The 71,507-nt window shown below is 47.2% G+C and overlaps 1 protein-coding gene across 4 annotated transcripts; it reads left to right on the plus strand.

Moving 5' to 3' along the window:
• The first annotated feature begins 22,225 nt into the window (after positions 1-22,225).
• On the plus strand, positions 22,226-50,361 carry CXCL12 (C-X-C motif chemokine ligand 12). Of its 4 annotated transcripts, none has more exons than XM_065922808.1 (4): positions 22,226-22,429; positions 26,424-26,541; positions 28,618-28,704; positions 31,326-33,946. In XM_065922808.1, the coding sequence occupies exons 1-4, from the start codon at positions 22,369-22,371 to the stop codon at positions 31,417-31,419; spliced, it is 360 nt and encodes a 119-aa protein (XP_065778880.1). In that variant the 5' UTR covers positions 22,226-22,368; the 3' UTR covers positions 31,420-33,946. The 4 variants fall into 4 exon arrangements, with proteins under 4 accessions (XP_065778880.1, XP_065778881.1, XP_065778882.1 ...); XM_065922809.1 differs by lacking the exon at positions 31,326-33,946 and adding an exon at positions 50,037-50,361 and having other exon boundaries at positions 22,241-22,429; XM_065922810.1 differs by lacking the exon at positions 31,326-33,946 and adding an exon at positions 33,971-37,188 and having other exon boundaries at positions 22,241-22,429.
• Positions 50,362-71,507: the final 21,146 nt, after the last annotated feature.

Raw genomic sequence — 71,507 nt, forward strand, 5'->3', positions numbered from 1 at the left:
AACAAAAAACACATAAGCTTACATGCAGATCACTAAAAACCAAATACAGACAGAAAATCTTAAAGGTGATCAGAATAAAAGTCATTTTACTTACAGAAGAGCAAGAATAAAAATTAAAACAAACTTCTCATTAGAAATTGTTACCATGAAGTGATATTTTTAAAACCCTTATAGAAAATGAAAGCTCTTCACTAAGGAGGAATATGACATTGGTTAGAAGACAGAATCTACACAAGAAATGAAGAGCATTAGAAATAGAATAAATGAAAGATAAAATTCATTAGTTTTAATCATGCTAAAGGATAATAGAATATCTTTAAAGTATTATGTAGAGTATACTTATAGCTTATGAAAAAGTAAATTATATGACAATAATAGCACTAAAGATGGGAGGAAAATTGGGACTAAAACCCTTATACAACATGTAAGGTAGTATATTATTGGAAAGTGAACTCAGATTATCTTAAATGAACTCTAATGCAACTACTGGGATCCTGGGTGGCACCAGTGGTAAAGAACCTGCCTGCCAATGCAGGAGGCATGTGAGACAAGGGTTTGATCTCTGGGTAGGGAAGACCCCCTGGAGAAGGAAATGGCAGCTCATTGACTAGATAATCCCATGGACAGAGGACCCTGTCCATGGATTATAGTCCAAAGGGTCACAAACAGTTGGACACAGCTGGACTGACTTAGCATTGCAATACAATGACTAATCAATTTTTAAAGGGTATGGATATAGATGTACTTAGATCAAAAACATGAACTAGGAACAGATTAGGTGGGGATTTCTTTCAAATGAAATGAACCAGGGTTGGAAGGAGGTGGAGTCTTAGGTAGAGGGATGATCACTCAAGTGAAAACAAGCATATTGCTTGAAACCTAGTGTCTATGACTGCCATTTCCCCCTTAGTTTATGCAAAAACGAGTACTTCCTTTTGTTACTAGACAAGTTTTCCGTTCACAGAATGATTTTACTGAATAATTTTCTTTATCTTTCAGTTTTGTATCTAGTCCTTTATGTTAAAAATGGCCAAGGGATTACAACAAAAATGAGACATGTTTGACAAAACTTTATTGATAAAAACAAAACCTATATAATGTGGCATACTTATTAATAGCAAGAGACACTGTTTCTAATATTCTATGTTAGATTGCTAGTTTTTATATGTTTATCTATCTTTCAATTCTAAACAATGAAAAATTACCAAATAGGGACACAGGCATGTACTCAATTATCTTCTTACTCATATAACATCAAATCCTTTAAGGATTTAAGGTCTAATATATGATATTTTGATATACATAGTAAAATGATACAGTCAAGTTAATTAACATATCCAACTTTCTCATCTAGTTATCATTTTTTATGTGTGTGGTAAGAACACCTGAAATCTACTGTCTTAACAAACTTCAAGTATCCATCACTATATTTTTAACTATAGTCACCATGGTATAAGTTACATCTCTAGAATCTATGTATCCCACACAACTGAAATTTTGTTCTCTTTGACCAACATCTCCCCATTCTCCCTTCTACTTTCATGAATTTGACTTAAAAAAAATCCACATATGGTACTTGTCCTTGTGTCTGACTTATTTCACTTAATATAATGCACTTGGGTTCTTATCTCAAAACAGTACAATTAGCTACAATAAAGATAAGAGTGAGACAAAGGGTCGCATTGTCCAAATTGGGTTTTTATAACAAAGGGAGGGCATGTTGCCTGGCTGGTAGCAACTGTGGTGGGAATCAACTTGACCATCAGTTATTTGTGCAGCAGACTAGAAGCTTCTGTTGGCCAGTCCAAGCTGCACACCGTCAAGGTACAGGCTCCACAAACACTCCTCGAGTCCTGCATGCCAGGAGCTAAACGAGGTGCTAGAGCCCCAAACATGAAAAAGATACTCCTCCTCCTCTAAATGTCACGGCCTAGAGAAGAAGACAGACGAAATTAGATGGCATTTAAAAAAGCATTTCAAGAAAATGTAGCCAAGCCTCCTGCTCAATAATTTCTCAAATGAACCAAAAGAACTCAATCTAGGAAAAAGGAAAAATAATCTTTGATACGAAACCACGGAAATCCTGCCTCATTCCACATTCTCTGCAAATTAGCCTCGGTCTTGTTGAGTCATTTCAGTCGCTCAGTCATGTCTGACTCTTTGCAACCCCATGAGCTGCAGCACACCAGGCCTCCCTGTCCATTACCAACTTCCAGAGTTTACTCAAACTCATGTCCATTGAGTCGGTAATGCCATCTAACCATCTCATCCTCTGTCGTCCCCTTCTCTTCATGCCTTCCATCTTTCCAAGCATCTGGGTCTTTTCAAATGAATCAGCACTTTGCATCAGGTGGCCAAAGTATTGGAGTTTCACCTTCAGCATCAGTCCTTTCAATGAATATTCAGGACTGATTTCCTTTAGAATGGACTGGTTTGATCTCCTTGCAGCCCAAGGAACTCTCAAGAGTCTTCTCCAACACCACAGTTCAAAAACATCAATTCTTCAGCACTCAGCTTTTTCTTTTAGTCCAACTCTCACATCCATACATGACCACTGAAAAAACCATAGCCTTGGCTAGACCGATTTTTGTTGGCAAAGTAATGTCTCTGCTTTTTAATATGCTGTCTAGGTTGATCACAACTTTCCTTTCAAAGAGTAAGCATCTTTTAATTTCTTGGATGCAGTCACCATCTGCAGTGATTTGGGGACCCCAAAAAATAAAGTCTGCCACTGTCTTCCCATCTATTTGCCATGAAGTGATGGGACTGAATGCCATGATCTTAGTTTTCTGAATGTTGAGTTTTAAACCAACTTTTTCACTCTTCTCTTTCATTTTCATTAAGAGGTTCTTTAGTTCTTCACTTTCTGCCATAAGGGTGGTGTCATCTGCATATCTGAGGTTATTGATATTTCTCCCGGCAATCTTGGTTCCAGCTTGTGCTTCATCCAGCCCAGTGTTTCTCATGATGTACTCTGCATATAAGTTAAATAAGCAGGGTGACAATATACAGCCTTGACGTCCTCCTTTTCCTATTTGGAACCAGTCTGTTATTCCATGTCCAGTTCTAACTGTTGCTTCCTGACCTGCATACAGGTTTCTCAAGAGGCAGTTCAGGTGGTCTGGTATTTCCATCTCTTTCAGAATTTTCCACAGTTTATTGTGATCCACACAGTCAAAGGCTTTGGCATAGTCAATAAAGCAGAAATAGATGTTTTTCTGGAACTCTCTTGCTTTTTTGATGATCCAGTGGATGTTGGCAATTTGATCTCTGGTTCCTCTGCCATTTCTAAAACCAGCTTGAACACCTGGAAGTTCACGGTTCATGTATTACTGAAGACTGGCTTGGAGAATTTTGAGCATTACTTTACTAGCATGTGAGATGAGTGCAATTGTGCAGTAGTTTGAGCGTTCTTTGGTATTTCTTTTCTTTGGGATTGGAATGAAAACTGACCTTTTCCAGTCCTGTGTCCACTTCTGAGTTTTCTAAATTTCTTATTATCTTCATTCTTATTCTTATTATTCTTCATTTCTTAATATCTTATCTTATTTCTCATTATCTTCATTACCTCCACCATAGTTTGGCCCCAGGTAAATAGCAGGAAGGGAACACAGCTCCATCCATCAACAGAAAACTAGATTAAAGATTTACTGATCATGGCCCCGCCCATCAGAACAAGACCCAGTTTCCCCCTCAATCAGTCTCCCATCAGGAAGCTTCCATAAGCCTCTCATCCTTCTCCATCAGACGGCAGACAGGCTGAAAACTAGCCTCAGACACACCACAGTTGAGACAGCTCAGGGACAGAGGTTGTCACATCACAAAATGAGCAACCCCACCACAGTGCTGTCTGACTGAGGGAGTGTCCCTGTGCCATCCAGTGACGAGGGTGAAGGCCAGTGGCTGGTACGCCCTTGAGACTAGAGGGCAGTCTCAATTAGCTTTTCCCAACCAGGCCTGGTGAGCATGGGCAGGAGGACTAGAGAAGCATATTACCAAATAGGGTTTTTATTGTCTGTGACCACGTTTCACAGGAGGGGTGAGGTGAGAGGATGAGAAGACATCTGATTTTATAACAAGAAACTCTGTAGAGAAAAAAACAACAAAATACTGAAGTCAAATCACAGAAAGTTCTCTGGCCACAGCACATATTTCCAACCTGACTTTGTACTAACATATCAATCCTTATGATATAGTAATTTATCGAATTTTTTTTTAATTTTTAAGTTATACGATAAAACTAAAAATCAACTATATCCCTTCCAAATTCCTGACAATGGCTTTAGAGAAGGAAGAAAAGCCAGAACTCAAAGGACAGAAAAAAATTAAAAACACCAAGGAAGCATTAAAATGGAACCCCAAAGTCATGTCTTACAGCATCTATCTTAAGCAATAAATACAAATGTATAAACTTAACTCATAAAAGAAAGGCTTATCTCAGTCAGGACCAAAACAAATCTCAGGCATTCTATAAAAATATGCAATTAAAATAAAGGAAATTAGGAAGGGTGAAAGTAAAGAGAAGAGCAAAAATATTCCAGTCCACTGTACATAAATAGAAGTCTGGGTGTTAGTATCATACATAGTTAACATTAAAGGCTAAAAAAGAGGAGTATGTCATAATAATATTGAACTGTATTCAATATAAAAATATTGTACTCAGCATAAATATTCACATGAAAATATTTTTGTTAATATTTATAACGATTTTTATTAAATAGCATAGCACTAATAAACACAGCAAAAGCCAGAGTAAACAGAAGTATAAACTTGGCAAAACACAAAATCTTTAGAAGATTTTAATATAGCTCTCTCATTCAAACCACTAAGTCAAGAAATTAAGGATGAGTAAAATACTAAGAATCTAAATAATATAACTGATTAGATTGATCATACACATAACACAAACACATATTTATATAAACATATGTTTATTTCCCTGGAGGAGGGCATGGCCACCCACTCCAGTATTCTTGCCTGGAAAATTCCATGGACAGAGTGGGCCTTGCAGGCTACAGTCCATGGGGTCTCAGAGTCAGACACGACTGAAGCGACTGAGCATACACATGTGTTTATTTATATGAATAGGTCTCCATGCACTGCAGACAGAAAGTTTACATTCTTCTCTATAGTCCACTTTTTATATTATTTCATGAAGATCTCAGATTAAAAAGTAAAGTGAAAAAATAGCAGAAATTATTTTCTATAACATCAATAGAATCAAACTAGAAATACATAACAAAGGTTAGTCATTGCCAATAATAACAAGGAACAATTCTGCAATTTCAAAAACCCTTTCCCAAACAATACTTTGGTCAAGAAAACTTAAGATAGCTCACAGAACTTTCTCAAAACAAAACTCCTTATAAAATTTTTGGGATTTTGTTTATAACTGTAATCTTGAGAAAATGGACAGCCATTAATATTTTAGTAATAAATATGACAAAACAAAAACAAGTGAATTGAGAATTCTATTCAATAAATTTCAAAAAATTAAATTTGCTAACAAAAGGTATTAAACAAAGTACAAGCAAATTAAGACGTTAACACAGAATAGCAACATATAATTAGTTAATCATGATACAAAAGGTGTTTCTTTGGGAGAAGAAGGAGAATAGAACAGACTAGAATAGAATATTTATTAGTCTAGTCAACAAAGACAAAAATAAACTAATAAAGGGAAAAAAAAGAAGAAGAAAGGAAGATGGGGGAAAAAAATAGAATAAGAGAACGTACAAATATCCAAACTTGAGTATTAAAAAGAAGAAACAGAATTATGCAAACATATTAGTGACTCTGAAAGCCTGACTAAAATGTCCTCTTTTCTAGAAAAATACAAATGATCAAAATTGACTCAAGAAGAGACAGGAAAGCCTAAAGAGAAAACCCAAACAGTTTTCAAAGAACTACACCCTGTAAAACATCTGATCCAAACTTTTTTCTAGATGGACTTTTTTCAAACACTGAATTTAAGTTGATCCAGAGTTCAGAAATGGCAGGTGGGGATGTCTCTCAATTCTTGTTTGGAAAGCTAACACAATTCTGACACATAAACTAAAAGAGATAGCACAGAAAAAAGAAAAGTACAGAAAACTCTCCCAGATACTGATGCACAAATCCTGTTCAATATTGGCTTAAGTAAGGATGCATAAATGAGAAGTCAGGCAACGTGGCAAGAGTGGTCAATTTGGGAGCACCTGGCTTGGTCACTGGGATCCAAATATGTTTCTGAGGCTGAAAGCTGGGTCTTATCTAAAGGGAATGAAATGTCCCACTCAACATCATGAAGCAGGAGTGAATATGGGACAGAGCACTTGGACCCAGGTCCTTTGGTGTGTGGCCAAGCTAGGGATGTTTGTAGAGGACTGGGCTGGAGCAAGATGCAAGTGCCAGGCAGAGATTCTAGGCGGGTCTGAGTCTGAGAGGTTGCATCTTCTCTGTGAACTGTTCTAGGACTCTGCTGGAAAGTGGTGATGAGTATTGACACCTGGTCTCAGAGGTTCAGTGGGGAATGAGTGTTGGGCTTCCACTCCAGGACAGAGGTGAAGGAGTGTGGCATGCCCACGGTGGCCTCTGGGAGACAGAACTCTCCTCCAAGTGGGAACAGGGTCTTCTGCAAGACAGGAACCTGGAGCCCAGAGCCAGGGGACTCACAGTTTCTGGGCACACAGGAGATTAATCTCAGGTGGCAGGGAGGAACTTTGAGAAAAATAAAAGTAAAAACGGGAAAACATCAAAGTAGCATCAAAAGACAAAGAGAACCGAGCCACGTTTCACAACGTACTAAGCCTCTTTGCTGCTTTTAGCCTGTTGCTTATCCAGGTTTGGGCAATGATCATTTCCAGGCAGGCTGAGAAGTTAGGAAGAATATCCTTCCCCTCCTGTGCCCTCCCCTACCCCCCAACTATGATGAGTCACAAAATAAGCCACAGGTCAGCCCCAGCCACCCATCCAAGCCAAGTCCTCCCCACTGTTGGGGCTTTCCAGTCTGAAGTTCAGCGCAGCTTGAAACGGCCCAGGGTCTTCTGAACCGGTGAAGCTTATCCCTCTGCCCTTTGCCACGTTTAACTCCACGAATTCCACATCCTCCTCGAGGCCCTAGAGAAAGTGATGTGTGTGAACGATGAGGTAAAGCGAGAAGGTTCCATGGCAGAGCATGATTGATTCCCTGGGGCTTTATTATAATAACTTTAATCTTCTGGAACTCATCTGGTACGAATTTAGGACCTGTGCAGCATTTTGCTGAAATTCCCCCTTTTAAAGCAGCCCTCGCTCTGCTGGCCTTGGTGGTTACAGAGTTTGCCATGTTTATGGTCTGGCCCCAGGCTCCTTATTAATAGGCCTTGAGAAGAGGGTGTGGAATGCATTGGCGCCTTTCGTTGTGCTTTTCTTGGGGGAAGAAACAAATAGAAATATCTACCTTGAAGCACGCCTGGGCTCTGCCTTCCTTGAAGGAAAAGAGCTCCCCAGGCCGCATTGAGGAGGAGGAACTTCAGGCACCTATGATGCCTCTGAGCTCTTGATGTTTGCAGATCAATGGGAAGAAGGAGTGGGCTTGCTGAGATCTTTGTAACAGGGAACTCAGGTCCTTCCATTGCTGGGCCCACCAGGATTAATTAAAAAAAAAAATGTTTGGGGGCTCAACTCCCTCTATTTTGACAGCTCTCCTGGTCAAATCTGCCCACACGGGCCATCAGGAGACTTGGGGTCAGATCCCCAGGCTTACTGACTTAGGACAGGTCACCTAATCTCTCTTCCCATCAATCTCTCAGTCCATTTATCAAGCGCTTCCTGGAACAGCCTCGCAGAAGGGTCCTTGGTGCTTTGCATCCACTGGGTATCAGGGTCCCAAGATCGGGAAAGCAGAGACTGAAGACCCCAGTGATTTTGAGGTCTAGCACACCTTCTGAGCTTCACATTCAGCCCCTAACTGCAGAAAACAACAGGCCGAGGACTATGTTAATGGAATGAGGAAATCAGTGTTCCTGTCACCCTCTGAGGCATTTGTAAATCAATAAAAAGCAAATAAACAGATGTACCCTTGTAAACTTGATGGAGCTGTGTTGTGACCAGATGAGAGAGTAAGAATTGTGACATCTTGAGGTGCAATGTGCACACCACATCACAGTTTACAAAGCACTTTCACATAAACTTATTCTTTGCAGCCAAAGGCTTTGGTCAACCCTATTTGCAAGTGCAGATGCTAGCATAGAGGCTCAGCACTGTGAAACTGCTGAAAGCGCTCAGCATTGTGAAAGTGACTTTCCCTAGAACACAGGAGAGTGTTGCCTGATAGAGACAGGCAGTGTGGCCCTCCCAGGCTTCAATCAGACAACCCAGATTTTAGTCCTGGCCACTCACCAGTTCTAGGGTTGGGCAAGTTATTTATGTCTCCTATGTCTGTATTTTTCCTAGGTTAACAAATGGCAATAAGATTGCCTGTTTATAGAATTCCTGTGTCAACTAAAAATCTGACATATATCTATTTCCCAGGCGCAGGATAGCATTTAGTAGATACTCACTAAAACTAAGTTCACCTCCTCACTTCTCTCACTACTGTGCTTCCTGAACTTCAGGTATTGCAAGGATATGACAGAGAGTAGTAACCAGAAGAGAATGGTCAATTCGTGCACTTGCTGGCACATCTGTCTGAATGCCAGTGATCCCCAGACCCAGCTCTTGGGCCGCCTGGGGTTGGTATCCTCCATGCTCTCCTTGTCTGGCACTCTCTCCTCTGAGCTCAGGATTAAGGGTCCTGTGCAGACCAAACCCCTCAAAGCACCCCTGTGAGTCCCTGCAATGCTGCTCCTCACCCACTCGGGATCTTGCCAGGCCATAGGACTCAGAGGAAGGGTTATTACTGCCTCAGACGACACGTCCTGAGTATCCTACTAGACTTTGAAAAAAAATCCAGCAGTAAGAAATAAAGAAGGAAAAAGCCAGCTCTAAGAATCTAGTGGAATTCCAAGCCCTGCCAACCCCCTGCTTCTAGCTCCTGCTAGTGCCCCATTCTGGGCCTGGCCTCATCTGTACCCCAGCAGCTGGGGAGGAAAGGGAATGGAGGGGAGTTAAGATGCAAGGAGCCTCCACCAGGATCGGACAGCAGCCACAAGCCCCAGATCTACGGCACCCCTGGCTGAACCGCTGGGGCTGGGCCGCCCGGGCTCTCTGGGGAGCACTCCCAGGCCTCCTCCGCCCTGCTCCTACCTCTTCCTGCTCAGGGGCCCACTGAGCCCCCCATCCTCACACCCACCCCAAGCCTCAGGACCAAGCCCAGACATGAAAGACTGGAGGGGGACTGCATCCACTTCTCTGGAGCAAATGCTCATTTTCCACTTTAAATATGCAAAGGGGGAGAGAACCTGAGATTTAATCTTCCCAGAGGCAGGTCCACCCTTCCTTTCCTCTGCCTATTTATGAGAAATAGTAAATTCCCCCTCCCCACTCTGAGTTTACTCAGTTGGGTTTTAGTCACTTGTGACTGTAAAAATTGGCTGATACAAGAACCCTTGCAGAAGGTTTGTAGACATTCTGTTCTTACAAGCTGGTGGAATTTTTATGTCCCTGCTGTTTCCATTATAAAATTTCTTAAAATTACACTTCATCTGAAACCAAGCCAAACCGCTACTCTGAAAGGTGACCCATGAAACTCCAATCAGGTGCCCTGAGATTTCAGAGGACTTGTCCACCTGGCTTGTCCAAACAGACCACCCACACCCAAGAGCCTCCTGCATGTGTGGGTTCTTATCATTGTCTAAGTCCAGCACCTTAACCGGTCAGGTCCTCTTCTAACAGAAAACTCTCCCTGAAAGACAGGGCTTCGCAAGGTAAGGGGTGGACTGTAGTAGAGGCTGTGATGTGTGATGGGCCACCACATCCCGTTTCTGACCTGAAGCACTTGTTTCTTCCAAATGCTGGGAGTGCCATCAGTTGAAGGCCACCCCATCAGAAACTGTCTTCTGCTGAGGGGAGCAGATTCAGCCACAGACATATCCTTCCTTGGGCCACAGCACCAGCAACACCAGGGTGGGAGCATGAGGGACACTTTTTTCAGCCAGGGCTCTTAACTGGAAACTTCTTAAGGCTATGTTCTTGGATGCATGCTTAGACCTGTCTGTCTCTTTGTGACAGCATGGGCTATAACCTGCCAGGCTCCTGTGTCCATGGGTTTCTCCAGGCAAGAATACTGGAGTGGGTTGCCATTTCCTCCTCCAGGGGATCTTCCTGACCCAAGGATTGAACCCACGTCTCCTGCATCTTCTGCATTGGCAGGTAGATTCTTTACTATCAAGCCACCTGTGAATCCTTTTAAAGCTACACCACCACTTAATGTCTTCCTCTGCTCAATCCTGCTTCCTTCCCTCCCCTTCCACAGGTTATCAACTCTGGGAGCACTCCAGAATAAATTCCCTGTGTATTAACATAGTACACAGATAAAGACATCGACTCTGATCCTATTAGTTCTGGGCTCAAATGTTTCTGGGGACTCCCTTTATCCTCCAGAGTTCTGCAGAAATCCCAGTCATGGTTTGATGAGGCCACTCATGGGGTTCAGATCATCCTGGGTGTCAGGGATGGATGGGCTGGACTCAGATGGCTGAGAAGATGTCTGGAGAGGAAAACAGCAATGTGAAGCTGTAGGTGGCAGGACAGGAGAGCATTCTGGCTCCTGGTCAAGCCCCCTGAGGAGGTCTGAGACGGTTGAAGATGGACTGTGGGCACATGGGAGCTCTGTGGGGTGGAGTGTGGTGCAGTGGACACACAGGGGCTGCTGCAGCTGGCCCAGAGAGGAGCATTGCCTTCACCTCGGCAGCTGGAGCTGGTAGGCTGACTCAGTGAACCCACGGTGGCTTTTAGGTCAGTCCCAGCAGTAGGGCCAATGTCAGTGTGTTCTCACATAGCTGTGTGGGCTGGACATGACATAACTGGCTGCAATCATATGCTCTGGGTGCAGGGGCTTTGTGAGGGCAGGGGCTCCAGTGAAAGGCGGGAGAGTGACTTTTCCTGCAGATGAAGCCCATTTGTGCCCACGGGCTGGAAAAGGTGGGAAAACGAGGTCTTTTTGACCTGGTCACAACCTGCCCTCCCTGTTTAGCCCTGTGATAACCCTCTCCACACCTGACACCGCTCTCCCCTCAGCACGCTCCCTGGTGCCCTCTGCATGCCCCCAGCATCCTCACCCTCTTTTTTGCGTCCCTAACCCTCTCCTTCCACCTGTCTCATCTTCAGTTTTTAGATCTTTTAATCTTCAGCACTTAGCTCAAAAACCCACTCCTTCATCCAACTTTTCAAATTTCCCCCACAATGTGCTTCTCCTCTGCCCTCACCCCTCCTCGTTGTAGCTCAAGACTCCAGGCCCATCTTGATGAGCTACCTCCTTCCTCCTGCCCCAAGAGGGTGTGTACAGCAAACGGGAAGGGAGAATCTGGGGTTTGTGGTTGAGTGTGAGTTCAGATCCCTTCTTTCCCATTTACTTGAGACCAACTCCCTGAGCCTGTTTCCTCGTCTGCAATGAGGGAAGAGCAAGAACGTGGAGGCGCCTGGTGAGGCCCAAGGACTCCTCCTCCAGGCAGCAGAGGGGTTCCGGCGAGTTTGGGTTGCTCACTCAGCTTCTGCCTGGAAGCCAAACCCTTGGGAATCAGCCTCCACCAGGCCCTCCAGTCTCTGCCTATGAAAGGGAGGGAGGAAGAAGAATCCAGGGGACACCAGGGGAGGAGTCACCCTCACCACTGCAGGGCAGGCTGGAAGCCAGGAATATTTGCAGGCAGTGCTGGGTGCCCAGGAGGGTGAGTCCTGCGCCCAGGTGTGACCATGGGGCTTGGAGGTGAGGCATTGCTGAGATGACAACTTGTTTGTTGTCATCTCGGTTTGTTGGTCACTCGGGGAAAGCAACTCAGGGTCATGCAGAGAGTGGGGAGACAGGACAGGAGGCTGTTGAGTGCCCAGGGACAAGAGTAGAGGTGCCTGTCCAGATTCTTTCCCCAAATGGATCCCAGGAGGCAGGGGGCTTATTGGGCAGGAACACAGCGCCTTCGTGGCTGCTGGCTAGCCTTCTCACCATTAACTCACCCTCCCTGAGCCGACCTGCCAGGGGTGGAAAGTGTGGGGCTCACACCCATGCTAAGCTGCAAAGCATCCCAATCTGCAGCTACCTGAGCCAAATGGGTTCTGTCCAAGGTGCCTGGGTGTTGGGTGGAGACTCCGGCTGCCTGCCTGAAGTGTTGAGTACATCTCTTCCCTCCTCCGCTGTGATCTGAGTTGAACTCAGCCTTGGCTGAGCAGTTCACAGGGTCCTAGAGTAGACATTGCAGGTGGGGCTGGGAAGGTGGACGGGGCCAGGTTAGGGAGGTTAAGGATCTTTCCTGGGACACGCTGGGTCATGCCACCTACTGGTGCCCCTCCTCATTGGGCACAGACTAAGGGGAGCCTGAAGTGGGCAACGGGCCACAGAGAAGCCAGACAGGTAATTCTCCATCCAGCCCAGTTTCTGCCTTTATCTTATCTGCAAACTAAACACATCTACCATCTGGCAACCTGGAGAGGGGAGATGGAGGTCAAATTTTGCACACACAAAGCATTTCTGCCTAAATAAACAAGTTTTTTTTTCCCCCCCTCTTGGTTCAGGGTCATTTTCAGAACCGATCCAGCTGTTCTCAGCCCGGGCCACCTCCTGGCCCCAGAAGTACTCTGGGGTAAGGACACACCCGGGCTGGACACACCTGAATGAGAGGAGGGAAAAGGCGGGTATTAACTGTGGCCTGGGTGGAAATGCCTGCTCTTGTTCAGGGTGGAGGGTGGACAGGTGGGTGGCAGCCCACCCCAGCCTGGCCCTGCGCTCACTGCACTTCCTGGGATCCCAGAACTAGAGGCTTGCTCCAGAGAGGATGACTGACAGGTCCACATGGGCACCCTCTTCCTCCCACCAAGATGCCACTCCTGGGAAGTACCCTCTCTCCTGGGACCTGAGTACAGCTCTCTTTTCCCACCTTCCTTCTGTCTCCTTCCACTTCCCCCTCCCCTTACCCAATGCTGATGGGGAGTTGGCCTGGGTAAAGAGATCAATTTATCTTCACTCCCATCTCCTATCAGTTCCTAGGCTGCAGCTGGCTGGTTCTCCCAGAAACCATGATTGCCCAAATTCCAGGGCCTGGAGCTTGCAGAAAATAAGCTCCCACTTAAGAGCATGTTTAGGGACCAGGATGAAAGCAGCAAGGGGGCAGGGATGAGGGGTGGGAGCTTAAAACCTGTTTTTCTTGCTATCAGGTCTGACCCAGGGAGCAGATACCTGCCTGAGAAGCCTCCTGTTAGAACTGTGGTGGCGGTAGTGACTATGGGCAATGAATTGTTTTCCCAACATCTTGCTAAGGTCACATCTGCTAAAGCAGGTGCACCCTCACCCCTGCATGAGCTGTTTCTGCCCAACAGCACTTCCCAATCATCCTTAAAGGTTCTGCAGCTGAGAGCAGGGCACCCCCCGGGACCCTGCATCTCTACCCATCACCGGAGCGACCTCTCTCAAGTCTTTAGATCCTGGATTCATACCAAAGCAAAATAGGGATGAGAATCCCTAGTTTGGTGGGAGAGATAAATGGATGTGAGAACTGCCTCATAAAACAAGAGACGTAAACTGGGAAGATGTAAATAATATTACATTCTGGCCCTCCCTGCACATACAGAATGGAAGAGCGCCACTCTCCCAGCTTCTGTCTCCAGTGCAAGGGAAGAGCAGATCCCATCCCCTCTTCCAGCCCCAGTAACGACTCCTCTGTCCTAAGAAGCTGGTTCCTGGGCATGACCTTAGCTATGAGGATTTCAGATCTGCTAGAGCAGGGGTGAGGGACACCTCTTCGGGACTCCTTGAGTCCCCTGGGAAGGAGTCAGTGGGGTATGAAACAGGGGAGCCCATGGCCCACACTGGGGCTTCCAGCCAGCCTGGGCCTCTGAGACTCTGGAGACCTCATGGCAGGCATCAGATACAGACCAGACTTCATTCTGGTCTTCAAGGTCAGCTATGGTTAGATTTATTAAGCTGCATCCTCTTGGCTGTAGGGTAGAGCCTAACTGTGAGGCTTCAGACCCTACTGTACACCAGTCAGTGCTCCTGGAAAGGGACTTTAGGTTGGGGGAAGCTCATCTTCTAAGTCCAAAGTGACCAAAGGTGGGCACCTCCACACCCAGACTGGAGCATGATGGGAACACAGGGGCCATCGCAGGAGCTCTGGGCAGAGTCTGGTCTGCACTGTCAGCTCAGCAGGGGGTGGGTAGCCCCTTTACTCTCTGGGCATTAGTGGTTACACCCAAAGTCCGGGACAAGCATGCTTACTTACCCTTCCATGCTACTGTCAGAGGGCCATGTGACCCATCTCTGGAACTGCCAGGATCTGTCTGACTCTCATTTATACTGCAATTGTCACCACACAGACCTACAGGCTAAGTGCAGCCTCACAAGGCAGCTTGGTGCTTGGACCCTACGGTAGGACTCATGTTCTTATAAGTTTAAGTTTTGCTTTGACTTCAGACTTTAAGATCTGCGCGAAGTCTAGTGGGCTCTTTCTACCAAACCATGAGGTTGTTATACAGCTAAGACTGCCATCTCTGCATGATGGAACATCAGAAAAGCATGGGCCTTCTGAGCACACTGGGACAAAATACAGCTTTCGGTTAGGCAGACAAGTGGTTCTATGGGACCAGGTACAAACTAAAGCCATCCAGCTCTGCACATCCATCCAGGGTGTGCAGAGACCCTCACCCCACCTGGCCAGGACAGTACAATGGGCTTTTCTTGGCGTGTTCTGGGCGGGGGTGAGTGAATCCTACTGAGTTATGAGTGCTCAGGGTTGGAGCTTCCTGCTCAAAACCTCAACTGCAGTCAACTGGTAGACAGAATTATACCCGCACTGACCTGCGGAAGAAGCCACAGAAGTAAATATTGCCTCGGGTCAGAGCCCCTCCTGGAATCTCTGAACTTTGTTGAAAGCTGCCGAAGCAGGGGTAATACATCACCACCACCCGCCTCTGTTTACAACCGGGTAATGCCTTTTATGACTGCCTCTCTCTATCCTGAATATTTGTTTTATTGCCCCTGTAGGGAGATTTTTCCATTTGGCAAAAATCATCAGATGGTTTCAGTCATGTTAACAACTGCTCATTAAATGCAAAGGAGTAAACAGAGAAATAAAGGTTTGTTTCTTTGCTATTTTTTTTTGTTTGCTTTGCTTTTTTTTTTTTTTTTTTTTTGTAATTTATGGAAGGAAATCATGAGATGGGCAGTAAGGGTGAAGAGTACTCAGATGTTGTCCCTCCTTAGCTCCTGACTGGGTGGGAAGCCAGGAAGCCCTCCCTGCCTTTCACAGAGGTTACTCCTTTGGTGAGGAGAAAGCAAAGGTTTTGATCTGTATCAAGGTGAGGTCTTTCTGGGTGACCTCTAGGTTTCCGGCCTTTGATGCTTGATTCATCTTCCCCCATGGTCCAGAAAGCAGGAGGTGCATCTTTCTTTTCCTGGTGCAAAAGGCATCTCAGGGCTAGAGTAGTACCTGGAGAGAATAGGTGAGGTGTGGTTGAAGGGAAGAGACAGAAGGATGGATTGATGGGTGGATGGTTGGTTGAGTAGATAAATGGATGGATGGATAGATGGATGAGGGGACAAATGGGTGGATGTATTGGTGGGTGGATGATGAACAGATGAGTGGATGAGTGGGTGTATGGAGGAATGGATGGATGGATGGAAGGTTGGATTGCAGATTTACGGAGGAAGTGTAGCACCTCTTGGTGGCAAGCCTAGGGCTATGAGGCAAAACTTGGGTACTCCACAGAGACAAGGGGCACACCAGGGATCAGTCAACTTGGTTGCAAACATAGGAACTTCATTCCTGGAACCTAAGAAGAGAAAGGCTGCTAGAAGCTGGAAGCCAGTGAGGTGTCATGGATGAGACCCAAATTCCCAGTCAAGATCTTGGATCTGGCTTGTCTAAAAACAACACCGCCATCCCTAATTTACAAAGTTTAATTGATAAATTATTCCCAAAAAACAACAAAAATCTTTTAACGATCCATTTGTTTAATCTCCTCAGTCTGTTTCTGAGCAGTGGGGTGGGTGTTACATACCTTAGAAGTGCTGGCAAGTCTCCCCACCCAAGTCCATCTCCCACTTATATCCCCTGGACCTGGCTGCCAGTGCAGCCTGCCTTTGCACTCAGCCTTGTAAGGCTCTCTGGGCAGCCTCCATGTGCGGTCTTGTCCAGCACATCTGTGAAGAAAGACTTCAGACTCTGGCCACGAGGATGTAAGGTGGGGAAAGATGTTCAAGTCCTTTCTCTGAACAGGGAGGGCCGGTGGGTTGGGATCCTGGCTTCTCTGACTAGGGGACCAGCTGTGTGGGCAGTAGGCCCAGCTCCTCCTCCATGAACCATAGCAGCTCTTGACCTCTTCCTTCATCTGCAAATCCCTCTAGATAGGATACTGCCCATGTGATGCTCATTCCTGGGATGATGGCTCCTCCTCCTCCCCCATACACAGCTAAGGCCACCTGAAACACAGAAAAGGTGTCGGTAACTGGGCTTCACATACATCTTCAGACCATACATCACATACAGACCAGAGGAAGAGGAGGACTGGGGATGATGGAGAGAAGAGGCCTGAGGCATGAGCAGGATGATTTCTGGAAGATCAGAGTTGGGGTTAGCAAGTCATTAAACTATTCACAGCAGAAAGGAAAACAGAAAAGATCATTCCCATATTGCTTTAATGCACCACTTTCCAGCATAATAAAACTCTGTTGTAATAAAATTCAAGAAATCCCTTCACTGAGAAAGTGGATGATTTCAGAACTTGCCTTCCCAATACTCTTCCCACCCTCTGCCCACATGTCCTCAATTCCCAGGCAGGGAGCCCGCCAAAGAGGGGCTTCATGGTACTGGGAAGAGTGTAGACTCTCGAGCCGGGTTACCAGACTCAACAAATAAAAATCCTGCACACCTAGTTAAACTTGAATTTCAGATGAACAAGGAATAATTCTTTTTAGTGTAAGTATGTCCCATGCAATATTTGGAACATATTTATACTAAACAAAAAGAGACATTTATCTGAAATTCAAATTTAATGGGGTGTCCTATAGTTTATGTGACAAACCCACCCTTCTATCCTTCACCAAGAACAGACCCTCCAGAGTCAGGCAGAGTTGATTTGAATCCTGGCTTTGCCAAAGAGTAGCTATGTGACCTTAGTTCCTGAATCTTGGGAATGGAGGTTGACATTGAACCTGCCTCATAAGGAGATGTGAGGATAAAGGTAACAACATTGAGCAACTCCTCTGTAAGCATTGTTTATCCCCCAGGGCTCACACTTCCTATCATCCAGTGGTTTATGGTAGAGGTTAGGGTACACTCCAGTCCCAGAAACTTCATGGAGCTCCAGATGCTGAGCCCTGTCTGCCCAGAGGCCACCCTTGGACACAGGAAGAAGAGGGGAAGCATTAGGATCAGCAGAGCAAATCTGGACTCGACTCCACTGATTTGGGCAATGGATGCAGGCAGAGTTGTGTTGGCGTGTGTGGGCTGGGGGCATGCAGATGTCCCAGAAAATACCACCTCTGCTTTAGGAGTGTTCATCGAGGGAGAGTCTGGGTCCAGCGCCTCCCACAGGAGATCTGACTCACAGGAGGTGCACCCTCACCTAGGGTGAGCCCTGCTCGCATGTGAATCCCAAAGCCCGCCAGGATCCAGCACTGAATGAACTCCCGCCCCATACAGGAGCCTGCCTCAGCCTCCCTGGGTCCTTCCCTCTGGGATGGACTGGGGCTCCTGGAACTGGCTCCTGAGGCCAATTTAGGGTCCAGTCAAGGAAAAAAGAGTCAGCCTGACAGATTCTGAGTGTGGGCTTTGGGTATAGGACTATAAGAGGTTTCCCTAGACACCTGTCATGAAAGTGACCTCCACCCCCACATGCGCTGATGTTCCAGAACCCAGAGACATGGGTCCAGAGAGTTGGGCCTTTGTCTTTGTCCAGCTCTGCCAGGCTGGCCAAGGCCTTGAACTGCTCTGAACTTTAGCCTCCTGTCTACAAAACTGAGGTATTAGGGTTTCTTCTGCAGGTGTCGTCTTTGTAAGAACCAAATGTGACAAATGCAGAGAACCAAACTGAAGTCCTGTGTAAATATCTTCCGAGGGCCTTCTCTGTGCCAAGTGCTTTCTTCCACACCTAGTAAATCCCAAAGCCAACGGGAGGGTTAATAGACCCATTCCACAGATGACAGCAGGCTCTGAAGCTTTGTCTTTTTTCCCTGGTCTGCTGGTTCGCAGAGTGGGACACATCCTGGTGAACCCCAATGCTAGATGTCAGTGATGGAAGAGCGGGGCGGGGGTGGGGTGCAGCACATGCAGTTGTCCCCTGGCTGAGCCCCTCAGGCCCACACTCAGAGATGTGTGAAGGGCGACTCATGACTGAAGCGGGAGGGCTATGGGTCTCCAGGGTCAGAGTTTGGGATCTCATCTATTGCCAACCTGAGTGAGCACTCCTGGGTGAGCACCTCTGGCCTTGTCTGGATGGCAAGAGTGAAGATGCCATATCTCCCTTGTATGATTTGGTTTTACCACTTTAAGACCAAACAGTTTGTTTTTAAAAAGGGGGGGGGGGAGTATCAAGTAATTTTAAAATGTTCTTTATTTATTTTCAAACTTCAGATCTTTTTGTATCACTGATGTTTTGCTCTTTCCCCAACCACCTATACCATTGAATGCTTTGTTAGTTTAAATCTATTTATTTTTAAAAACTTAAATCATATATTTTAAAATGAAATGTCTTGAGCAATATCTTAAATGCCTGCTTTAAGTTGCTAGCTATACTTTTTTCTTATCTCTTTAAAAAAATAAATATATAAATCCATGGTTTTCAAAATAATGTTTTCAGAGTACCACCTAAAGTCACCTTGATGGTTTCACACTGGGAAACAATGATTGGGTGCCAACCTTCAACCCTGTGCTAAGGTCCTCCTCCAAAATCCCCGCCACTGAATTCTGAACGTATGAACAGCCCAGGCTGGGCAGAGAGCCACAGAGAGGCTCTAGACCCACCAGGGGTCCAGAGTCCATAGTCTTGGAGATATATCTGTCTGTTAACTCAACAGCCAGACCTCTGCCTCTTTCTAACCTTGAACTCCTCTTGACGGAGGTGTCCTTGAGGAGCTGCAGCTCTGAGTGCTGAGTGTGCGTGAGATCTCACAGGGAAGGTGGCATTGCTTTGGGCCTTGATAGGAAACCGAGTTTCCCGGCAGAGAAAGAAAGTGGAGCCTTTTATGCAGGGATAGTGTCATAAGCAAAGGACAGAGAAAGGGTGGTGTGCCCTGCTGCCTTGAATTTGGGAGGGGTCCCTGGGACAGAGCACAGAGCCCAGGTTAAAAGGGTAGACAGTCCGATGTCCCTGGTCCCCGGAGTGTTGACTTGCACCGAGTTTTAAATTTAAATAGCTTGCCAACTTATAAACTGTGGATTACAGGATTTTACAGATCCTTGGCTTCCCTATTTAAAATTAACTCACTCCCCTTTCTTCTGGTCCACTTTTTTACTTAAAGATTTTCTACCACTTGATGATTTTCCAGTAGTCATATATGGATGTGAGAGTTGGATGGTGAAGAAAGCTGAGTGCAGAAGAATTGATGCTTTTGAACTGTGGTATTGGAGAAGTCCCTTGGACTGCAAGAAGATCCAACCAGTCCATCCTAAAGGAGATCAGTCCCGGGTGTTCATTGGAAGGACTGATGTTTGAAGCTGAAACTCCAATACTTTGGCCACCTCATGCGAAGAGTTGACTCATTGGGAAAGACCCTAATGCTGGGAAGGATTGGGGGCAGGAGGAGAAGGGGACGACAGAGGATGAGATGGCTGGATGGCATCACCGACTTGATGGACATGGGTTTGGGTGGACTCTGGGAGTTGGTGATGGACAGGGAGGCCTGGCGTGCTTCGATTCATGGGATCGCAAAGAGTCGGACACGACTGAGCGACTAAACTGAACTGAACTGATGATTTTCTATAGGTAATGCGCTTAGTTCCTTACCTGTACTGCGCGTTTTCTCTCCCCCACCTCCCAGGATGTAAACTCCAGGAGGACAGGGGTTTGGGTTGTTTCGTTTGTTTGCTTGTTTGTACCTCCTTTACTAACACATTTCAAACACTTATTCGTGTCTGGAACGTAACAGGTGCTCAGGAAGAACTGCAATGAATTAATAGAGGAAGTGAAGGGTCAATGATGTCTGTCCACACTGATGTCCGTTCTGGGATAGCGGGAAGCGGCCAGACAGAAGGCCCTGGTTTCCCACCAGTCCACGCAGATCCCTCCCAGTTACTCCCTTAAACTCTGGGAGCAGCTATTGATTTTGTGACAAAAAGAAACAAGCAAGAGGTTTTAACATTGGCTTTGACCGGTCTTGCAGGTAAAACTCCACCCGCGCATCTCTCGCCGGGCTCTAGGCTCCACGATGTGCCGCCTAAGTCCCCGCCGCCCAATTAAGACTGAACCTTGCAGCTTTACCAATCTGCTCAGGCATCTGGGGCTGGCCGAGACTTGGTCCCCTCGGACCCCAGGGGCATCGGGGAGGGGTAGAAGGGGAAATGAGAGACTTCGTCACCAGAGGGCGCCCGAGCTCGGCCGCTGCGCTCTAGCTTGCTCGCATCGGCTAGGACTCGGGAATTTGGAGATTATCTGCTTCAGCTTTCCCGAGAGGAGGCGATGCCGGCCGGGGGATGCCCGAGGACTGTATTACCCATTGGATTGGTAATTCTTTAAGGGCAGAGATCAAGTCAGTGAGATTCCCGGCTCAACGCCCAGTACCCCGAAGTGAGCTCGGCCGGGAGTGAATGAATGAATGAATGAATGAACACGGATTCACAAGGCATCAAATTGGGCGCGACAGTAGTTTGGAAAAACAAAACAGAAGACACCCATCCCCACGACTGGAATCCCGGAGCTCTCGCTGTTTCTTGCTGATTGCCCCTTCCCTTGGCCCCCCGTTTGAGCAATTGAGCCCAGACCCGGCAGGCCCCGCCCACTCCCCCAAGGCCAGAGATTCGGGACTCCAGAGACTTGTCCCCACCGAGCAAGCGCCCCTTGGATGGACGCGGGGACAGAATCCACTCCACTGTCAGGTTACGAGGGAAAGAACAGAGGGAGGTGGCCGGAGAGGCTTGTGATCACTAGAGAGGATCCAAAGGGCACTCTTCTCAGCCCCGCGCCTTCCAGACCGCCCGCTTGCACCCCTGTCCACTTGGGGACCTTCTCCTGTGTCCAGGCTGGGGCGCAGCAGCCTGCTGGGAGGGCTGGCACCGCCGAGGGACGAGCCTACTGGTATAGTCTCTAAACCAAAAGACCATCTCCAGGAGCACCGTCCTGGGTGTGGGGAGGAGAGCAGAGTTCTCTCCTTGTTTCGGGTGGTAAGGACATCCGATGGGACGAGGGAGAAAATACTGAAGTGCAAACAGCTTACATTTCTTGAGTACTGTCTATGTGTCAGACTGAATGCTGAGCACTTCGCGGTGGTCTCAAGTCAATTCCCATAGTTCCCCTTCGCAGGGTGGGAAGTAACCCATTTCTCAGTTGAAGAGCAGGTGCAAAGCGCTGAATAAATGCGTGGTTACTAAAAGCCTCCGGGGCGAACTGGCATTATTTCCTTTTGACGGCACGATATTCTATTTTAAAGATTCAATCTCACACTTGAGAAAAGGGAGACTTGGCTAATACATAAGTGATAGCTTTTGCTTGGAATCAGAGAAGCTCTGATGCAAAGACCAGTTTGGTGTCCTTGGTTCCAGTTTACCCGGCCGCAGTGCAGCAAGCCGAGGTCGGTGGTCACTTCCAGGTCCTGCACTCCCCAAATAGGACGCTATTAGCTTACTCAGGCTGCCACTGGCCTAGCTGGCCCTTACCTCTGGGACCGACCTGTTTGTTTTCCCTTGGTTCTCATTCAGTTCTAGCCTCTGGGACTCAATCTCTCCATCTGCATAATGGGAACAGTTACCAGCCCTGTCCCCACCCGTCCCTGGGCCCCGGCTTCCTCGCTTCAGGTCACATTTCCAAAGCAGGGCCCAGTGCAACTGAGAGGTCAAAAGCTGGAGCTCGCCGCAGTCCCAGGAGCATCCAGCGCTGGGGCAGGAGTGAGAAAGGAGGGGACGGGGGAGCGGCCGGCTGGGAGGGGACTCCGGTCCAAGCCCCCTGCCACAGCCCGGATTCAGCTCCAGGCCCGCCCCTCGCCGCGCGCCCGCCCCGCCCCGCTCTCGCCTCTAAAGTGCCGGGCGCGCGCCTCTTGCTGCCGCACTTTCACTCTCCTCCGCCTCATCCCCTCTGTGTCCGGCCTCCGTCCGCCCGCCGCCGGCTAGTGCCATGGATGCCAAGGTCTTCGTGGTGCTGGCCCTCGTGCTGACTGCGCTGTGCCTCAGCGACGGTGAGTGCGCCCAGCGACCGAGGCGTGGGCAGGCGCTGGGCTCCGGGCTCGGTGCGGGGCCCCGGCTCTTCTGCCTCAGCCCGAGCCGTCCCGAGCGAGCCCAACTCTAGCCGCTTTGCACCCCGGAGGTTGAGGCAGCCCACTTCGCGGGGCGCACTCCCTCGGCGTGCGGTGCTCGAAGTCCCCCGCCTGGCGCTCCCAGCTCTGAGGCTTCGCACTCTGCTACAGGGCTCGGGTTCCGGGACCCGGGAGCAGTCGGGCGACCTCGGGCGGGCTGCAGAGCGAGATCGCTCAGGATAGTTGGGTGCGAGCGCGCCCTGGGCGCTTTCGGAGTCGGCTAGGGAGGGCGCAGAGATGTGGAGCTTAACCGGGAACCGCGGGTCCCTGGCCCTTGACCACCCACTTCCCAGATTAGTGCCTTCTCTAGCGCAGTTGAGTTTCCAGAGGCGAATGGGCTCCGAGGCCCCGCAGCGCATCGCAGACAGGCGATCTGCGGTTCATGTTGGAAAGAGCGCTTTGCAAAGCCTGTCTGGCACTGCGACTTGTTTGTGGTGGCGATTCGATTCGGTCAGCTGCGCGGCGTCCCATTCACGCGAGACCTACCCTCTCTCTGCACCCACCTAAGTGGGGCTCCGCGGGCGTCTCGTTCCGAGCAGCTGTCGGGTTTGAGCCAAACGCCTGGCTGCGCTTCCGTACCCGTAGTGCGGTCCGCAGCCACGCGGCGAAGCTGGACGCACATCCAGCCAGTGCCTTCCCTGCCTCTTTCTGGGGTCACCCAAGAGAGACCCAGGCGCCATCCGGGTCATGCATGCTTCTACCCAGCCCCCCAAGCACACCTGCAGACAGGCGCCTTTGTCACCAGCCGACTGAGCTCTCTACTTCGAAGTGAGCTGAGCGCTGCTGCAAAATTCAATCTCCAAGGCCTTAGGCCACGGGGAAAGGTGGTGTCCCATTTCACTGTGAGAGGGAGAGAGCATTTTTTCCTTTTGAGGCTTAAGAGAAAACTCACTGTCCTGTTACAGGACACCACTGCTGCAAACCAAAATAAACCGTTGCCTCTGAACACACAAAACAAAACCATGTCAGCCTGGTCAGGCCCTGCTGAGAGTTCTTGGCTGTGAAGTTTCTAACCAATCCTGCAGAGGGTTGAAGGACACTGAGGGCTCCCTGCAGCTGAGGTCTGTTTGGGGGCTCAGACCCTGGAGCAGTCAGCTGGGTTCCCACAGAAGACCACAGGCTGCATTCTCCATGGCTAGTGAATGACCACCTGGGAAGTGTTCCTTAAAAGTGTAGCAAGTTGCTGGTCAAAGTTACAGTGGGACTGCCCCCAAAGGGACTTTAGATTGTTGTTGTGTTTTTTTTCTGTAAGGTGAAAAAGTAACTAGCCTTTTCTTTACACAGTCCTGGCCCCAGGTCGTGGGGAACGCTCTGGTTTGAGCATGTTAACAATTGAGTGATTGGGCGAAAGTGGAGGTGTTACCATCCAGCTGTTGGAGGAGGAAATGGTGCTTCCTCTGGCTGCCACCTCCCCTGGGGAACTGCAGAAATGACTGGAATGCAGGGACCTAGGTCTTGGAGTCCTGGGCTCAGCTGACCCTGGGGAACACAGAAGGTGTGGGGTCCTCGTTCACAGGTTCCTCCTAACTCTGGGAAGTGTTGGTTGCTTGCCCATCTGAGTTGCCCTCTTGGCAGTTGAATGGCCAGGTCAGGATGGTCATGATTTCCTTGAATGCATAGGTCAGGAGGCACTTTGTGACCACCGAGAGGCTGGGTGCTCCCACTGAGTCCCCATGTTCAGGCTCTGACATTCTGGCTTCTATCCTCCTTCCACTGGTTGACCTCAACCACAAAGCTGGGTCCCTGAATGCCCTGGGCTTCTAGGGGTTAAAGCCAGGCTGGGTCCCAGTCCCAGGCCTGGTTGGGGGGCTAACTCCGGGGCTCTTGTCTCTGCATTAGTGTGGAAGGACTGCTGCCGAGCAGAGCCCAGTTCACCAGATGCCAACTTCACCAGAAGCCAAGTTCACCCCAATCCTGGGTAACATCTGGGCCAGTCAGACCTCTTGCCTGCACATATGCAAACCAGTTGGAAAAGTTAGTAATATTGGTAAAAAGCTGGCAGGAAGGTCACCAGATGGACACAGCACCTAGCTCTCTTGGTAAGAACGCTTGGGGCTCTGTCACTTTAAAAAACCTGTTGAAATTCTCCACTTGATAGGCAGGCAACTGGGTCCTGGGAGCAAGAATGAAAAATTGCCTTTGATGGAAATGGATGATCCCAGGGGGTTGGAGAGGGGCGAAGAGAAAAAGAGAAAGCTTGTGTTTTGAGTTCAGATTGGGCTCTGATTTCTGGCCTGATCTCACTGCTTGGTTGATGGAGTTCAAGCCGCGTCTGGGGGACAGGGGCGAGGAGCAGCCCCCAGCATCCACAGCATCGCCCCAGCAGCTGTCACGCTATGCACCTTCCAGCTTGACGTGCTGGGATTGGGACCAATCCTGCCTCACCACTGGGACCCACAGTCTGGTTCTGCTCAGTTGGGACCTGGTCGCAGGACACTCAATAGGGGGACTTTGACTCTTCCTTCACTCAGGCAGCCCAGCCCCCAGCTCCGGGCCACTTTCCCAGGTGCTCTGGTTACAGAGCGCGGCAGACTTGTGCAGGAACCTGGTGCAGTTGCTAAAAGCCCAGCCCCAGCAGCGCCTTTCTGGAGTCAGCCCAGGTGTAAACCTGAAGGCTGCTCCAGGCTCCCTAAGCGCCACAGTCACCCAGCGCCTGGAAACCAGGCTTTCTTCCTGGTTTTCAGGGAGTCGAGTTTGATCTTGGGAGGGGCCAGGTGGTCTGCTTCTCCCTTGACTTGGTGGCCATGCCCTCTCTCAACTAAATTCGGCCTTTAGAAGAAGAAAAAAAAAAAAAATCCCTTGCTCATAAGCTTCCCCAGCTCTCTTGCCCCAAAACATGGAACTTTAGAACTATTAGGAGGCTTCTGGGAGCTCTGTAAACAGGCAAACTTAAAAAAAAAATCTCTGTACTAAATATTCTCAGACATACATTTAATCCCTGATGAAAGGATTCACAAATTCAAATAATTTGGGGGTATTAAGGGCTTGGATAAAATCTGCAGAAAATGCACACACAGACACACACACACAAAACCTAGGATCCACTCCTCCCAACCCTACCCGCCACCCGAAACCCTCCCCACCCCCCACTCCTGGGCTGGCAATTCTAGACTTACAGGGTGAGCTGTGGGTTCTGCAGGAGCCCTTTGCTAATTTACACTAATGAGTGTCAATTATGGCATTTTGCAAATTGGTGGATTGGCAAACAAAGATGGAATACAACCCAGGAGGTTGGAGCATCCTTGTGCCTCAGCCCTGCAAGTGCAGGGGAGAAGGTGGGCCCTTGCCTGCCCTCTGGGGATTTCCCAGGGAGGAAGCCAGTTGGGATTCTTTTGTGGTTTGCCCGAGCTTAAGGTAAATGTGAGGGGAGAGAAGACCGCAGGTGGGGGAGGGCAGCATTCCCAGGGATGCTGCAGTGGCTGGGGAGGAGGAGGAGAGAGCAAGCCTGGAGCCTCTTTCTTCCCTCTTATTTTTCCCTGAATGGGGAAGTCTTTCTCAATAGGCCCTGGAGGGGTTGATTTTGCAAAGAATAACTGGGAACCTCAGTGCCTTGGACTGAAACAGTCCTCTCCTGTAATTCATGCCCTTTTTTGAGACACCCTAGCAGGAGGCTTCTTATGTTAGCTTCCCTAACCCCCTAGGGTCTAGCCTCCTCAGGTCCTTCTGGCCTCTTGCCTTGTCGAAGCTGAGCCCAAGACCACTCAGAGTTCCCTGTGCCGCCCAAGGTGAAGGTCTCTGCCACAAGGCACCCATGACTCCTCCCGTCGCTCCCCAGCAAACCACCACCTGATCCCTCGGCTGCAGACTCAGACACCCTTGCATCCCCAAGGCCCAGCAGGAATATAACAAGCTGCCTTGTTCTCATTTCCCTCTCCAGCGAAACCGGTCAGCCTGAGCTACAGATGCCCTTGCCGATTCTTTGAGAGCCATGTCGCCAAAGCCAACGTCAAGCATCTCAAGATCCTCAACACTCCAAACTGCGCCCTTCAGATCGTGTAAGTCTCAACGTCATCCTCCAGAAATGGGCATAGTGACACCTCACCCGTAAACATGTTAAAGCTTCGGAAATGACACATGCCGAGTGTCTAACCTCGAACCTGGCATGACTAGCAGCAGCTGATATTACCACCAGGAAGGGGTTTCAGAAGCTGCTCTCAGCCCTGGTGCCCTAAAGCCTGGGTGCCTTGCTCCCACAGGTCCTTACCTCCTCTTTCCAAGCTCCCTCCCTTTAGTGTAAGAGATGGGAGCACATTCAGATGCGCCCCTTAGACTGGAGGAACATGAACTTCACCAAACTCTTTCTGCTGAAATACAGTAAATTAACCAGCCCCTTGCTAGTAATAGTTCTACCAATTTCAGGGCTTTGGTGCCCTCATTTAATCCTTTATTACACAGCACAAAATCACAAGACCCAAATGCAGCTGAAGCCATCATTAAACTGTTTGGTGAAACTCAAAATCACCAGCTCCCTTAACTACATTTTCTGAAACCCAACACACAAGGTTTTTGTTTTGCTGGTGTTGATGGCAGCTGCTAACATTTGATTTCATTCATGTGGGAAATGAGACACACCAAAATCACATATGCAGAAGACAAAGATCTTTCCTGGAGTGCAGGAGGCTGGGCCGAGTGCAAAAAGAAAGCCGCCGTGGTTGTCAATTGCTCAGACCTCCAGTGCCCACGTGTCCCCGTGCTCACTTGCAGTAAGCTTGGTGGGGGACACAACAGGTGGAACAAAAGCTACCTGATGACTTTCCACCCAATAGTTTTGATTTTTCTTTGTCTTTTTTTCCCTAGCCTTTCCTGCCTTGAATGTATTTGTCATTTACAGTTTTAGGGCACTAGAAGATGAATTTTTTTCTTTGCTTGTAATAAAATACTCTCTCATTTGAGAAGTATTTAATCAGATATTGAATTCAGTGAGGATGGGCCACTTTGCAGTGGAGATTTCCTGCCTGGAACTGCATCTCGAGTTGGAAGAAGCCAAATAGAGTCCTCAGGTCTGTTTGCACAAACACAACATTAAAAAACAGCAGACCCCAGAACTGGACCTCAGTCTACCTTGCTCTGAGACTGGCTCTCTGCACAGCTCATTGGCTCAACAGGCAGGCTATGTGAAGACTCCTGTGAGTGTCGCCAAGCCACTGTGCTGGCCTCAGGTGGCCTCATAGATGCCGAGTGGCTGGGGGGTGGTAGTGTCCTCAGGCTACTTGACATTACCTGATACCAGGGATTTATGGAGAGGGATCCAGAGATAAGTCCAGGCTCTCCTCCAGAAGTCTATAGGGAGGGAGGTTATGAATGGAGGTGATAGGGTGCAGACCAAACTTTCAGAGAATAAATGAGACCATGAACATTCAGTGAACTTGTAAATTCTCTCTGGAAACCATTTTCTGGCAAACTAGCTACACTTCCTCTCCCTCACCCCCTTCCCCATCCCTCCCACCAGTACACTGTCCCTCCCCCCACTACCCTCTCACCTCTCCCATCCCCCAGACTATTGCTCATACTTCTCTGTAGGTCTCCAGGCCCCCAGGCTTACTCTTAAGTCTATCTTACATGTACTGTCAAGGTGATCCATCAAAATAAAAATCGGCTTCTGCCACCCTCCAGTTCAAAGTCCCCATGGGTTCCCATCACAAACAAAATTGCAGATAAAGCCCCACTTCTTTGCTCCTTACACCTGGCCGCAGGCTTCTTCAGTGTCCTGTCTCTCTAATTCCTCCACATCCTCTCTGCACTGTCAACCCCCTGGGGTATTTGCTCCTACTTTTCTTTCCCCCTTTACTTGCGCACTCCTACTTATCCTTCAAAAGTCAGCTCAAATGTTCTGTGTGTGAATTCTCTCTGGACTCCTTAAAGACTTTCCTTCTCTTCCCAGTATCTCTGGGGGTGAAACCTGCAACATGGCTAGCTTCATCTCCCTAGCACATCTAGGGTTCCTTCCAAGCCTGAGCCAGCTGGGAGGCCCCAGTCGGGTCCAAACCTGGGTATCAGATGAGCAGTGGCCCAGGACACAGCCGTGCCCCCTTCCGTTCTGTTGCACACTGTCGCCTCTTCTGTTTTGACAGGGCAAGGCTGAAGAACAACAATAGGCAAGTGTGCATTGACCCGAAACTGAAGTGGATTCAGGAATACCTGGACAAAGCTTTAAACAAGTAAGCACAACCACCAAAAAGGACTTTCCACTAGATCCACCTGAGGAAAGCTAAATCTGAATGAGATGAAAGGGCAAAGGTATGGGGGGAAGAAGGGCTGAATGGTGAGGACCAGGTATGCCTGGGGGGCAGTGCGTTGACCTGGGGATGGACGTGAGGTTTGCCCAGTATGTAGACAACTGCATTTATAGCACATGGTACAATATTGCAGCGTGTATTCATCCATACTCTTCACATTGGCTGTTTTATAACTGGGGTTTTTCTAAGAAATTATATCATTCCATCAGCATTTCCCACCAGTCAGTTACCTCATGATCATCACAGTCATCATCACTCATTATCCTTTTTTAAATTGATAATTACTTCAAGCTCTGTATTTGGTTTGTTTTGGAGATTCTCCTTTTCTCCCCTGGGGAGTCTGAGCACAGTCAGGTGATGGCCAAGCAGGGAGCTGAGAAAAGCATTCTTCCTCCAGACGCTGAGGCTGGGAGGAAGACTGTGGGCAGCTCCGGCAGCAGGAACCACTACTAGAATGACAACCCAGATGCTGGCTGGTGTTCGGCAGTGGCCACTACCTTACACCTCCTGGTTCAAGCTCAGTGATTAGAGGAGAGCTCCATGTAGAACTGCCATCACTGGGGACTGTGCTCAGAGACCCTCTCTGGATCATTCCCAGCCTCTCCCTGCTTCCCAGAGCATGCTTTCATCTTGCTTCTGCTTCTCATTTCTGTACGCAACCAGCTGGAGGAGGGTGACCGCAGGGGCTCCAGCTCTGTGGCCCCCCTCCTCCCTTTGCCCACACCTCTTCCTCAGGCCCTCTGTGAGATCCTTCTCTGGCCTTCTCCAGAATGGGGCTGGCCCTCTGCTGGGGGTATGAGATCATGTCTCCGCCTTCCCATGAAAGACAGTCTTTGCAAAATCAAATGCAGTTTTCAATCTGAGGGTTTGCTTTGAGGAATTTGGTTTCTGCGATTGCCTCTGAAGCCTATGTAGGCCATGGAGGCTCTACAAATTCTGAGGTTTCTGAAATCAGAAGTGAAAAAAATAGATGAATAAATGAACCTCTGACCACTAACCCCTCCTCCTGAAGCCACAGCACAGTTTCAGGTTCCAATCAGAAATGTTGGCAAGATGAAATTCCCATGCATAAATGGGATCCACAGATGGGCCTGGTGGTATTTGTAACTTTTTGCAAGGCATTTTTTATATATATTTTCGTGCACAATTTTTTAAACGTTTCTTTAGTAGACAAATGTATTTCAAAATATATTTATAGTCAAATAATTCCTATATTTGAAGTGGAGCCATATGAATGTCAGTAGGTTACATTTCTCTATTATCGTAAACTACTGGCAATTTGTAAAGAAATATATATGATATATAAGTGTGATTGCAGCTTTTTAATGTTACCCACAGTGTATTTTTTCACTTGTACTAAAATTGTATCAAATGTGACATTATATGTACTAGCAATAAAATGCTCGTTGTTTCATGGTATAAACCTCCTACTGTATGTGGGAATTTATTTACCCGAGCTAAAATCCACTAATTGTCAGACATGGGGCTCACACACATTTCTGGTATTTATAAACATAAACTGGCCTGCTGGTCAGGTGCCTTGCATCCCTTCCGCTGAGTTCACATTGCAAGTGATAGTACATGGGCCTTGCTCAGGAGCAGGTTAGATCTGCAACTCAAGCTTTTGCGTTGTTGTTTTTTTTTTTAAACAGAATCAGTGGTGCTAGTTTTCTGAAGAATAATATTTGACTCACTAATTCCTCTTCCCCTTCCTCCTCCACCCTGGTTCTCCTAACATCCCCATGTAATCTCCAGAGACTCAACCCTCATAATACCCAGCTTTCACATTTTCCCATGTAAAAATCCCATAATTCCAGTCCATGGTTAATATCAAGCTTTCTCAAGAACAGGTGGCCTTACCCCATAAATCATTAAATACCATTCAGCTTGAATCATGTTAATGTGACAGTCAAGAGCCAATTGCTCTAATAAAGTTGCTCTAATAAAATCCTGCTAACCAGCTCTCTCCCTTGCTCTCCAGAACAATCCCAGTCATTTCCAGGGGTGTCCACGGACATCCAGAAAGAAGGTGGGGTCGGGCTGCCTTCTTTTTCTCCTGGATGGTCATCCAAACCTTGGTCCTCCAGCCTCCTTTATTCTATTTGAAATGCAGAGATGTTTAAGATAAAGAAGGGAGTTCAGCTCTGCATTGAGATGTAAAGAAGCTCTTGGAGAGCAGGTTAGGGTGACACAATCTGGCCCTGGGCCTGCCTTCCCACCCTTACAGATATCAAGTCCTGGTCCCTGTTGGAAGCCTCAGGCAATAGCGGGAACCAGGGTCAAGCTGGCCAGTGGACCATGGCTATAACCAGTTCACAAATATCGGTGTTCTGGAAGCCCGTGTAATATTTTTTTGGAATTGGGGGAAATGTCTGATTTATTTTAATGAAATACTGACAGACAGTACTTTGCCCAGGAGCCTCCAGGCCTGAGACTAAAGACAGGGTTAAACAAATACACGGGCCAGTTTTAAATATTGCACAGACTGACGTATACTGTTGTTTATTTCAACATTATTAATGGTTCTACTAATTTTATCTAAGGGGGAGCAGAGAAGAAAAAGTGGGGAAAAAAGAAAAGATAGGAAAAAAGAAGCGACAGAAGAAGAGAAAGGCTGCTCAGAAAAGGAAAAACTAGTTATCTGCCACTTCGAGATGGACCGCAGTGCACTCTGCTCCCGGCGCTTTGTAAATTTGCTCTCAGCCTCCTCCAGGGCAGAGCCCCCCTGCCTCCCGGGGCAAGCTCTCAGACTTCCATGGGGGAGCAGTGCTTTGCCGCCTCTGTGGCCACACTGGCTCCTGTATTTATGTGCTTTTCAGGGTCCTTCCTGGTCTGCTAAGTTAAGAAGAAAGTAGTTCTGCAGAGATGGGGGTTGGGGTCTGTGATGCAGAGCCCGTGTGCTCAGGACTCCATCTAGAACAGCGGACTCTAGAATGGCTCAGGGCTCCATCCAGAGTGACCTGGCATCTCTCTCCAGCATCACCCTGGGCTGATGAGCCTCCCACCTAGCCCTCCACTCCCTCTCTCGGAAGGCCCATGGTCAGGATCGCGCAGAGCTGACACAGCTCCACACTCTTACAATTTGCATTCCTGTCTGAGGGCAGCATGTGGCCACCTGAACTCTGCACAGAGCAGTCTGCTAGTCCAGCAGGGGCGTCTCAAGACAGCCAGCGAGGGGCATGTACCTTATACCCTCTCGTTTGGCCCCCTGCCTGGGGCATCCCTGCCTTTGTGGAGTAGAGCTGGCTGTGGTCATGACATTTGCAGGTGATAACTGAAACCTTGCCCCAAGTGCCTGTTGCCTGGCCCTCCACCACTCTGCCATGGGAGGCAGGACTTTTCCCCTGGGCCTGGGACCGTGTGAGTGGCTTTACCTCCAAGCTCAGGTGGGTTTCTTCAGACTATGTGGGGAAAATGGCTGGCAGCTCTGCATTTCCAGAGAGCAGCTGTGGAAATGCTTCTCAGGGAGCCTCTTTGCAGGGCAATTAATTCGCTTTGTAGATTCTTTCAACGGGTCGGGAGTCCCTGATGCAGAGGAGTTGTGTGAAGCGCCTGTAGCTCTGGGGACTCCTACCATGTCCCCTCCCCCGCTTCTGCATGACCCTGAGTGATTAGGTCCCGGGACACAGCTGTCTCAGTCCTCATTCACCAGCCCCCAATCCAACACATATACACACACAGATTTATGGCTGAGATTTATTCCCAAGTCTCTAATTTGGACTGGGAGGAGGGGGGATCCCAGGGGAGAGAAAGACTGATTCCAGTGATACTTTGAAAAGGGAAACCGTGAATATATATACTATTTTCCCTATCCCCCATCACACATGGACACACATGCACCCTGCTCCCCAGACCCCTGATCATAATTTCAGTACACAGATCCAGAAAGATGACATGGCTGAAGGATGGAGCACATGGATTTCAAGCGAAGAAACTCAGAATCCTTGCTTGTCACCTGGGTCACAGAGCACTGTGTCCTCTTGTTTTATGGCATAGGAATTACAGTCATTACTTTTCCCCGTTGGAGGAGTGTACCTCCTAGGGCACTGTGGCCAAGGGCTTTTTACTTCCCACTGCATCCTTGTATCTGGCTAACTCCCCCAGCCTGTACCCCTCTTGCAGGGGCGGCGGGTAATGGTAGGCCTGCTTCTGAGTGTGTGGGTTGCCCATCTACCTCGTCCTGCCCTCGGTGCCTCTGAAGGCCTCTGGCTGGTTGCTGGACTGTCTAGGGTTGCAGTCCTTTCTGTGGAAACCAGCAGCAGTGGTCTGCGAGACCTCGGCCAGGGTGGCACTACTGTTACAAAAGTGCCTGAGAAAGTGGGCCAGACACGTGCCTCCATGCTCCCTTCTTCACACCTCAGGAACAGGGTATCTTTGTGCCAAAGAGGGTGACAGGTCTGTTCTGGGAGAGCTGTTTGGCCTGTAGCAACTGTGGGTCACGCTGTTGCTTCCCTGAGGTGGCAAACTGCTTTCTGCAGTGCTCGGGAAGACAGCACCAGCCACCTAGCCCCGGGTCAGCGCAAGCTGTGGGGACTCAGAGAGTTGCCCTCCCTCCGCCCATTAAGACACATAGGCAAGCCCCTGTCTGCCCTTAGATTACCCCACTGGCCCTGGGGCCACACTGTATCTGACCAGCGGGCACAGCCCCAGCCCCACTGAAGACAGGGTCGCCGTGGAAGAGCCGAAGAGCCGGACCTCCATTCCATTGTGGGTTGAAACTAACCAGGCGGCGCTCCGGCGTCTGCCACCAGGTGCGCATGCGCAGTCCCAGCGCTGCCCGCGCGGCGGCGGGAGCTCCGCGCTCCGGGACCAACGCGCCGCGCCCGCCCAGAGGTCCTGGGACGGGGCGCTGTGTGACCCGGGCTGATGCCTAAGCTGGGCTAAGGCATCGCGCCTCGTCCTGTCGTGTGACCGCTGTGCCATGCCCTCGTTCGTCCTTCCGCACTGTGCTTGCTCCGCCCTCCTGCCCTCTCCGCTTCCCGCCTTCCAGCCGTCCCTCGCCTCTTCCATCTGTCTCTCTCACTTCAGTCTCCTCGCTCAGGGTCTCGGAAGGGAGAAGCCCCGCAGCGATTTGGAAATCAAGATGGGGGGCGGCCCCCGGCTGGAGCGGGTCTCGGCGTCTCAAGTGTGCTGCCCCGCCACTGCGGGAACCCGCCTTAATGGTGTCTCCCTCTGTTCTTGTTAACAGGAGGTTCAAGATGTGAGAGGCGCAGGTTGGGTCAGACGCCTGAGGAAACCTTAGTAGGAGCCCGGGTCTGAAACCAGTGTCAGGAAGGGCTTGTGGCCAGCCCCCTGCACCCAGGCGGGGCTGAGTGCATTTCCAAGGGCCTTCTCTCGCAGTTTGCCTTACTTCACCATTTGATTATGTAGCAGAATATATGGTGTTTATTTCTCATTTAGTTTGATTATCCAATGTCACTGGTAACAGATAGGAACTTAGATTAAGACCATTCTATTACCTGCTTTGTTGTATCTTTCCCACGGAACCCCTTATCTGGCCGGAGGTTCCTGAGCTGTGCAGGCTGGAACCCCAGAACCCCAGAAGGAGGGAGACTTGCCCACATCACCATGTCCAGGGTGGAGAGCCTCCAGGAGGGATCCGCACCAGCCAGCCTGGGCAGATTCTAGTGAAGGCGGCCCTGTGCGAGTGGTGGAGGAGACAGGTTCTAGGGGCCAGGCAGGAGGCTCACCCTTCTCCGGTGAGAGCAGGGGTGGGCCTTTTTGGTGATCACAGCAGGGCTTCCCTGAGCTGAGCAGGCAGGAGTGTGAGACCAGGGTAGGGTGAGATGCACCCTTCATCCCGAGCTCTCCTCTACATCCCATCACGTCCTTCTCATCATTCTCTCTCTCATCCATCGTCATGTGTATCCAAGACTGTCTCCGTGACCCCGGAAAAGGACTCTCTCAAGACCAAAGCTTTACTTTAAACTGGGCACCAAGAAGCAACCCAAAATGTCTTGTGTTACCTGGTCCTGAAATCACTGTGCACATCTGTGTCTTGTTTGAAATACTGTCCAGTGTCCAATCCTGTGTTTTTGTTCAAAGCCAATGTCCTTGGTGCATGCGCTGTCAGTTCCTTGTATGCAAAGGCTGAGAGTGAGGAGGTGCCCCTTGGGGCCTTTGACCAGGTTTCTGACTGGGGCTGTGATCCGTTTGGGTGAAACCTTGATTTCCCCATGATCACGAACCCCTGGTGGTATCAACAGAGCCCAAGGGAATTCAATTTGCAGCAGTATGGACCTCCGAGGATGTAGAGCCTCAAGGCTTCTATAATTGTTGATATCTCAGAACTACTGAGAATTTTCTCACTGTGGTGTCAGCACTGTTTGGGGAATAACAAAAAAACTTTTTTTCAACTTTCTTTGGTTTTGAAAGCCCGACCCATAAAATAATCAAAGCTGAACATGAAGATTCCTTCCCAATTAAAATCTAAACTCACCTTTTCCACCATTTGATGATTCTGCCATCTTTTACCTTGCACAGTGGCCCCTGGACCTTCTCTGCCGCCACGGTCATTTTGTGCTTACAGGATGTCCAGCAGGGCATTCCTCTTAGAAAACGATGGACTGGTTAGGAAAGTAGCTTACAAATCCTGACATTTAGGGTGTTTCCCTTTACTGAGAGCACTCTGTATGGTTGCGTTAAACAGTTTAAAAATCTCTTTCTGAAAAGGTAGGCGCTTGAAAGGTTTTTGCTTGTTTTGTTTTTCATTTGGTCTCACTAATACTTTTCCTCTCTGGTTAAAGTTCCCAGTAAAGTTTTTTAAGTTAAGAAAGAAGAAAAAAAAAAGAAGGACAAAACCAGGAAATGTATCAATTGACAGGAACTGTAAATAACATGCAGAAAGTACATAGTTGTAAAATAATCTTGAATTGTAGGTGTTCTCAGATTTAATAATCTTTGAGTTATCAGTAACATGTGTTAGGCATTTCCATAAATATTCCTTTAAATTAGATCTTCACGGTATATGGCCAATCCATCAACCAAACAAAAATTCACGTCGTCAAACCAGCTTTGTTATACTGATAAAAAAAGAGTACGGAGGGACCTTTATTAGTTACAAGGTATACAGAACTGGTTTCAAAACCCTCTTCTGAAATTAACCTGTCACTACAGGGCTCCTGAATTATACATGAAATGATCAAATTGTCAGTGGGAGAGTCATTTTCTAAGTAATTCAAGATATTTTTAAAATCTCATGGAAAATTTAGAAGCATCTTCCCCTGGAACCCATGAACCAGAACCATTAAATCTTTCTCTTAGAAAATTAATAAGCCTTGAATAAATCTTGACTGCAGTTAAATAAAGAATGATTTTTGTTTCTCCCCTTTTGGGGGGGAAATAGATAAGAGGAGAAACTGCCTGGAAAATGATTTGTGTGACAATTCCTCTCCTTGCAGTGCTCCTAAGTGGAGACTGCCCAGCTAAACCAAATATGCATTTAAATAGTCCATTTGCACAGGAAAAGACTCTCTTGATCCCCTTTTGCTTTCAAAATACAAATCCTGTGCATCACTTTGATTAGGGAGTACCCAGCTGTTCCTCCTGGTCCAGTGCTGCCCCTCTCTGACCTTCCCTTGTGCTCCGTGTAACCTCCAGGGTGGTCCTCCACCACCAACCTTTGCATCAGGACCCGGGCAGGGAAGACTGGGGGGACTGAGCCCACAGATGTGCTGCGTGTTGGAATCTGAATCTGTGCCTTGTGTTGTTTGCACTGTTCTTTGCCCCACTCTGGCCAGGTGCTAAGACCCCAGCGAGGCTCAGGAGGGGCCCTCTGCTTATCTGCCGGTCCTCCGGAGAAAGGAGGGCCAGCTCTGAGGAGAGGGCCTGAGTAACAAAAGGTTGTAGTCCCCCCTGTGTGAAGTCCAGAGAACTTAAGCCTTGTCACTGGATCCAGTCTGACCTTCCTTTTCTGACTGCTGCCTGGTGTAATCACTATGAGATCTCTCACTGGGAGTTTATCACCTTTCCCAGGTGGTACGCCCTTTTGGAGCTGAATGAGAATTGTGGGGTCCTGATCCCTCTATGCATCTTCGCTGGGAAATTTCCCATCCGTTGGAAATATCCCTTAGAAAAACCTTCATGTCCCCTAAGGAGACCACTGATATTGCCAAGGTGAAAAATCCCATAGATTGTAATCCTGCAACCTCGCTGGACTCTCAGTCTCTGAGCAGTGATGGGTTCAGTGTTAAATGTGATAAATACTGTATTTTGTATTGTTTAAATGGCATCTCCCACAAAATGTGAAAATGGTCCCGGAGAAGGCAGCTTCCTGTATGCAGTGTGCTTTTTTTTTTTTTAAACAAGTAACAACTCCTTTTGAGAAACAACAATTTCTACTTTGAAATCATATCAATGAAAAGATGTATATGCACTTATACTTTTCCTAATAAAGACATGTACTCAAATGTAGCAGCCAACGGTTTGAAATTAGTGTTACCATGTGGAGCTCTCCAGACCTGGTTTTCCCTTCCTCAAACCCAACACACACTGCTGCGACAGTTGGTGGAAAACAAGCCATAGTAATAACACTCGTCGTAGGCAAGAATTGGGGGGCAGACTTTCATCCTTTAGTCGAGCATCCTTGGCAGGGGGAGAGGCACGCACTCTTCCCTGAATGCCCTTGGTTTTGCTAGAAGCTCTTCTCTAAGGCCAGTCAGCCCTCTGCTCCCCAAGGGATAGCTTTGTGTAAGGGCTTGAGTGCGTATCAGCGATGGGGAGGGATACTTCTCAGGCTTACTACTTCTCAGGCTTAGTAGAAGGCAACAGAGCCTCTGTCCCAGATGGCAGGGCCAAACACCCAGCACTTTCTTATTTTCTGTCCTGCTACAGGGCCCCTGATAGATGCCAGATGCTGATTCAGCAAGCACTGGCCTGGACGCTGAGAATAGGGACCGAGCCCGACAGATACTGGGTTCTGTCTACACAGAGGTCGGTCAGCCTTCCACACTTTCCACCACCTTCTCTCAACCATGCGGGAAAGGAGAAGTCAGCACAAAGGCCCCCGAATGCCTGAGTCCAGAGTGTTCTGTCCTCCAGACTCTCCTGCCCGTGGGCCCACATGTGACTGTGTCACTGCGGTGCTCAGTACATCCCGGTCATTTATAGAGTGACTGCGATACGGTTACCAAACTGCAGATGGGCTGGAGGAAGTAGGAAGGATTTGAGGCCATGTCAAGTGGCACCGAGGGGTCCTGGGACAGGCCAGTTCTTGAATCCTGGTCTTCTCTCTGCTCACTCTGTGATTTGAGACCCTTACCTGAGTCTCAGGCTCCCCACATAACTCTGGAGCTTAGCATCACCCACACTTGCGTGGATCAGACTGGGCTGGTGTGCATGGAAGCCATCCTGCTCCCTCTCTCACCCTGGTGCTCCCTGGGGTCTACAGAGTTGGGATGAGACCCTGCCTGCCTCTGCTTAGACTCTGGCCAAAGCTTGGATACCAGCTGGAGCTGAAAGCGATCTTAAAAGTTGAGTTTCTCCCTCTTAGCCAACTGATGGGGAAAAGCCTTTTGGCTCCGTGTTGCAGGTGCCTTGGGGCCTGTGCAGTGCTGATCCAGAATGCTCCATCACCAGGGAGGGACCCACAGCCTAACCCCTGGGTTCATTCCGCAGAATGATATTGACTCTTCAGGGTGATGTTGCATTAAAAAGAAAAAGTTCATGGCCTACCATGTTTTTACACAACTGGTGGCCCTCATTTAGCCAGCCAACAACTGCCATGTCAGGCTTATTACTAGGTCGTATGAATACTGTGGGGAGCAAGCGGTTAGTCCCCTGACTTCACAGAACCTACAGTCAGGGGTGGCGGGGTGGGGGGCGTGGCGGAAAATGACTGCAATGAAGTGAACGTTTTCATAAAGCATGATAAGTGTAGGTCAGAATGCATCCAGGGATCAGGGAAACTTAGAGCACCATCAAGGATTCCCTAAAAGCAGTGCTGGTAAAGCTGAGACTTGATAATCTACATCTCTCAGGGAGGGGACGATCTACTGACCCCCAAGGACTGCCATTGTGAGTCCATGTGGTATCCTGCTGTGAGTTAGAAATGGAAACTTATTCTGCCCAGGGCTAAAGAATCCAGGGATCTCTCTCCCAGACTCCCACCTCCTCCTCTGAAATGCACCATATGCAAAACAAAATTCCCAATTCCCACTTTCCCCCACCTGCCATCCTCATTTATGCAAATAACAACTCCGTGTCTTCCCATGACTCAGGCCAAAATCTTTTCGTTATCTTTGATTTATTGTATTATTTCTCAGCCCTCAGCTAAACCATCAACAAACCCAGTTAGTTACCTTCAAAGTACATCCAAAACCCAAACACCCCTCATGCTCCCATTTAATCCAAGCCACAGCCATCTATCTGAACCCAGTACACCAGGCCCCTAGCTGGCTCACTCTCATGTCCTGCTGCTTGCTCTCATAGCAGCCAAAGTGGCTGGTCATCATGCCCTGCCATGTCATCCTTACCCACATCCTCCAGTGGCCAACAGAGGTTTATACCTGCAGCCCCTGTCATGTCTCGGAACTCACCTGTCTATACTCCAGCCACACTGGCCTTTTTGCCTTTGAATAGGCCAGGGCTGCCCCTGTAGAGGACTTTTGCACTCAGTGGCCTCTGCCTAGAAATCATATGGTTTACTCCTTTCCTTCCATCTCTGATTGCCATCACCTTGTCAGAAATGGCTTTGCAGACCCCCGACCCTGTATAGCAGCCCCTCACCTGCATGTGCCTCGGCCACCTTATCCTGCTTGTTCCCACCACCTTCCCTGTTCACTTGCTTGCTGACCGCATCCCCAAAGGAGAGGATTAATACCACCACACAGGAAGAGAGGGGCCTGGCCTCTTTCACTCACTGTTTATTCTTTGTGGCTGGTCCATAGAAGGTACTCAAGAAAAATGTTTAGAATGACTGCCTGATAAATCAACAAGATGCTAACACGTTGGACCCTTTCTTTGCTCATCTCTAAAATAAAGACAACAATGCTCACAAGACTGTGCATTCATTTGTGCACCCGAGGCCTCACTGGTAAGTCGTGATTTGGACCCAAATTTATCTCACTCTAATGTCTGTATATGAGTGCTCACACACATTGTCTCTTCTCTAGAGTCTTCCTTCCCCCAGAATCTCCACCACATGACCAACTATAGTGGTTCATGCCCTGTGAGTCCAGGCTCACGAGTCACCCCTCTCCTCAGAGGTCCCTCCATCCTCCCCATTGTAGGGACCAGCAGGCCCTCCATGTGTCACAGTCAGTGTGGGTCCCCGGGGATGGGACCTCTGCTGCTGGTGCTTCATCATAGGCAGTGGATGGCTGGCCACACCTTAGGACACAGCCAGGCCCTTAGAAGTGTTTGATTCCAGAAATACCGAGCAGAAAAGGACAATCAGGGATCAGCTCCAGGGAAATGAGGCTGTGTCCTTCCGCAGATGGAAACGAGTGAGTGACAGACTGGAGGAGGTCTGAGCTCCATGACCGCTGGGATCCCCTGACTCACCTGTACCGGTCCCAATGCCTTTCCTGGCAGCAGCTGGATGCTGCTGGCTTGGCCTCAAAACAGATCCCAGCAGCCAGATCTAGGCGGGATGGCCAACCCTCTGTGGAGGAGGTGAGGCCAGTGGCCGAGGGCTCGGGAAGGTTGGCATCCAGTGTTGAGCCCCGCTGAGCCCAGCCAAGCCCTGCACTGCAGCTGTGGAAGTACCGCAGGGAAAGGAGGGACCGGGCTTGGTCAGTCTAGAAGGCCCCAGATGCAGCCATGGGGATCTCACCTTGTCCTGGCCTCCTCTTAGGCATTTTCCTGAACGTGGGAACATCAGCCTGGGTCATGGGGGCTTGCAGGGCCGTGAGGAAACAACCATTCTGGGCATTCCTGAGCTTTGGGGGAGGTGACCGTCCTTCCAGCTGCTGTGGGAACCTCCAAAGCCATGCCGGGGCCTTAGCAGCTGGGAACAAGGCCCGCGAGAGACCAGCTCTTTCCAGTTCTTCCACTGATAGCTCACCTGCTCTGAAGGCCAAGGGGGAGCTGGAGGCTAATGCATTCACCGTGTGCTTCCTTACGTGGGCAGGACAGGGTTCCCAGCGAGAACAAACAAGCACCTTGTTCAGGCGCTTTCCAACCTGCCGATGTTTGCAGGGCAGCCTGCGCCTACAAGGGCCCTGACAGTACTTTCCAGACACAATCTTCTTGTCCTCTCAACAGTCCCTCGAGAGACCAGCCCTCTCAGACTTGATGGACAAGGCAGCAGGGTCCAGCACGGGCATGGAGCCTTTGTGTCTCAGAGTTGGGACTCGGGGAGGCCTGATCTGATCCTGGGCTGTCTGACTCCAGACAAGTCATCCTTGCCATCTGCAGAGAGGAGCCCCAGGCAAGAGGCGGTGGGCAGAGGCTGCTAGGCTTCAGATCCAGTTCTGCCCTGTATGACTCTGGGGTATTTTCAGATCTCAAATGAGAAACCATTTGGAAGAAATGCTGGGCAAACTCTGGCTGTAATGTCAGTACAGCCTATCAGAAACAGCAATTTTTAAAAATGAAATAGCATCAAGTAGAAAAAAAAGATAAATTGGAAAACACAAGCAGGCATACATCACACTTACTAAACGGAAGAACAATTTGCACGTGTGTGTGTTTGTGTGTGTTTCACAATGTCAAATGCAATTTTTCTTGTAGATGGTCACAAGTATAATTACTGGTCCTGTGTACGTAAAACCCAGTGGTTAATGGGTCTCACCCTCCCTGAGTACAAAGAAAGAAGTTAGAGGATAACAGGAGACTCCTTTGATTTAAAGAATTTAACAAAAAATAAATAAATAAAAACCTTATGTTTCTAAAATCAGAATACATTGACAATAACAGTGTGCATCAGATGACTACTCTTTTTCCTTTCTTAAAGAGCTGTAGGCTTTTTTATAACCAAATCAGTTCTAACCCACAGGTACTTTCCCAGCCCATGTTCTCCAGTGGAGGGAGGACAGGAGCTAGATCCTGTCATTAAACCTTTCCGGGGGAGTCCAGTTCCAAAAGGGTGGGGCTCATGGAGCCCCCAGCTGACCTCTGAAAGCCTGGTCTGCACTCAGGAAGACACAAGGAGCAAGAACCTGGGGTCTGGGGCCCAGAAAGGAGACAGCCTGAACTCAAAGATTCCCAAAGAGGGAAATCAAAGGGAATATCCCCTGGGCAATCAAGGACATCAGTGATGCTATAAAGATGCCCTTTCAAAGTTCTTAAAAATGGAGTCACAGTACACCTGGATATGCCCAAGCAGTCCCAGTGTCTGCCTGTTGTCCCAACAAAATCACTAACAGTATCCTTTCTCTCTCAAAATGTCCTAGCTTGAATGATAAATTATCAAAGCATGAATGAGTTTGTGAACTCCGCTAAGCTCACCCCTGCTTCTCCCAGCCCTTTTCTCCTCTGTCTCCTCCTCTCTCTTCAGAAAAGCAGAACAAGACTCAGGTCCCTGTCCCATGTCCTCCCCTGGCCTTCATCTCTGTTCACCCAAAGCAGAGCTGCTTTTTGGGGCATGTGGCTCCCTGGCCCAGCGTTGGGCTCCTCTTTTTCCCCAGAGGCCAGGTTCAAGATACGGCAGCTGGCCTAGGAAAAGGAGAGATCAGAATGCACAGAATTTTGAAGAATCACTGGAACCGTAGTGAATGCCCACCTGCCACAGACCACACTGGGGACCTAGGGAAGCCTGTGTACCGCCCCGAGTCCCAATCTCCTCGTCTGTGGTTCCTCATCTGGAACTCACAGAGTAGGGTGAAGGGACTGCCCTGGATGGCCCTGGAGGTGGGCAGGGCTGGTGCCTTAGTGCAGGGAAGGGTACAGACCTAGCATTCACTGCATCCTTCCTTGTGCCCAACACACAGTACACACTAACAGACGGTCACTGCAAGGGAGATGATGCTCCTCCTTTGCATATGAGAAAAAAAGTTCAGCACTTTCCTAAGCCATGTGTGTAAAAGTAGCAGAACCTTGAGTCTCTACATGTTTTATTGCACATCTGTGTCACCAGTTAGTCCTTCATCCTGTGTGTCTCAGAAGTAATCAGCCATGGAGGGATGGAAGGGAGGTGTTGGGATGGGGAGGGGCTGTGGTGACAGGAGGGAGTCACTTTGAGCCTAAAAGTCACTAGACACTCCTTCACCATCCACTGGGCTGGGCGCTATGACTCTCACAGGGCCTGCACACGTGAGATATGCAGAAGTGTCTCCTGCACTGACATGCCCCCACCCAGCCATGTGTAGCCATGGGCTCAGGAGCGTGGGTCAATGACTTGCATTCTTGTGTTGGAAAAATGAAGAGTTAGACCTTGCCCTGAGCAGTCGGCATGGAGGGAGCCAGGACTATTGCTGTTTAGTCGCTCAGTTGTGTCCGACTTTTGGTGATCCCATGGACTATAACCCTCCAGGCTCCTCTGTCCATGTGATTCTCCAGGCAAGAATACTGGAGTGCATTGCCATTTCGTCCTCCAAAAGCCAGGACAGAGACTGATAAAAAATAACAGGAATATCAATAATGAGGACAAAATGGATGCTAGCTAATGTTATCCATATGCTGATTAGGTGCCAGACTCAGGGCTGGCTGCTCTAGATCAGGGACCTCATTTGACCTGACATATCCAGGAGGAAGGGATACTCAGGATCAATAGCAGAGGAGGACCAGATCTGTCCCATATCTGCATGGTAGGGGTGGGCAGGCTCGTGTTGGGGTTCTGCAGCTCGATATGTCGGGTTCCAGAAAGTGCAGTGCTGAGTAGGGTTTCACTTGTCTAGTTTTGCGCCTCAAAACCACCATCATGAGGCTCTTTGATTTTTCAGAGATGTCTCCTATGTCCTCCATTTGTAATCAAACCTGTGTTTTAGTAAAGTGCTAGGCACTCTAAGTGATATTTGTCTCTCGGCTGTCTGTGTTGAGGTTGTTCCTTTGCAAAAGACCAGGCTGGGATAAAGGATTGAAGCCCCCCTACTTCAGTTTTTTCCTCAGTCCTGTCTCCAGTGTGCTCCTGCTGGGCTGTTTGAAGTACCCAGGGCAGGACGTTCTCATGCAGGCTTGGTTCAGGAGTTGTTCTAGATTCATATGTTCAGGCTCTGTCTTTGGCCTTAGGGTACACAGACCCACAGCCCACCCACCCTGTGCTCAGCCCATTGCTTCCTTTCTCCCTTCCTCATCTCCATGCTGCTCTCTGTCTGCAGTCTCAGATCCATATGCAGGGACCTCAGCTCCTAGCTCAGCTCTCCTCCAAGATTTCCTAATCACAGGGGCTTTGGCCCCTGTTCCCCTGGGTTCATCACCAAGAGTCACCAGCAACTGCCCAGTTTCATGGAAATTTCCAACTCCTCAATCTCCACCTTGGGGCCACCACTCACTCATTGCGCAAAATTTTAACTATTTGTTGAACAGAATATTTAAACAAAAACACCTGAGGTTATGTAATTGCCACTGGCTGCAGCTCCCTGACTTGCACCTCCGGAAGGGTTGGGACAGTCGTGGTCTGGGCTGGAGCTAGGAGCTCCCTGTGACATCTCAGCACACACGGGGCACATCTGATTATAAGGCTGCTGATGAGGGTGTGGTTTGAAAATCATATGTGCTCCTTTATCTGTGAACTGAAAACTTTTTCATCTGGATTTCACCATTTCTTAATTTTGCTGAGAGATCACAAACCACAGATCTCCACAGTTTGAAATACATGTTCTTGGGGGTTCAAATTTCCAGTGTTCATCCTTCACCCCAATTGTTCCAGCCTCAGCAATTTCATTTCACCAGCTGTCCTGCCAGGGGGTCCTGGCACCACCTCATGCCAGTGTAACAAAGACAGGTAGATCACTTTAAGTGCAGCCAGATGGCCTCCTGCACAAAAGATTTTTTTTTTTTTAACTTTTAAAATAAGTTTCTCAAATAAATAAGACAGACAGAGCCCTCTGCCTGGTTCCCTCAACCTAAACCCCCCACCGCACAACCTGGTCCCCACTCAGGGGTTGCTTAGCAGGATGTCCAAGGCAACTTGAAAATGACTTGAATCTCCTCTTCTCCCAGCACACACTGTGGGCTTTTTTATAAGAATCAGATCAAAGTGGAACAAGGTGTAAAGTTTCCAGCAGCAAAATGCACCTATCCCATTGTTTTTTTCTCACATGCTCACACAATTCAGCATCAAACTGAAACAAAACAAGACAGAAAAAGGCATCTTTGGCAGGTTTGGGCTTGGAATTGTGGCAGAAACTAAAGACACTTATGAGAAATCATATCTCAGGGACCCAGCCAAATCCAACCTGGATGAGTCAGGGCCAGACTTTGGGAGAAGATCTGGCCTGATCTGTGACTCTTTGGGTATGTCCCTAATGCTTAGGACAAGGGAAGGCAGGTTCTCAGAACTTTGTATTTCTCATCCAGAAAGAGAAACAAAGAGCCTTCCTGACTCCCAGGACGTGGGCCAAGGAGGTCATCCATAGTAAGAAAAGATATGCAGTGATTTAAGATGAACCTGAAGAGAAAAAACAAACAAAAATGAAATGGATGGAAGAAAAACATGACTTATAAAGTAATATTAAAAACATTTAGTTTTAAACAATGTGAGGATAACCTTTGCAATGGTCTTGAACATTTTTGGGTCTTGGATTCAACTGTCTTTCCTCACAGAAGAATGAAAAGTAGCTCAAAGGTAGGAAAATGTTAGATGCTGGAGCAGAAAGACCACCTTCACCTTGCTTTGGGGTTCTCTATGTGCTCATTGAAAAAGACTCTGATGCTGGGAGGGATTGGGGGCAGGAGGAGAAGGGGACGACAGAGGATGAGATGGTTGGATGGCATCACCGACTCGATGGATGTGGGTTTGAGTAAGCTCCGGTAGTTGGTGATGGACAGGGAGGCCTGGCATGCTGCGATTCATGGGGTCGCAAAGAGTGGGACATGACTGAGCAACTGAACTGAACTGAACTGAACTGATGTGCTCAGTAAAATTGCCAACATCCATTGGATCATAGAAAAAGCAAGAGAATTCTAGAAAAACATCTACTTCTGCTTCATTGACTATGCTAAAGCCTTTGACTGGGTGGATCACAACAAACTGTGGAAAATTCTTAAAGAGATAGGAATACCAGACCGCATGATCTGCCTCCTGAGAAATCTGTATGCAGGTCAAGAAGCAACAGTTAGAACCGGACATGGAACAACGTACTGGTTCCAAATTGGGAAAGGAGTACGTCAGGGCTCTATATTGTCACCCTGTTTATTTAACTTATATGCAGAGTACATCATGCAAATGCCAGGCTGGATGAAGCACAAGCTGGAATCAAGATTTCCAGGAAAAAATATCAATAACCTCAGATAGGTAGACAATATCACCCTTAAGGCAGAAAGTAAAGAGGAACTAAAGAGCCTTTTGATAAAGGTGAGAGAAAAAGCTGACTTAAAAACTCTACATTCATGCTGGGAAAACTGGTCAATCACCTGTAAAAGAATGAAACTATAACACTTTCTAACACCATACACAAAAATAAACTCAAAATGGGTTAAATGTAAGAACATAAACTATAAAACTCCTAGAGGAAAACATAGGCAGAACACTCTCTGACATAAATCATAGCAAGATCCTCTAATGATCCTCTAATGACCCAGAGTAATGGAAATAAAAGCAAAAGTAAACAAATGAGACCTAATTAAACTTAAAAGCTTTTGCACAGCAAAGGAAACTATAAGCAAGGTGAAAAGACAGTCTTCAGAGTGGGAGAAAATAATAGCAAACAAAACAACTGACAAAAGAATTAATCTTCAAAATATACAAGCAGCTCATGCATCTCAATACCAGAAACATAAAAAACCCAATCAAAAAGTGGGCCAAAGAGCTAAATAGACATTTCTCCAAAGAAGTGATACAGATGACTAACAAACAAATGAAAAGATGCTCAACATCACTCATTATCAGAGAAATGCAAATCAAAACCACAATGAGTTACCATCTCATGCCAGTCAGAATGGCTGCCATCCAAGTCTACGAGCAATAAATGCTGGAAAGGGTGTGGAGCTAAGGGGACCCTCTTACACTGTTGGTGGGAATGCAAACTAGTACAGCCACTATGGAGAACAGTGTGGAGATTCCATAAAAAACTGGAAATAGAACTGCCATACAACCCAGCAATCCCACTGCTGGGCATACACACTGAGGAAACCAGAATTGAAAGAGACACGTGCACCCCAATGTTCATCGCAGCACTGTTTACAATAGACAGGACATAGAAGCAACCTAGATGCCCATCAGCAGATGAATGGTTAAGAAAGCTGTGGTACATATTCACAATGGAATATTACTCAGCCATTAAAAAGAACACATTTGAGTCAGTTCTAATGAGGTAGATGAAACTGAAGCCTATTATGCAGAAAGAAGTAAATCAGAAAGAAAAACACCAATACAGTATATTAATGCATATATATGGAATTTAGAAAGATTGTAACGACGACTTTATATGCAAGGCAACAAAAGAGACACAGATGTCAGAAACAAACTTTTGGACTCTGTAGGGGAAGGCAATGGTGGGATGATTTGAGAGAATAGCATTGAAACTTGTATTTTATCATATGTGAGATAGATGACCAGTCCAAGTTCAAACCATGAAACAGGGCACTCAAAGCTGGTACACTGGGACAACCTAGAGGGATGAGATGGGAAGGGAGGAGGGAGAGGGGTTCAGGATGGGGGGGACACATGTACACCCATGGCTGATTCATGTCAATGTATGGCAAAAACCACAACAATATTGTGAAATAATCAGCCCCAAATTAAAATAATTAGTTAAAAAAAAAACCCAACTCCACACTAAGATCATGGCATTTGGTCCCATCACTTCATGGCAAATAGATGGGGAAACAATAATGGAAACAGTGAGAGACTTTATTTTCTGGGCTCCCAATCACTGTAGACGGTGACTGCAGCCATGACACTAAAAGACAGTTGCTCCTTGGAAGGAAAGCTATGACCAACCTAGACAGCATATTAAAAAGCAGAGACATTACTTTGCCAACAAAGGTCCGTCTGGTCAAGGCTATGGTTTTTCCAGTAGTCATGTATGGATGTGAGAGTTCGACTGTAAAGAAAGCTGAGTGCCGAAGAATTGATGCTTTTGAGCTGTGGTGTTGGAGAAGACTCTTGAGAGTCCCTTGGACTGCAAGGGGATCCAACCAGTCCATCCTAAAGAAAATCAGTCCTGAATATTCATTGGAAGGACTGATGCTGAAGCTGAAGCTCCAATACTTTGGCCACCTGTTACAAAGAACTGACTCATTGGAAAAGACCCTCATGCTGGGAAAGATATCAGGCAGGAGGAGAAAAGGACAACAGGGGATGAGATGGTTGGATGGCATCATCAACCTGATGGACATGAGTTTGAGCAAGCTCTGGGAGTTGGTGATGTATAGGGAGGTCTGGTGTACTGCAGTTCATGGGGTCAAAAATAGCTGGGCACGACTGAGGGTCCGAACTGAACTGCACTGACCCCTCCACCAAGAGGCCTCCCTGAAAACCATTTCTGCTCCACCCAGTTTCCCTCACAACTCACAGATATTCCGCACACCTTCACTCCCATGTTCACCTATCTGTATCTGTTTCTGGGGTCTGTCCTCCCTCTGCTTGCCAGCTCCATCAGACTTTCTCCTCCACACCACCCCCAAGCTGTCCCTGCTAGGACACCCTCTGAGGGGAGCTGCTATTCTTCATTCTTGTCTCTCTGGAAGTTTTAGACATCTCCCATCATGCAACCAAGTCCATGTTTGTTTATCTGCTCTTTGGCCAAAGCCTGATCTACTATCCCAAGAAGGAAGGCAGCAAAACGGTCTGTCACCTGTTAACTATTTACAAAGCAGTACTTTTTTTTTTTTTTTTTTTTTTTTTGGCTGTTGCTCACATGCCCTGAGGGCTTTGCTTTGGTCAATTTGACATAATTTGAATAATGTGCCAAGTTAATATTTCTCTAAACACTTTCATGTGGTTACATTTGCAATGCATGTTACTATATTAACATAAGCCATAGTATTCATTTTATTAAAAAAAATTCATTTGGCAGGTTTCATATGGAACACAGTAAGTCCCCAAGGCTATAGATTGAAGCATTAGGAAAAATGGAACATACTATTTTTAACATACTTGTGCAAAATCCCCAGACAGAGGCTTTGCTCACAATAATCTATCTTGTTGAGGCACTTTTTTTTTTTTTTTGTCTCAGTAAATGTTTGGAAAGAAGATTATCACCCTAACTCATTTTCAGTGATTAGATGGAAAAAGAAAAATAGAGACAGTGAGAAGGCAAATCCAAGAGGAGGATTTAGTAAAAGTAATATAGGAATGCAAAGAGCTGGGAACTCTAGAGACAACAGAGGCCTCACGGGGAAGGTCCAGGCGAGGGGCTCAGTCTGGGTTCCCAGACTGTGGCCAACAAAACCAGAGACTGGGGGTGGGGTCCCCGTGGCAGTATGTATTGCTCTGTGGGGACCCTCACGGTGGGGAAATCGCTGCTCCAGACCAGAGGTGCTCGAGTTTGAGAGGTGAGCAGAGGCCTTCTTAGGACACGTTTCTTGGCTGCAGCGCAGAGCTTCTGGCTCAGCAGGCCTGGGTGGCACCTAACAGGTGCATCTCTAACGGGTTCCAGAAGCTGTGATGCTGCAGGCCCAGGACACAGGACGACAGTGAGCCTGGACTCTGGACTCGGGATACTTAGCCTTGGAGAAAAGACAAAGCTGCAGGGATTGTTTGAAAGCTAAATCAGATTCTCTAATAGAATCCCACCACCCCTGGGGTCCCCAGGCTCACTACGCCTGCTTCCAGGCTGCACAGGAAGCTCTCAGTGCACGTGGAGATGGGAGGGTGTCAGGAGGCGGAGCAGGGCCAGTCCAGGAGTCTCACTGAAGCAGGTGCCCTGCCCACTTGCTGCCTTAAGCCCTGGACATCCTCCTCCTCCACATGTCAGCCTGTCACCATGGACCCAGCCTCCGTGTGGCTGCTTCACTTACTCCTCATTAATTTCTCTGGCTCTCACTCTATTAGTAGGATTCTCGGAGTGTATAAGGCAGACTGCTCCTCACTCACCCAGTACCCAGAGCTTAAGGACTAAGCGAGATGCAGGAGGAACAATCCAGGTTCAATGAATGTCTTGAGGACTCAGATTCTAAAATGGTCTTCACAGACTCCATTGCCAACAGAGGTTACTTTATAGGATGGGATTTCGGGGGAACTGTTTGGAATATCTTCTGTCACCTTCCAGACCCAGTCCCACTCTCTCGGGCCTGACCTCTGCCCTGGGAACCAACCTGGCCAGCACGACTGTCGGCATCACCAGCGGGAGCTGAGGACGACGGGAGGTTTATTCCCTGGAACTTTGAGCCAAGTCACTCCACGCACACCCCCTGCTCCTGCCCCGCTCCTGCTTCTGCTGTGAAAGTTTGGAACTCTGACCCTCTGTCCAGGGTCACTCCCTGACTTTGTATCTGGTGACTGACTGCTCCCTCCCTCCTCCCCACTCTCCGGGAGGTGACTCTGTGTCCTGCATTCACTTTTGTAACTAGTTCCTTTAATAAACTCTTCTGAGCTGACGCTAACTGGAGTGTGCCGTCTCTTCTCTGCTGGGACCCTGACTGCTACACTCACTTTCATATGTCAGATTATTTTCTCCCATGATGTTTGCATTTCTTATAACAAGCCTGTGTTACTTCTACAGTAAAAGTGAACAGCCAAGAGAAGATTCAGGAAAGGCAGCATTCAGCATGCTGCAGGGGCAGGGAACTGTTCCCTGACCTGGCTCACTCTGGGCCCAGGTTTCCATCCCCAAGGGGACACAGAGCTGACCCAGGTCCCTGCATCTATGCATGCGATACCCAGGGGAAGATTTTAATTCAGCAAATTATGATGGTGCAAAAGGATTTGCCAGTAATGACTCAATTCACACTCTGGAAACAGAGTATTATAACTTCATTCTACACTAATTTCACGGTCTGCATCAAGTTCAGAGGCTACAGATCTCTTTGGGGTTAGGCAGACCTGGGCTCCAGTCCAGGTCTGTGTGATCTCAGAGAAGTCACTTAACATCTCTGAAAAACAACCTTGTCATTGGCAGAACCTTGTCAGTTCTCTGTGGGGATAACTGAGATAATATATTTTCAACATTTAGCATAATAAGCACTCAGCAAGTCCTCAAAACACAGAGATAATTCTCATATAATTATTATAAATGTATTCATAACTTAGCAATTGTGAGTACAGTAAGGTGGGCAATGATTTACCTGCTTCTAGTTTTCTATAAGACATGTATAGAAACAAGGTAATTTTGGTCCCATTTTGGCCTGGGCTCCTTCAAGGTCTTCAGTCCCTAGTCTGTCCTTTCTGAGTTGTGGGTCCCAAATTACCTGTGGTCCAACTGGCTCTGCTTTGGGGTAGCAAGCCCTCCTCTTAGTTGGCAGAAGGTCTGCAATCATTAGAAGGTCACTTCATGCACAGGTGTGTTACCACCTGGTGTCTGAGGAAGAAAACTTCCCTCCAACCAGTTTCCCAGGACTCTGGCCGCCAGCCTGGGTGGTCGGCTGGGACAAGCATCTTGCTGTCTGTCACTGAGGGCTTTGCAATTGACTCACTACAGTGTTGGGGCTGCCATCTTAAATGTTTGCTATTCAGTAAGAATCTTTTCCTAAATAGGATTCAAATTCAGTACCTGCAAGAGGACATGGAACAATTCCCCTATAAAGGCACCCCGTTCTTCCTGACCATCCAACCACTCTGCCACAGTCAGAGGGCCCATCCACACCTTTGCATAAAAAGCACAAAGCATTTGATGCTGTTCATCAGGGGGCCGTTTTATGTGAGGGTAGGAGAGTCACTCTGAAGCTATATGTCTCCAGGTCTGAAAGAGCAAAGCCAGTTCCTTGTCCAGCTTCATGGACTGGGAGAAAAGGCTAGCAACGGAGGCTTTCAGGGCGGCATGGGAAGGACCGTTGGTCTCCATGGACTGTGCCACACTCTTACTGTCGTCCCTCTCTGGCCACTCTCCCTCTGCTCATCTATAGCCCAGGTCTGCAAGAGAATCATGGAGATCACAAGTGTAGCATCCTTGTGGCTTGGGCCTTAGTTCCTGGTGTCCAGTATGCAGTTAACAGCTCCAGTTATAGAACTTGTGTCTGCCAGTGGGTTCCCTATGGGACCAGACCCTCCACTGGGTACCCAAAGACTCACAGCTGCCAAACTGATCTTTAAAATGTAAATTATTCACATCCTTCTCCAGGAGTAAAATACTTCATTTTTTTTTTCTGTGCTGTTATAATAAAATTCAAGCATCTCTCTAGAACCCACAGGCCCAAGAAGCTCAGCTTTTGGTTACCTTCCAGTGCTCATCAGAAAACACCCTGTCACCTGTTTCCTGTGATCCTTTCTCCCCACCATTTCCTGTCCCTCGACCAAGTCCCCCTTGCTCCATTTTCAGGACCAGGATGTTTGCACAGAGAGTCCCCTTGCTTGGTCCCTATATCTTCCCACACTGTCCCTACTTCCCACACTTAAAGAAATTCCTCCATCTCTGGGCCTCTTCTGATCCCCCAAGCAGACCATCCTCTCCTCCTCAGTCTTGCCTCTGCATCCCACCCCATTTATCATTTGACATTTTCTCCCTCATCATCTTTCTGTGAATGTAAGTGTGTAAAGGCAGAGCTTGGGCTTGTGCTCAATCACTACGTTATGTCTGATTCTTCTGTGACCCCATGGACTATAGCCTGCCAGACTTCTCTGTCCATGGGATCTCCCAGGCAAGAATACAGAAACAGGTTGCCATTTCCTCCTCCAGGGGATCTTCCTAATCCAGGGATCAAACCCATGTCACCTGCATTAGCAGGTGGATTCTGTACCACTGAACCACCTAGGAAGCCCCATAAAAGCAGAGAACCTTGTCTATTTCCATCCATCACCAGGGCCCTAGAACACTACAGAGACCATGAAAAAGTGAAAAAGTGAAAGTGAAGTCGCTCAGTCGTATCCAGCTGTTTGCAACCCCATGGACTGTAGCCTACCAGGCTCCTCAGTTCATGGGATTTTCCAGGCAAGAATACTGGAGTGGGTTGCCATTGCCTTCTCGCAGAGACCATAGTAGGGATTTAATAAATATGTGAGGATGGATAATGATTTCCCAGGTGCCTTCCAGTTTAGAGCCTGGTCCTGGCTCCAGGCCAGAAGGCCCAGAAGAAGCCCAGGCAGCCTTGCCAGCTGTGGATGGGCTGTACTACAGGGAAATGGAGGCAGGAGATGCCCCAGCCTGGTTCGTGAAGAGTTCACCCTCCCCACCATGCACCTGATGGAGAGGGTCTGAGGATACAGGAAGAGATGGAGGGTGTTGAGAAACTGAGAACGTTCAAGTGTGCGGAGCACTGGGCCGCAGGTGTGGACACCATGGGTTTCCACTGCTCCTGGGCCCGACACCAACTGGTGGGATGCTGGGCTTCTGCGCTAGGCGGCTTGCCCAGGCCACAGCTGGCCAGGCTCAGCTGAGCCTCCCTGGAGGAGGAGAGCTGTATAAACAGGAAGCCGCTGCCGCTGCCCAGATGCTGATGTGCTTTGATAAGTGTCGAGTCCTCAAGTCCTCGGAGGTCTCTTTCTCCCAAACAGTTTCTCTATCGGTTTGAAGTCACAGCCCCGGTGCAGGAAAACGAACTGGAAAGTGTAGATGCTTTCCTCCTTCCTGACTCAATCACTATGGGAGGGATGGGAGTGGGCAGGGGGCTTGGAGAGAGAACGACTGAAAAGAGGAGAGGGGAGGGAGGGACAAGGAATACATGAGAAAAAGGGTGAAGGGGGAGGAAAATAAGGAGAGAAATGAAGGGGAGGGTGAAGCACAGAGGAAGAAGCAAAGGAAGAACTGAGTGATCATATAATTTCTCTAAAGTAAAATCAGATAAACAAAATGGAACCTTAAAAAGCTAGAGGTATTTTGAAGGGATCAATGTATGAAATTTCATAGGTTAGAACTTCTGTGGATGACTTGCTTGCAAACATCGAGTCAGAAGCACTGTTCTTTGAGCAATAGGTCTCTTCAGAAATTCGGTTTTTAGTGTGTGCTCTCAGTGGGGAAGAGATAAAGCAGTTTAGCGCCATTCTTGACAGGTCTCTCCAGCCTCTTTTCCCTGCTTCCTACACTGTCTCCATCATGGACCTCATCTGGCCGAACTGTTCCAGGTAAATCGCTCCGAAATCTCCATTCTGTCGTCATTTCACTTCCAAAAGTCAGTTTCAACTTATCTATTATCATCTCCAGCCTGGTGCCCTGTGGATTTACCTCGAACTCACTGAAATCTGGCCTCTGAGCATCAGGTAATGTACAGAGACAGAATACATCTAAAATAAGAAATAGAATTGCTTTGGAGGAGCAATTTTGTAATTCTGAAGTATTCCTCCACCTCCCCACACATTGCTAGGTTCTTCAATGCAGTGAGAGATCAGTGGCTGTTCATGGAGTGAATCAACTGATAAAAGACGTCACCACCCACCTCAATGGAAATCACTCCATGGTGAAGCCCAGTGAGCCCCACCCCCGACACCCTCCCTGTTCCTCCTCCGCTACCCCCATTCAAGTCTTCTCCTTTGAACTGTGCCATGTAGCATCTTTATGCATCCCCCTCTGCAGCTTCTCCACTCCAATACATTTTGCTGGCTAAATCTTTCTCAGGCCAAGCTTTAATATTTGACATGCATGAGCATGTCCTACTGTGTGCCTAGCTCTGTGCTAAACATCTCACATGCATGGGCAAACAGTCTCATCAAAGTCACCATGTTAGGCAGGTGCCGCTGTCTCTCCCCATCCCTATGTACAAGAGGAAAACTGAAACCCTTGTGCAATACTAGTGGACTTGCCATTGGTACAGCTATGGAAAACAGTACAGAGATTCCTCAAAATACTAGGAATAGAACTGCCATATGATCCAACCATTTTGCTTCTATGTATTTACCCAAAGAAAACAAAGGCACTAATTTGAAAAGATATATGAACTCCAGGGTTCTTTGTAGCATTACTTACAATAGCCAAGATATGGAAGCAACCTAACTGTCCATCAATAGGCAAATGGATACAGAAGATGTAGTATATACATACACACACCTTGGATTATTATTCATTCACGAGAAATGAAATATTGCCATTTGTGGCAACATGGATGGACCTAGGAGATATTAAGCTAAGTGAAATATATCAAATGGAGAAAGACAAAGAAATCCGCAGGATTTCGCTTATACGTGGAATCTGAAAAACTAAACTAACAAATGGGAAAAAACAAGAACAGATTCATAGATATAGAGGGCCAAGGCGTGGTTGTCAGAGGGGAGGGGGTGATAAAATAGGGCAAGGGGATTAAGAGGTACAAACCTTCAATCATATAACAAATACATCACTGGGATGTAATACATAGCATAAGAAATAAGGTCAGTGATATTGTAACTTCTTTTTTTTGACATTGTAACTTCTTATGGGGACAGATGGTAACTAGACTTATGTTGGGGATCATTTCATAATGTATGCAAATGCCAAATTATTGTGTAGTACATCTGAAACTAATAAAATATTGAAAATATTGTACATATACTTTATTTCAACTTAAAAAATTTAACAGTAAGTAAGTCAGAGGAAAATCGAGCTTAGAGGTGGTACAGCTCACCAGGGTGAAGCAGGAAGCGTGCGGTGACTTCACAGCTGATCACTGCGTTGCTCTCTCGGGCTCTTATTTAAGCACTGCTCCTCAAAACTGGAGAACATAATAGTAAGTCCTTCCCTCGGACATTCCAGGAATTATCCAGTCTGTGCCTTGCCCCTTTCCAGGCTGCAGTCTCCTGGAGATCTAGTTTGGCTCCTGTGAACTCCTGCCCCACATGCCTACCTTTGCTGTTTCCCTGGCCTGAAGGGTCATTTCTCAACATATTCAAACCCTATCCCTTGTTGAGGGCCAAGATCATATAAATACAAGATATCTCCTTTTGGAGGTATTTCCATGTGGCTTTGCTGTGTACCCAGTATCTAGCCCTCTTTCGCGACCCCAACCTCCTGAAGATGTCCTGGCAGCACTATGGTGCCTCTCCCAGGTCCCGGGGGCCGAAGGAATGCCCACCCTCTAGTGGTCAAACTGCAGGATATCTCCCAACTATCCCTGCTGTCTTCTCCCCAGCATCCGGACTAAGAGGGAAGTTATTCCTCAGAGCTCACTATGAGCACTCCTTAAAGACATATTGTCTCTGGAGAACTCTATCTCACCAGCCTGCACCCAGGGAGGTCAGTATGTCCAAAGCCTTCCTGAATTCAAGAGTAGAAATACATAGTTGCTCTTCAAATACCCACTCTCACTTTATTGCCAGTTAAGTAATTTGCAGATTTTTAGACTTTGGATTCATGACTCCAGGTCGTTAAAAATAACTGTGAGTTTCAACATGCAATACACTAATTAACAGTTCACTGGCTAATTCCTATCATTTCCCTTAATTCCTGAAATCCAAGTTCTCTCTTTCGCCAGTTTATTAAAATTCAAACATACATCCTGTGTTTAGTCAAGTTCCAGGTGACACTTAAAAAAAAAATACTTTTTAGATGAGATAAGTAGTTGGTATGAATCTGTAAGTACAAATTGATAAAAACTTAAAAGTACTGGACGTGTAAGTTTTTAACCTTTGAGAGTACCGCCACCCCCTCAGGAAAAAGAGCCTTAGGGATAACTTAATAATGTGCAGGAAATTCAGAGGAATCTGTTAGTCTGATGCTCCCAAGCCCCACCTTGGAGGAAAGTACAGAAAGTTAAATGCAAGAAAATTTAGGACCTGAAGCTATGCTAGTTTAACTAAGAAACGAGAGGTGGCAGTTTGGGTTGGGAAGTTAGATCTGGGGGGCTTCAACTCCCAGCTGCACGTGTGGTTGGCAGTCTACATGGAGACACTCGTAACAGCTCATGCACCCAGGGTTGACCTGTTCTCTGCCTCTGGGTCTCTGCCCTTTCAGCAAAATATGGGGTGAAAGGGCTGGTCCCTGAACCGTGCAGAGGAAAAACATGCATGCATTCTGAGGGTTGCAGCTAAACTACACGCCCCAAGGTCTCAGTAACCTTCGACGCAGCCCTAAGAGGCATGATTGCTAGATGTCCAATGGCTTTCAAGTTCTCACCGGTCTTCTTCTCTGCAGTAGGTTTTGGGAGGCATGCTCAAAACCAAAGATTCTCCTTTTGAACTTTCATTCTGCTAAGTTGTATACACATCTCTGGGTTGGTAAGTTAACTTTGGATCTTAGTTCTCTCATCCAAGGCATCTGAAATTCCTCCAAGCTATATACAAAGTCCTGATCAGAGCTTCTACAGTGGACCAGCATCTTAAATGCCCTTCTGGCAGCTTGCCCTTCTTCCCCTAGTCTGCAGGTGATGAGAGAGACCTGGGAAACAGGTCTTGTTGAAGACTAACTGCATTTTGAACCCTTCTTTTCTTTTATTGTTGTGGTTTAGTCACTAAGTTGTGTCCAAATCAAACTCATGTCTATTGAGTCATGAACAGTGTGTCATGGTTGGAGGGCATCACTGACTTTAGGACCTGTCTTATAATTCTTTTGCAATTACCATGGATTTCTTCCATGCTGTACACATTTCTAGATGCCTTTTAAAAAATGGCACCAGAATTGAGTTTGGACTGAAAAGCAGGACTATGATGCTTCCCTCCCCTCCCCAGGGGAAAAGGTACAAGCAGGGGTTCTCCTTTGTCTAATCCATTTGACAGTCATTCCTGGCTCTTTCAGCTGGCTTGTAGCTCATTTACACTCAATGTGGAAAGGATGCCCCATGTTGCCCACTGCAACTCCATTTTCATATGTTAGAGATACACCAAAGTGACAGACTTTATTTTCTTGGGCTTCAAAATCACTGAGGGTGGTGACTGCAGTCATGAAATTAAAAGATGCTTGCTCTTTGGAAGAAAAGTGATGACAAATCTAGACAGCATATTAAAAAGCAGAGATATCACTTTGCCGATAAAGGTCCATATAGTCAAAGCCATGGTTTTTCCAGTAGTCATATACAGATGTGAGATTTGGACCATAATGAAGGCTGAGTGCCGAAGAATTGATGCTTTTGAACTGTGGTGTTGGAGAAGACTCTTGAGAGTCCCCTGGACTGCAAGGAGACCCAACCAGTCCATCCTAAAGGAATCAGTCCTGAATATTCATTAGAAGGACTAATGCTGAAGCTGAAGCTCCAATACTTTGGCTATCTGATGCAAAGAGCCAACTCATTGGAAAAGACCCTGATGCTGGGAAAGACTGAGGGCAAGAGGTGAAGGGGGCAACAGAAAATGAGATAGTTGGATGGCATCATCAATTCAACGGGCATGAGTTTAAGCAAACTCAGGGAGATGGTGAAGGACAGGGAAGCCTGGTGTGCTGCAGTTCAAGGGTTGTAAAGAGTCTGACATGACTGAGCTACTAAACAACAGCAAAAGGTTATAATGACACTTTTCCAAACATTCTTTCTCAGAAAAAATTAAAAGAGAAGGGATGGGCCTAGAGTCTTCCTGAAGTCGAGATATGGAGAGTCAGATTTTCCATCCCCTTGTTCCCTCCTCTCCACACAAGTGTTCATGGCTCTTCACACCAGCCTGGGTGGTGGAGACCAGGAAACAAACAGCCTGTTCCTTTCTCTTCCCTTCCTAAAAAAATGCATTTCCCTCCAAAGCAATCTTATAATTTGTGTATGTTCCCAGTGTCCTTCATTACAGGTGGCTGGCAGCCAGCTCAAGGCAAACTGTGAAATTCACAAGAGAGCCCTTGTAGATGGAAAGAATCACTCACTAACTCTAGTAATTATGCTTTTTCTTTTTATTAATAGATTAACCCTCCAACGTATCCTCAGCTAAGTAATTTATCAAATATAAATTCCAGAGCCTATACATAATTGGATTCCTTCTTAAGCTTTAAATGGATCTATCCTATAAGAGCTGGTTTGTTGAGGGTTCAGTGGAACATGAGAAGATGAAATGAGGGGGACTGGGGAGTTAACACTTTAACATTGAGACTTCCTAGGTTGGCTCAGAGAAGGCTGTATTTCTGGGGAATGAAAATAAAGAAAGATGAGATAGGAAGAGGTGAGAAATCTTAGGATTTTGTACAATGAGCACTGTTTGGGGAGTTATAGGTTTTCAGCCAGGCTAGCAAAAATCTCCCTCAGCAACATGAGAGGGTTATGTAGGAATATCTCTCCTCAAGATGTCAGTAGTTCAGTTATGTCAGTAGTCAGTATTCAGTTGGCAAAAAAGTTAGATTGGGTTTTTCTGTAAAATGTTATGGAAAAACATGAACGAATGTTTTGGCCAACCCAATATTACTGTCTATCAAACCAAGCCAAACACAGTGACATAAAGCCACTTCACCACCATTTGACTGTGCCCACAGAGTCTGTGGATCACGAGTTTGAACAGGAAAGAAAGGGGTGATTTATCTCTGCTCCATGTACTTGGGGGCCTCAGCTAGAAAAAAAATTGAATGGCCAGGAGTGATGCTTATAGCTGAGGGCTGAACTGGGGTCATCTGGAGGTGCCTTCTCTGAATATCGGGCACCCAAGCTAGATTGTCTGCTGGTTAGGCTCCACTGTGACTACTGACCACAGCACAAAGGCCTTGCCTTTCCACGTTGCCTTTCTTGCCTGCTATCTCTGTGTGGCCCATGTTCCAGCAAGGCACACAAAACACAGAGGTACAGGTCCAGAAACTGATAAGCACTAGAGGAAAGGAACTGATAAATTATTCTAAGAGCAAAGAAGGAATGAAGTGTTCTGCTCACAGAGGTAAGGAAAGGCTTCCTGAAGCAGGTGGCTTGGAGCAGAGGGGAAGGATCTGTGTAAGATACCAATGTGCAGAGAAGCTGGGGGAGGGTGGGGAAGGTGGAGGGGCATAGACTTTCCTGGCTGAGACACAGACTGAGCAGATATGCACAGGCAGGAACACATATGGCAACTCTAACTATTAACAGCTGAATGCACGTAAGACATTTCATGGAAGAAGATTCAGGACATGAGAAATGCCACCTGATGATGAAAGCAGCTTAAACACTGGGTTGAAAGCTTTGGCTTTTATTTAAAGGTGTGCTTCTCAAAGCGTGATCTCTGAATCAGAAGCATTGGCAGCACCAGCATCAGCTGGGAACCAGAAATGCAAGTTCTCAGTCCCACCCCAGACCTAATAAATGAGAAACCCTGGGGACAGGGACCAACAGCCTCAAAAGCAGGTTCTGGCTAGAGACCCTCTGCTCCCAGGTGTTGGGGGATCCCTCAGAGAGTGCTGTGAACTGAGATCGTCTTAAAGCAGAGGACCCTGGTTGTGGTGTGTTGGGCAGTCTGAAACGAGAGAGCAGACACATGTCTCCGTGAGACACATGTCTCTGTGAAAGAGATCATGCACAATCAGACAAGTGCAAGAGGAGGGGAGGATGGGGCAGAAGTGATGGGAGAGGCACTGGGGCAGGCAAAACTACTTGGAAATCGGTGAGACTGTGAGCCCTTCTTCACAGCATCCCCTCTAAGGACAAAAGGCCTTGTTGGGCTATTAAGAATTTCTCTACAGGTTTGAATCACATGGCCCAGGAATTTGGATTTAAACTGAGGACCCAGGGGTTGGGTTACAGACGCGGTTTCCTGTTACACAGTCAAGCTACTCTCTGCAGGTTGCCTGAGGGAAAGCCTTGCTTGGTCCAGCGTTTTCTTCTTCATGCTTCATTACAATGTCTGTTGGCTCCACCAAGCTGTTGCAGAATGGGTTTAATAATATGACCTACCACACACAGTTCAAAATTAAGTAATTCTAGCAAACTCAATATATATTAGATATTTTAATTATCATTTTTTCTTGTTGTCATCATCTTTATTCATTTATCAAAGATATACTTGCTGTGCGGCCATAGTGTACAAAGCACTGAGAATGTAGTGGTCCATTCTTTGGGTCTGTCTATCCTTTGCTGAGAGCTCATCGGTAAGATGGACAAGAAGGTGGATCTTAAGTGCTAAAGAATTGGATTTGAGCTCTAAGTTTTATAAAGTCTTAACTTTAATCTTGGAAAACCACAGCTCTAGACCTCTTTGTTCATCTGCAAATGATATTAAAAGACGTGCCTTGTTTCACAAGTCTGTGTAAGGATAAAATGAGAAAAAAGATAGGAAGATGGTTCTTTACTATTTGATCATAGTCAAGGCCATGAACCCTCAGAGAGGTGCTGCAGAACCAACGCTTCTCACTCCTTCCTTCTCCATCCCCACCACCCTCTCCACTCCCTGACAGCATCCATTCTTGGTGCCTCCCTCTCTCTTATGTTCCCCACTGGAGTGGTACAGATTTCATTGTCTCTTCCTCTGGGCTGCCCCTAGCCATCCTTCCAATTCAATGAAAGTCAATTAAGTCACAAATTATTTGGTCAAATGACTAATTCAGTGACTATATCAAATAGATTTGCCAACAACTTGTTCCTTTTGATTCTTTATTGAGAATTTGGCAATCTTACTGGATGTGATGATTTTATCAGCTTATTAATGTTTTAAGGGACGTTTCATTTGTGCTGCTCTCGGAGTCCTGGAGGGCACCAGGACCCAGAGGAATTCTCTGATGGAGGACAAGCAAAGGTAGTCAGCACACAGACCACCCCCCCTCCCCTGCCCCTGCCCTGACTGCCTGACTCAGAGAGGAAGGAGATGGGGGTGCTCGGAGAATATGGAATATGGAATATGAAGGCCCTGGAGCCCCAACTCCTCTAACAGCTCTCTTAGGCCTGACAATCCATCAAATATAAGTTATTGGAGACATTAATATTTTGGTAAATCTGCCAAGTTTGCAGATTGAAACATTAAATATTTTAAATTTAATACACTGAATTAGCCCTCCAGGGCTGAATGGTCCAGGCACCAATCAGTGAGTGGTCAACTGATTTTTGAGGGCTTGTTGAGGCCCAGAAAGATCCTGCCGAGTGGACTTTCAGCCACTCATGAGCACATGGAGCCGAGCCTGGTCCTCAACACACTGTGATCAGCCTTGTCTCTGACAGTCACCAGATTCTGACTTGAGCCCACAGCCCTGAGCACTGACCAGTGTCTCAGCAGAGGCCACAGAAGCAAAGGCAGGAGAACTGGTCTCCAGCCCCCCACACCAGGGTGGGATTTAGCACCGCCTGGAAAATTCTGGCCTGGAAATATCTTAGGTAACATCTCTGCTCTTCCTCTGTCTGAACCTTCCTAAAGCTATCATTTTTCCCACCTGTTTCAACAAGATTTCTATTTCAAGTCAAGAATGAAGGTCAGAGAACTTTCTCCATTAGCAAGTGTCCTCTGAGTACGCTCAGCTTCCAGGCGGGCCCCAGAGCAGCTGAAGAGCTGACCTCCACCTCCCTTTCGGTGCATCTGTGACTGTGTCTGCCTGGCCAGGGGCCTGTGCCTGCCTAAGGGATCCATCAACTGTGGTTCCACCCAGTGTATGTGTGTGTGATGGCTGTACCATCTCTCATCTGGAATAAGGTGAGGCTCCCAGAGTGGAGATGGGACTGGAACCACTCCACCCTCCCCAGCATCTCTTTAGGAGGAGGAGGAGGAGGAGAAGAAGGAGTGTCTGATAGAAAGGATGACCCCTGAGGTCCTGTCTTCAAATTCCGTACAGTGAACTCCCTGGGAGGACCCTACCAGGGTGGTGGGCGGTGAATGTGACACCCTGTGATTTCCGCTACTGTTTACTTTTGGGGAAACTGAGGGCTGTAGGTCAGGAGGAACACGATGAAGACATGTGTCAGTAAGAGATGAAGGTGAAACTGAACAGCGAGATTCTGAGCAGCTCCATCAGCTGCACTGGGTTTCTCGGCTGGGGCTCTGAGCCTGCTCAACTCCCATGCTACCCGGCAGAGAAATTGGCAAGAACTTCAAACTGAACGGATGTCTCAGGCCCCACCTTGCCTCCCAGCACCCCCTTGTTCTTGAGGACAATTTCTGAACTAGAACCCACCGATGCTGGTCTACTGCAGATGAGCAGACCGAGGTACCTGGAGGGAGGTGACCTCCTCGAAGACACAGAGCAGGCATGACCTCCTGAAATTCACATCCACCAGCCCTCTCACAACCACAGGTTCACGCTTAAAGTTTGTGCTCCACTCTCAACTGAAATTTAAACAGAAATGCTCAAACTGGGAGTTTACACACACACTCCCCTACAGGACGGAGCACCTAGGGCCTGTGCAGTATCGGCAGTCACTGTGTGGGCCAGGCTGGGAGCTGCTGCACAGGCATTAGTCACCTTCATCCTTCCCCTTGGCCTTCCCTCCCCATCACCCTCCTCTCCTCCCTGCATTGTCCCCCTCCTCCATGGTCACAGTGGCCTCACTGTAGCCTGTTTAATTTTATTTTTTTTAACCACAGCAGCGGTCAGGGCCACGGATTTCATGGGCAGTCCGACCTTAATTGTATCCTGTGAATCACAATCATCTACTAGCTAATAATAACTTTGGCGACTCCAGCACAAGACCTGGCAAATCTCAGAGCTCTTTCACCCCGGGACAGTCCAGTGGGTCCTTCTGAAGGCTTCATCAGGAAAGCAGGTGGCAATGCTGACTCTCCTCTTCTAGGTCATCCAGGGGCCCAGGAAAGGGACAGAGGGGGTGGCTTCTTTACGCTGTGCTTGAAACCTGATGCCGGCTTCAGGGTGGGGTGGAGCCTGTGGAATCTGAGGTTGCAGCTGACTGCACTTTTAGAGACCACACAGATGGGCCAGACACTTTGCGTCACTGCACAAGGCGCAGAACGTGGTCTATGCAAGAGAATCCATAAAGAGACCGAGAAGAAGAAGAAAAAAAGAGAAGAAGTGCAGAAAGGAGGCGGTCTTGCTCAGTGGGCACGTGGAAGTGATTGGAGCGGTAGGGGGATCACCTTACACCCCTGGGAAATCAAGCAGGTGGTGATGCTGGGGATCTAAGGGAGTTTGAAAGTAATTATCCCTGGTTTATTATTCAGAACAGCATCGTTTATAGCTGAGCAAGAAGAAGAAAGCAAATCCACCTTTCCTGAACTTTGGCCTCCTTGCTTCCACGACGTCCGGACCTAGACTGTAAATTGGGCTGTGGGGACATCTGGACTTGACAGCTGGATCTGGGAGAAAGGCATGCCTGTGTCAAGGATGGATGCAAACCTCTGTTATCCAGGAGAATCTCACAGCTGGAGACAGCGAGAGAGCCTCTCAGTGTCTCCTTTAGTGGGGACGAGAAGGGAAAGAGAGGTCTTGGAGGATTAGGAAAAGGCTCCCTGACACCCAGATGCAGGAGCAGGGCTGAGCCTGGGACCAGAGGCCGGCCTCTCAGCCGGTGAGTGCCTGCCAGGACCCTGCAGACCAGACGGGCCCCTCACTTTGAAAAGCTCCCCAGCTTCGAGCATCTGAGCTCAGCTTCTGCCACAGGAGGCATGTCTTTCTCTCCGGCCCATTCTGTGATCCTCTTGCACAGTGCAGGGCGTGAGAGAACGTCTTTTTCCCCATTTCTGAAGAACATCAGGCTTTGTTTGTTTTCCTTTTCTCCCCTTTCTCTTTCTCTATTTCTTCACTGAGAACAGACCGAGCCAGGCACGTAATAAGTATTCAAGAAACAGCTGTTAAGTAGAGTACTTTAGTCTTCTTTTTAAATAACACCTTTTGTGATTGGTTATGGAATTAATACGAGTTCAACTGTAGGAGCCCTTGAAAGTACAGATAAATGTAAAGGGGAAAATAGAAACTCTAAATTCCTACAACTTGGATAAATACATGTTAGCATCTAAATATATCTTCCTCTGGTCTTTGATAGATGCACATACTTACATATATAGTTAACAAACCTAGGGTCATCATTTATATAAAGTTTTATATATATAAATAAATATAATATTTTATTATTTATATATAGTTATATATATGTATATATATATATATTTGATTTTCACTTATTATTTCAACAAAAACAAATCTCCCACAGTTTTTTGTGTTTTTTTTGTGTGTGTGGTTTTTGTTTGTTTGTTTGTTTGTTTGCCACATCACAACATGTGAGATCTTAGTTCCCTAACCAGGGATGCAACCCATGCCTCCTATACTGGAAGCATGGAATCCTAACCACTGGACAACCAGGGAAGTCCCTTTTTCCTTTAAATTATTCAAGTTCCTTAAAAAACAAAAAGGCATCTTAGAGCATGCTTATCATTTCATCATATGATGGGCAGTAATTTATCTAACCCATCTCTTCCTGTAAATACTGCTTCCATGAACAACACCTTGCACAAACCGTTGTGTGTCCCCAGGGGATTTCTTTAGCATCATTCCTAGAAAGGCAGTGAGTGGTTTTAGGGCCCTGTGCACACATACTCCAGGCTGCCCTGAGGACGATGTGGGTGGGTCTCTGTGACTTGCTCACTTCTCCAGAGCTTGAAAACACTTCAGGAGTGTCAGACTCCCCAGGTACTTGGCAATCTGTGCCTGTGAGTCATTACAAATACAAATAAATAAAGGAAGGTGAAGTAAAGATATGGGATGTGAGAGAGGAGAGAGGAAACGTGCACACATCAGAAGTCTGGCTTAAGGACAGTGAACTCCTTGTCAGCATCTAGGTCTTCCCAAGGTTGAACAAGCGGATCTTCCCATAGAGGCTCATGGTCACTTTCCTATGCTCAAGTGGCTCTGTAAGGTAGTAGAAGGGTGCCTATTTCCTTGGAGCCTGGGTAGCTCAATAAACATTGACATTAAAACAAGTTCCAGTGATTCTTCTACTTGGCTTGGAAAAGGATTACGGTTTGTGTTCTCAACAGATAGAAGTGCCAGTTTCTCAGACCTCCAAAAAAGGACTCTGGCTTATCTTTCAGGTCTTGTTTTCTACTCTATCCACTTGCCCAAATTTCAGACTCCAACTAAGAGAGAAATCTCTCTGTGATCCAACCATGCCACCCACCACCCCATCAAATTTCTCCTGCCTGACTTGCTGGGACAGATCTCTTCCCCTAGAAAGTCTTTTCCTCTCATGGTCCCTTTCACCTCTTATAGAAAAGCTGATTTCTCAAAACCTGGGATTTATTCAAGAATCTGGTTTTAAGAGTCTCACTTGAGGCCCCTGATGTGTCAAGAATCGGCAGATCACAGTAATCCTATTCCTAGGCATATATGCAGGTTTATAAAGATCATATTTATAAACTCATAAATTTAGATTACAAGTATTATATAATTTAAAATGATAATGTACCCCTGTGTTCATAGCAGCACTATCTACATTAGCCAAGACATGGAAACAAACTAAATGTCCACTGACAGATGAATGGATACATATATAGATATAGATATAGACATAGATATAGATATACATGCCATTTGCAGCAACATGAGTGGACCTGGAGTTGGAAGCAAAATCCCCATTAAGTTCCAAAGAAGCAGTGTTCGTGGTTCTCTGCCAAGCATGCATGTACTAAGTCACTTCAGTTGTGTCCTCCTCTTTGCCGCCCCTGAGATTCTCCAGGCAAGAATACTGAAGGGGGCTGCCATTTCCTCCTCCAGGGGATCTTTGAGCTCATGTCTCCTGCAGCTCTTGCATTGCAGGTGGATTCTTTACCGCTGAGCCACCAGAGAAGTCCCAAGTATAGAGTTAAACATTTTGAGCTCTTCAGATCTCTCTCTCCAATTCCACTTCTCTCTCAATCAAGCTCTTGCTTCAGGTAAAATGAGTCTCTCTGGTTCAGTCGGTAGAAGACCCTACTACTTCGGGAGACATCTGAACGTGGGTGGGAGTTCTGCCTTCCTTTCATACCAGATGTACTGGTCCCAGTGAACCAAGTAGAAGACTCACTCTTGTAGCAGCCTTCTCTTGTGTCTTGTGCTTCTTTCTCTTTACTGCTGCTATTAAAAGCTACTATTTAGTAACATTCTATTGCCTAATTTATTCCTTTCAGTAACCCTGTGAGTTATACATTTCCCCTTTCACAGATGAGGAAACTGAGATTTATGGAACCCAAATGACTTTCCTAAAACCTCATTAGATGGTGATAGAGTTGACAATTAATTGACGCTAGTCTAGTCTAGATCTCACCTTGTCTGCTGGTTTATACTCTCCCCAGCTAAGTAAGAGTCTTGGAGCACTGGGTCCATTGTCCTGGGTGTCCAGGTCTGAAGGAAGATTACTTGCCCAAGGGCTTAGATTCATGTGGCAATAAAGTGATTCCAAGGACTCCCTAGCAAAGATTTTTCTTAAGTCAAGAGGTACAGGGTCAGAAAAGGGGGCATCAAGATGCAAATTTGGGGAAGCGATCGATGTCTATGTTGGTAGCAAGGGAGTAGAAAAGAAGCCAAGCTAGGTTTTCCCTGCTGTCTTTCCTACTATAGTGGGTTTATCAGTGTTCCTCCTGGTCCCAAATTTATGTCCACCCAGAACCTCAGACTATGGCCTTATTTAGAGATGAGATATTTGCATCCTGGATTAGGGTGAGCCCCATATTTGACTGGTGTCCTTGTAAGAATAGGAGCAGGCATGCAGAAAGACATTAGGTAAGAAGGCCATGTGAAGCCAGAGGCAGAGAAGATGCTGCCACGAGCCAAAGGACACCAAGGATCGAGGGACACAAGGGTCAACTGCAACCAATAGAAACTGACAGACAAGCAAGGCTCTTCCCTTTGGGGGGTGTATGGCTCTGCTGACACCTTGATCTTTGATTCTGTCTTTCTGAACTGTGAGAAAAGAAATTTCTGGTGTGTTAAGCTGCCTGATTTGTGGTAATTTGTGATGATAGCCCTAGGGCACTAATACACCTACTCAGGAGTGTTGAAACAGTTGAGGTGACATTTCCAGAGACCTCCAATTTCTTATTCATTTGATGACCAGATATGAGGAATTATCTCGGCTTCTTGGCATGTGAAATGCAAATGACGCAAATCCTAGGTCTGAAGTTGCTTCTCAGTACGTCTGGTTCTGGCAGGGATAGGGTTCTCAAGATGAGCAGTGTCCGGCATGCAGTAGACTCTACGTATTCATATTTGTGAACGGAGGGATTAATTTATGAGTGATGACTATGGGAGGTAGAAAAGATCATTCTACTTCTTTGTGGAAGTCAGGCTTCTTCATATTTTTCTTTGATTCAGCCATCTGTAGAGGATGGTCTGGTCTGCTGAAGTGGTAGAGAATGGGCTCGAAATCAAACTTAGGGTCACTTTCTGTGTGACTTTGGGCCAATAACTTAGCCTCACTGAGCCTTTCTTTCCTTGTCTGTGAGTAAAGATGACAATGCCTGCCTCAGAGGGTTGCCGAAAGGATTAGTCATACGAGTGCCTAGCCTATCATAGGGCTTCCCTGGTGGCACTAAAGGTAAAGAATCCATCTGTCAATGCCAGAGACGAAAGGGACGTGAGTTTGATCCCTGGGCTGGAAAGATCCCCTGTAGTAAGAAATGGCAACCACTCCAGAAATCTTACCTGGAAAATTCCATGGATGGAGCAACCTGATGGGCTGCAAAGAATAGGACATGTCTGAGTATGCACACAAAGCCTATCATATATGTGGTCACAAGGGCTATAATGTCGATCCACCTGCTCTTCCCTAGTGAGAGGTGCCTAACAGTATTACTTGAAATGGCCCTTTGAATTTGGAAGATGCGTGTACACATTTTATGGTGTCTGTGTGTTATGTGTATTCGTAGATGTGAGATGTGTACAAAGTAGTGTGTGTCCATCAAATGGCTATTCTTAAATAAACCTGAAAAACTGTGGCCACCCTTGACTGTTGCTGAATTCAGCTCTAGAAAAATCCAAGTTTTCCAAGAAGCCCTCCTCTGAGAGTGGAGCATCAAAGAATTGAGTCACTTAGTCACACATTTTAAATCTCTGTTAACGTTTTCCTCATTCATCCCAGGACTGTCAACACAGCTGTTGCGCAGCGTAGGTGTAGACAGCTTTCTAAACGGAGTGGTAAGTCCATTGGTTTTGCTTTAATAGACACAGTAGTAGATGTTTTCCACTTTTGGCTACTGTACTCAATAAATCATCTTCTCTGGAGGAATTACAAAGGAATAAAAAAGAAGAAGGAAAAGAGAAAAGGCATCAGTCTTTGACTGATAATGATCCCCAGAGCTTGTCTCCTAGGGAGGAGTTTAGGAAGAGTGTGTGAATGCAAGTGCCATCACTGGACACAATTAACCTGTCCTGGATCTGTATGTCAGCACTGCTAACATGGAACTGTGCAGTGGGGAACACACTCCCAAGATAAGAGGGAGGTGAGGGAGTGGGGGAAAATCTGACCACTGAAGACAGGGCCTCCAGGTACCTTTGAAGCAGATGCTGGCAAACAATTCCTCTGCACAACCTGGTCCCCAGCCAATTTCTTAAGCTTCACCAGATCCTATAACCAGAGCAAAGTGGCTTCAAGCCCCACTTGGCTGATTTTAAATCCAGACACATACACACAAACTATTAAATGACATTGCATTGGTATTTTTATGACTTTGTAAATCCGTTCTTTGTCTAATGCCTTAGACACCTTGGACAACTCTTCGGGTGGCTGGGAGGAGGGGAGGCAAAGAATCCCATAAACAAGGCAACATTGGTATTAAAACTAGTTGTGACTTCCCTGCCTGTGATCTTTCCACCCAGTGCACTGCTTGGGAAGCAGCAGAGACTTAAGGCCGCCCACCACCCGGCCTCAGCTTCTCCCCTTGGTCTGCTGCTGCTGCTGCTAAGTCGCTTCAGTCGTGTCCGATTCTGTGTGACCCCATAGACAGCAGCCCACCAGGCTCCCCCATCCCTGGGATTCTCCAGGGAAGAGCACTGGAGTGGGGTGCCATTGCCTTCTCCGCTCCTTGATCTAGTCTTCCATAAATCTACACTTGCCTTCCTGGTCTCCAGTCATACTGAATTCCTCACCTTTCATGGACACACATCTCAAGTCGATGTCTTTGCACTTGCTGTCCCTTCGATCTGGAACACACACTGCTTAGAATAGCTTCAGCCTTCTTAGTGCCTGCCACATTTCTGAATAAAAGGGAGCCACATCTGCAAAGTTTTCTTCATCTCTCTGTTCTATCTCCCAGCTTTTTATAGCTCTGTTTTTGATAGTGTATGTCCTTATGTCTCTAATTGTTTGTTACCTGGCTGCCTGCCTCACCTTTCACCTTTATAGCTCCTTTACTCAAGAGTATTCTGAGGCTCTAGTGGCATCTGACAGGGATTGTTTAATAAATGAAGGGCATGATGAATGTATAAATCCAAGGAAACTCTAAGCAAAAGTCTCCAAACCTTTGGGATGAGGTGAACTCTAATCATTACACATCCTACACTTTATTATGTAGCATGCTGAATAAACCATGACCCAGTCAGTTCTCCCTGAATCCGACTACCTGCTGCTTTCTGAGAAGGCAGAGTTCTCAGTTTGGTTTATAAATTAAGCATCAGAAATAATTAGCATTGTAGACATCAGCTGGTGTAGCCAATTATCTCGTATATCCAAGGAGGGAGTTTAACCCTTAGTTGACTACTGGCTTAACATGTGACTTCTAGCAAGTATCACTTCTTCTTTAATCTTCCCACTCATACAGGAGAGATAGAGACTTTGATCTTTAACTCAAGGACTAATGAGGTTATGTGAGTGCTCTGAGCATCTTGAAGGAAAATGCCTGCCACCGGGAGGTGACCATGAACTCTCACCTCATTTGGGGTGTGTAGGGTGGCAGAAGTTGTTTCCTCTCTTCTCTACCATCTAAGGCAGACAATCTGGATTTCAAATGCTACTACATGGAAGGTTGCAGTTAGATGCTATTTCTGGAGAAGGAAGAGATAGCATTGGCATTTCTGGAATAGTTTTTATTGGCTCAGGGTACAAACTGAGGCCAATACAGCTTTATAGGATTAAATTTGGAGCACCCATCTTGCAAGCTGTGGGAAAGTCTCTCTGCCCACTCTGGCATCTCCCTCCCATCATAAATCTGAGAAATCTATTCTCAGCTCTGGAAGATCAGCCTTGGTGATTATTGTCATCCAGAGGCTCCATTGCTGCAGACACCAAGTTCTGTCAAAGATCCCTCATGCTGAAGGGGAAGAAAAGCCCTGCACTCAGTTACGGGTGCTCCACCCCAAAGAGACCTGTGCCACGGGTGCTGTGGCTTTTGCCTTAGTCCCATGCAGTGCCTGAAATAAGCTTTTCCCACAGAAAAAGCTCATGACATCTAGATGGCAGCTACTCGCAAGTCAAAAAGAGTCACTGCAAGTAAATCAAGATGGGATCCTAAAATAGTGTTCAAGTAACTCAAAGGAAGACATGAAGAGGGAAACAAAGGAATGAGAAATAGAAGAAAACAGTAAAAAACAACAAAATGGCAGCCTAAAGGCCCATAATAACAATAATTGCTTTAAGTGAAAGTGATCTAAATGTCAATCAAAAGTCAGAAATGGACAGAGTGGATTTAACAATATAATCAAAGATACACTGTCTACAAGACATACACAAATACAAAGACATACAAACATCAAATACAATGACCTAGATAGGCTGAATTAAAAAGATGGCTAAAGATATACCATGAAAACATTACTTTAAAAAAGAAATCAGGAGTGGCTACTATTAATATCAGATAAAGTAGACTGCAGAGGAAAAAATATAAACAAAAAGGGACATTACATAATGATAAAAAATATATATGTACCACTAAGACAATAATGACCTTAAATGTGTTCGCACCAAACAACAGAGCATCA

This window comes from Muntiacus reevesi, chromosome 2 (genome assembly GCF_963930625.1).
Source record: "Muntiacus reevesi chromosome 2, mMunRee1.1, whole genome shotgun sequence".
NCBI lineage: Eukaryota > Metazoa > Chordata > Mammalia > Artiodactyla > Cervidae > Muntiacus > Muntiacus reevesi.

Excerpts from the sequence above, each read along its gene's own strand:
- CXCL12 (XM_065922808.1), top strand. The coding sequence starts at position 22,369 with ATGGATGCCAAGGTCTTCGTGGTGCTGGCCCTCGTGCTGACTGCGCTG. Across the intron at positions 22,430-26,423 it reads TGCGCTGTGCCTCAGCGACG|CGAAACCGGTCAGCCTGAGC; the intron begins GTGAGTGCGCCC and ends TTCCCTCTCCAG. Across the intron at positions 26,542-28,617 it reads AACTGCGCCCTTCAGATCGT|GGCAAGGCTGAAGAACAACA; the intron begins GTAAGTCTCAAC and ends CTGTTTTGACAG.